General features: G+C 37.3%; 1 long non-coding RNA gene across 1 annotated transcript; it reads right to left on the bottom strand.

The window, feature by feature from the left end:
- Positions 1–55,795: 55,795 nt before the first annotated feature.
- LOC108351129 (uncharacterized) lies at positions 55,796–66,984 on the bottom strand. The gene is made up of 3 exons (XR_001838150.3): positions 66,802–66,984; positions 66,059–66,178; positions 55,796–56,238 (listed from the first exon to the last, which is right to left on the bottom strand). It is a non-coding gene; the product is annotated as an uncharacterized LOC108351129 (long non-coding RNA).
- Between the last annotated feature and the right edge of the window lie 5,105 nt (positions 66,985–72,089).

The following is a 72,089-nucleotide window of genomic DNA, read 5'->3' as shown; positions in this document are numbered from 1 at the left end:
TTCTAAAGATAAAACTGCCATTATTGCACCTCTGGGAATATCTTACAGGTCCCATTATTGTTGTAGTTCTCAGGCTTTATAGTTAGATAGGACCGTTGATAACAACCATAGCACCTACCAGCATTGTAAGAGGTAGCACTAGGGATCAGAGGAGGCTTCCTTAATAAGATTAACATGCTTTCTCCAAGACCTGTGACTAGATTAATGTAGTCTTTTCAGCAATTTCTATAATCTATTTTGTTTGGGTGACCTCTATAACCCCCAGAATAACAGCTAGAATCCAGTTATTACCACCAGGTACTGCGGTTTGTGAGATAGGCTGTCTTTCCTGGAGGTGCATTATTCCAATATATAGGGTAATTACAATATTCCTGCGTATTATCCTTCCTATTCTATTAAGTCTTCCCTTTTGCTTTTCATAGCACCCGTGTCCTGCTTTTCCTTACTCTAGTGCATTCTTTTCTGCATATACTCACAGCATCATTTTCTACATTAGTCAATCTTACAATGATGTTAAAAATGACATACAGCCTTGGTGAGATTTGTTTAAAGACTGGACCAGTGTATTACTCAAAAATTAAAAACTAATCAACAGTATTTTCTGGTAGGTAAAGAATAAGCACTAATTAAATATTTGTAGAAGGAAGACAGAGAAAGTGTCCACCAACAAAGGTTTTGGGGAAAGAACAAGAGGAGATGGTCCATGGTGTAAGTAAGGAGGGAGAAAGGAGTTGGAGAGCAGTAAAGGGGATGAGGAGAAAGCTGTATGGACTTTGAGTTGACAGAATTAATTAATACCAGGGAACTTTTTTTTACTCACTGTATTTCTAGCTCTTAAACATAATATTAAAATAACTGTCATCATTAAATGAAAAACCCATTTATCCTAGCAACTTCATTAATTGAGAAAACTCATCTTAAATCATATGAAGTACACAAGATGTGTAAAATTAAGTATATTTTTATTAATGAATAGAAAGATAAAGTTTCATGTCTATAGTTATTAAAGTTTCCAAAGCAGAAATTCTTGACTGTGTGTCCCCATAAATTTTGCAGGGATTAAAAGCCAGATGCTATTCTCTTAATGAGTAATTGGAGTCACAACTTTAATGACTGGAATGCAGAAGTTGCTCAACAAATACTATGACATAATCATTGATTTTACGCTCATCCCCCAGGGCTTTACAAAAGGTTTGCTGTTGAGGAAGGGTTCTTATATTTTAGCCCCGTGTCACTGAGGAAGTTGTTTATGTTCACATATTACTCGCATGTAGTTCTTGTATTTTAGGTTTGTCTTTGGGGTTCAATGGCAAGTATCTTTTTGCAGGTACAATGCCTCACAATGTTGTCACTCCTGCCGTGGCTTGAACTCTAGAATCAGTTAAACATTAGTTGTGGTAAAAAGGCCTCTGTCACTTTGCTGATGTTTAATCTAGAGGCATCTTTATGTCGAAGGAGCATTAGACTGACTGGTGACTGCAAGCACCAGTTCAATTACTGATAGTACAGAGAAAGGACACCGCAGGAAAGCCAATTAACCGCCACAGGTTTTCACTTTCAAACTATAAAATTGCTGTGATTGTCTCTATCCCCATAATGCTCAGGTATATGGTGAGATTCAAACAGGCTAATGCAAGACATAAATTTCAGTAGAGACACAAGGTTTTATTACACCAGTTACACTGTATCCCTCTGTCTCCCTGCCATATTTTATTACCTTCTAGTTTAGGGGAACATTCAATATTCACTGAATGATTTTTCCTAAATCAATAATATAAACAAAGAAAACAAGACGATCTAGTAAAAGAGGCTCAGGAAATTAACTCTCAGGGTGTGTACATACTGTCTTGGAGCAGTAGGCTGATATAATATGACACTAACTCTCCAAGTCAGGGAAGAATTTACCAGAAATCTTGCAAGTAAATGCATTTTCTACAATTCACTGTAGTGCAGCAATTCCCAGGAGATAACACCATTAATACTCTGCTTCAAATTAAAAAACATGCTCTTTTCCTCCCTTAAAAACAGAAGCAAGGAAACGTGTCCCATTTTCTTTTCCTTTATGAAAACAAAAGCTTTTAAAATGATAAAAATTACCTCTGCATGATCAAAAAGCCATCTGTATCAGATTTAGTTAAGTGTTTCTCTTGTAGCTTTTTATATTATTTTTATTGTTGGTTGAGGAAATGCATAAATACTAAGACAGGGCTTTGGAAGGGTCACATGATTTCTACTTCCACTATCCTGAAACTTAATCTCACCTGTAAGGTGATCCTGGAATGGTGTCTTCACCTTTAATAGAATTTGAATGAAGCCTGATAAACTATTTCTAATTTATGTTTCAGGCCTTGCCTTTTCCTCCTCATTTCCATTATGCTGGTAAAGAAGTAACACTATTGTATTTGGCGTTTATATGACCCTCTATTATTGTAACCATTTTTATTAGTTATATCTCATTGTAGCTCTGGGAAAGACATTGGATCAGCTTAGTATTCAGAGTGGGTAAGTTCTCCATATGGTGTTAACTCTAGTTTGATGGTTACAAACACCAAATGGCTTGCCATATGAAACAAGTACAGGATGGGCTTTCCAAAGACACAGTTAACATAAGGGGGTATGACATCTACAAAAATGATACAGCAGCTTCCAACTTAATCTCATAGAGATAGTTTCTTTGTATTTATGAGAGGGAACAAAGGAGTAGTTTGTTGAAAATGTTCTTAAAGGTACTATACTGATACTGTTTGAAGTTGCAGACAAAGCAGCCGTGAGAAAACAGGCCAGATGGAGCTTGAAGTACATATTTGTGTTTGGATGGTGAGGTCCATACAGTTGTGTCCCATTATTCATGCAGGATACATTCTGAGGATCAGTATGGATTCTGTATAGATACTCTGAGTCACAGTACACAGGTATGCTTCTCTATCTGTCTCTCTCTGTCTCTCTGTCTCTCTCTGTACATGTCTGTGGGGGTATGATAAATGTGATGGTAGAGAGATGCACTTCAGAGTGCTATTTTTAGAGAAGATTGGGCATGGGTCATTAAATAACAGAAGAATGACCAACTGAGAGTGTGAACATCACCATTCTGTAGTTTCCAGTATCTAGATAGAGGGACATTTAGACAAGAAGCCAGTGCAGGTATATCCACTCTGTTCTTCACGAGTGTATTTATCAGTTTTACTATTAGCCACATGCTGCAGTTTCTTTGGTGTTTACTCAATAATAGACATTCAAGATGACTTTCAAGTCTTCAGAAGGAACTGGGACACTTACGATTTTAGACTAAGGAGCTACTAGACTCTCTGCCTCCCCCAAATGTACATTTTACCTATCTATCCTACTATAATGCAACCCAACCCAGTTAATTCCATATACATATGCATATATATTTTTCAATATATACAATGCAATATGTTCTATTGTTTTAGTGCTTTGGAAAACTTTACCTAATATATATTTTATATGCACTTATGATAAAATTTAAAGATTTAAATAGACATGGTAAGAATTTAGCAGCAAAACTAAAATTATAATATTAGTAAAATATAGCAAAAGCTATATTTTCTCCAATTATCTTTTTTAAAATTGAAAATAGATTATTAAGTTTATCTTATTTTATGTTGAGGTCTTGAGGGTGGCACATGGCTCTCCCTGGGAAGGGGAAATAGACTAGATATAATGAGTGAACTGTGGACTGAAGAGGATAGGAAGAAGAAGAATCAAGTAGTGGACATAGGGTGAATGAGATAGTACTGAGGGATATCGAATTTCTGAGAAGCATCTAAAGAAATTTTCAACATCCTTAGTCATCAGAGAAATGCAAATCAAAACAACTCTGAGATTCTATTTCATACAAGTCAGAATGGCCAAAATCAAAAACTCGGGTGACAGCAGATAGTGATGAGGATGTGGAGAAAGAGGAACACTCCTCCATTGTTGGTGGAATTGCAAATTTGTACAACCACTCTGGAAATCAGTCTGGAGGTTCCTCAGAAAATTGGACATAGTAGAACCTGAAGATCCATCTATACCACTCCTAAGCATATACCCAAAAGATGCTCCAACATGCAACAAAGACACCTGCTCCACTATGTTCATAGCAGCTTTATTTATAATAGCCAGAAGCGGGAAAGAACCCAGATGTCCCTCAACAGAGGAATTGATACAGACAATGTGGTACATTTACGCAGTGGCGTACTACTCAGCTATTAAAAACAATGACAATTTCATATAGGAATATAATGCACTATAATTCCTTTCACTTTTTAAATTCCCTCCTATAGCTGCCAGTCTCCTTCTCCCCTCTGCCCAATCCCTTTTTTATGTCCATTTCTTTCTGTTTTGTGAGTTTAATCAGTACTGTCTGTGTAGCCATGGATTTTGAGTTACCCATTAGAACTTGATAAGTTCATTAGTGAGTATATAGCTGAGGGCAATAATTCACTCTGTTAGAAATGAATTGTCAAAATGCAAATTTAAGAAAGTTATGTAGCTTTAGCATGTAAAGAAACACTGAGATCTCATGTCAGTGCTCACTGTTGGGGGTAGGTGGATATAAAAGTTAGAGCTATTTTTCTTTAGTAGCCTACAGTGTTTTGTAGGGGGCAGAAAAATGAGAAATCCGCTATAGTGTAGCAAGATGTGAGCCACATAGCATGTTTGCACAGGAGCAGGCATATCTCAGAAAAAGAGAATTAACTGGTCCCTTTTCCTAGTTTTTCTTTCTGAGTCTTCTGATCTGTTTATAAATTGACAGTTTCACTTTGCAATTCACTGCATAGAATTATCTCCCAGAGAACTTGATCCCATTTCAATCAATAGTGCAAAACATAAACAAAATAAAGTCTCTATCTGTATCCAATATGAAGGATATGATATACGACACCCTTCTGAAGAAGTAGATATTGGAAGAAAGAACGACAATGTAAAATCCTCAGTCAATGAGAGATAATCTGTGTAGTTTGACATTACATTCACTAAAACACTGCAAAACTACAACTATGCAATGTAAAGAAAGAAAGGTGGTTGCAATAATAAAAATTACACAAGCCCTGATGTAATCGTCATCCTTCATAAACCCTTTCATGAGTCAAATAGAAGAAATGCAAAGTTATTTCTCAGAAAGAATCATCAGGATTTACTGACCTGAGGAATGGAAAATAGCAGCATAAATATGTCTAATATTTAAAAGCAGAATCATTTGGACAGTGATTGTATCACTAAGAGGCTGGACAGCAAGACTAGGGCCTGAGCCAAGTAAAGGGAGTAAAGATAAATTAGCTCTTATTCACAGCATCTTCAAGGAATGCTTTAAAAATGTAGCCTACTTTGGCAATTTTGTCACAATCCAGGACTTCCCAAAGATCATATGAGAATAGACAAAATGGAGGAGACAACACACAGAAAAGAAAGAAAACAATACTTTCCTGTTTCTTTCAAAGGTCAAAGGTACTTAGAATTGATCTGTCTCCCCATTCCTGTCCCCATGCCTCTATGAAGCACAGACCAATTTGTCACCATATCTGCATAATGTCAGCAAAATGTACATAGATCCCTTTCCTCAGCAGAGGTTGCTGAGAATAGCTCTCAGATTGTCTAAGTGAAAACAAGTAATCAAGGCCAAAAATTCTGGGCAAGGAGCTCCTGTGTGGTCAAGGACCTTGGAAATCGTGATGTTGAGAAAATGTACTGTGTTTATCTGACACAGGCTGTTTCAAACACTGTACCAATGCAAGTGGTTCCAAGACAGCTTAAAGATGCACCTTTCAGCACAGCCAATAAGAAAATCGTGCAGATCTTCCAATATTAAAGGAGACCATTCTGCAGTAGACCATTAAAGGAGAGGCATCTCTGTGCATCTGATTGGATGCATGTGGAGTAGAGGTTCAGTGAGGACTTCATGGTTTCCTGTGAAGTTTTGGGAGCAAATGCAAAGACAGAAGGATGCTAGGAGGATTCTGGGAATAAGCAAACAAACATGAATCTTTCTGAGTCCAATTGGAACTCAATTTGAAATGGGAAGATAAGGTTCACTACACATTAAACAAGTATTCCAACATCCACCTTCAGCTTGATTCAATCTCATCTCTATGATTCCCGAAATCTTCTTATTGAAGTGACTAAGAGGCGATGAAGAAATGTCTCAGTAGTGAATATTTGCTGTTCTTAGAGAAGACATGGTTTCAATTTCCAATATCTGCAAAGGGGTTAACAAATACGATTAACTCTATTTCTAAGTCTGAAACCCTCTTCTGTATTCTTCAGGCAAAAGCGTACATCAATAATCTTTCTGAGACAAAAATCTCACTATGTAAACTTCTCTGGCTTAGAATTTACTGTATAGACTGTACTGGTGTTGAACTAACATAGACAAGCCTTGCCCTGATTTTCTGAATGCTGATGCTAAAGGAGTGTGCCACCATACCTAGCCTGCAACTTCTCAATTCAGTTTTTCTATTATTTTCAGCATTGTTTACAATGCTTCTTTGGTGACACTGCTGCTTTCTTAAGATAATTCCATAATTCCACTCCTCTTGGTCTTTATTTTCTTAAATTCGAGGATCTTGATTGATTAAGGATATACTTGGAGATAATATATACAAAGTTCTCATATGCCCAAACTACTCTAAATGCATTTTATGAATTTAATTTGCAGTTAGATTGTATTAAATTCTAATCTCTCTACTCCTTGTCATATAACACAGAATCAGAATGGTCTTGGTCACAGAATCAGGTTAATTCCAGAGGTCTTTTATGGATTCTAAACAGAGCACTTCCCTTCAAAGAAAAAAGCCATATAATTAAGTTGAGAAGATAACTCTAAATGTACCAAAGACTGCTGTTGATGTTTACAGGCATAGAACTAGGAAACAAGGACAACAACAACAATAAAAATCTCAGTTCGGGTAACACATAAAGCCACACCAGTCAACCAACCAAATAATGAGTATCTTTTCAATTAATTTTGAGAAAGTGATTTGTAAACGTTTCGATTAAAGATAGAGGTGAACATATTTGGGTCATTTCTTCCAGTTTCTAGATGGAAAAGCAGAGATATAAGGAGAGGGTTGGAAACCAGCTATCGCCATCATAAAACCAAATAAACACTGGCCTCTGGCAGGAGACAAAGAAAAGTTTCTTTCAGCATTATGTTCTCAGTATAGGGCTCCGTCTCAGTGTAGCAGGAATTGCTTCATATGATCTTTATGTGTGTGGTATAAAAACATACTTATGAAAAGACTAATGTATGCTCAATTACAGACTGGAGAAATTGACCTTGAATAAAGTAAGGCATCTCTATTAAAGTAAACACTTGGTTAATTGCATAGTACAAGATTAGATACACAGCAGGTATTTAATCAATACTTCTTGAATTAAACTGAATGTTTTATATGGCATACATATGACTCTTCAATCCATCTTCTAATTGTTCTCTCAATCTTACATCTCTAGCTGAGTCTATGAATTCAGAATGGCAATTTATCTCTGCTGTTGGTGAATTAGCAGATATCATACCTTATATGATTAATAACTTAGATACAAAAAGACCACACCAAGGTTTGCTTCCCTGTCATTGATTTAATTTTGGAATTGCTGGGACTGGAACCCACTGCTTTACAAGTGCCAGGCAAATATTCTAAACTACCACTAAGCTTTATTGCTAATTTAAATTACTCTCCTGTGTATGACAAATTTTCAAGTTAGAGTTTATAGCAGGATATGTGGATTAGTGATAATTAATGTAGACATTTTTCATTTTCTCTGTGATCCCCCAATAATGGAAAATAATCACAATAGCTAATAATTGTAAGACACTACAATTTTTATTAGTAAAATGACAAAGACCTCCAAAAGACTTGTAGATGATAAAAAGGAACACTTAGTTAATTACTCAGTGTAGTTGAAGGGAAGATCAAAGTAAACCCCCTAGAAATGTTTATTGGGGTCTTGCTAGGTAAACGAAAGTAAGAAAAAGCAATCTAGTAAAAGCTTGCCAGAAAGAGAAACTATGGGTCTTTGATAATCAAAACCAACCCATTGAACTGCAAATGGTCCATCAGTCAAATCACAGAATTTGTGTGTCTACTAGGGCAACACTCAGAAGAGCTGAAGATGGGCACCAAAGGGAGGAGAAACCCTTGGTCCTGCCAAGCCTGGACGCTCCCCCTATACCCCATTGTAGGGGAATGTAGGAATGGGTGGGTTGTTGGATGGGGGAAAGGGGATAGAGTTTAAAATGTAAATAAAAATGTCCAATAAAAAATAAAATAAAAACATAAAGCAGGAGTAGGCTGTTTTCCATTATGTCAGATTGAGAAACTAGAATGAATGACTAACAGAATGCTTTTGTTCTGAATGGGAGTATAATACAACCAGACTTACATTTAGAAAGATGGATTTTAGCGACAGATAATAGAAAGCAAGAAATAGCATAGAGAAAGGGCTTGTTGAGGAAGCTTTTGAGTTAAAAGAACATTGTAGACCTGGCTACAATGGTGAGCATGAGAAGAGGCAGAAAGGATTAACCCACATTCTAGTGGAACTTGATGAGTGGCTGGATACAGAAACTAAGGAGTGTGAGTACATTAATGTACTGCAGCAGACTCCTCCCACCACTGGCATTCTCATACTCCCTGTAGATAGCTATCCCAGCACAATTTCTTTGAGTTGAAAGGAATCAAACTGTAAAATTATGCTATTTTCTGCAGAGCTGGCTATGGATGTGGCTCCAGGCTCATTGCTTCTTCTGGCATCTCTCAACTTTGTGTTTATTATTTCAATTATTTATTTTTACTGAGTAAACATGATCAAATGTTTCCACAACCTAACTATGAGAATGAGATGCTTTTCTTTTCCCAACAAATAACATTGAGCATGTAGAAGGAGAGGCTAAGCTTTCATTCCTCACACATTTTTACAGGTAACTATATAAAGGAACAAAAAAGGTGTTGGGTGTATCATTACCCTGCTGCCACTTACCAGCTATCTGTACACATTCAGTCCATGATAGAGTACCCCCTTTTTGTAACCACAGTAGAAAAAATATGTGTAAAACTATACTATAGACCAAGACCCTTTTAGAATCTTTTACTAACCTGTACTCATGTAGGAGCTGATCTTCTACTGTTGAACTTGTCAGGTAATCCTCTATAAATACAAAATAAACTTATTTTCCTTTCAATAGCTCATAATTCTCCATTATTCAAAACTTCAACTGAATGAAGGGATCTGTGTTCATAGAATTAAGTTACGTGTTTTTCCACATATATTTTGATTCATTCAGAATGATAATTCCTTATATTCTATTTCAGCCTCAGTTCTGGACTTGGGCTTTACTCCCCTGTTTCTATTCAACAAAACAACATATTCTATCTATCTGTCTGTCTGTCTGTCTGCTCTATCTATCTATCTACCTACCTACCTACCTATCTACGTGTCTATCTGTTTACCTGTCATCTGTTCATCTTTCATTGTTTGGGATCTGTTTACAAGACTGTTGCTCTTCAAACACCCTCCATCTCCTTTTAACTACTTATTAGAGCAACTGGTACAGTCCTTTCTTGAGTATGCTTCCATATAATTATTAGATCTACACAGATTTTGCTTACATATATTAGTCGCATTGTATCTGATGTTAAGTTCTGAGACCCAACATACCACTTTTGTTCCAAAGATTATGTAATAGCACAGCTTCTAGACTCTTCCTAGACTTGCCCAATGAAGAGAACTTCAAGTACTTACCATCAATAAGAGTAGACTCTCATTTCCACCTTAAAATTCTTAGTTAAGGATGAGTAATACATGTCCTTAGCCAGAAAATTAGATACTTACATATTAGTGAAATAATTTGGCCTATAATCCCAGCTTTTCTGAGTTCTAACTTAGTTCTTTCTTCAATAGCTTATTTTCGAGGGGATAAACAGTTTAAATAGATTGCAGCAGAGAGGAGCAAATGCCTACTTATTTATTTCTCGCAGTTGTGACAAATTCTTTTAATGGAATGTATACAGGCAATGTTTCTTGTCCATACTGGGTTTGACATTTAGTAATCCAAACCACATTAGACAATTGTAACAGAACAATTCCCAAAGAGATTCAAAGTTTATAAATTAGTCATATTCAACACACATTGACATGTTCCTGGGATGATGCATACCAAGAACAGGGTATCCTAAATTTAGATCTCCTTAATAATCACAATTGATGTTTACAAAGCAGATTATTCATTGAAAGATATTAATAGTTTTAATCTTATAATTGCTTTGGAATACATGTAGAATTCTCTTAAATTTCTATGTATGTGAAAAATGAGAGGCACAATTTGAATATAATTTACATTCAACCAGTTTTGGCCACATAGTATGGTTTGTGGGGAACAAGTCACTGTTCTACATCAAATTTGCCATGCAGCACTTACCAATTGTAAAATAAAAATAGATTCTCCTATCTACCAATAGTGTTCCATCATCAATCAATTTATACCAGATTCACTCAGCCTTAGCAGTTCAATTGAATACAGTTTGTTTATTAAACTCATAATGTATGGAAACCATAGTAGGTTGGGCTTCAGAGAAAAGCAAAACAAAGATCCTGCCTCTAGGGTATCCAAAAGTCTCAAAAGCAAGGATGCCAAATGAATAACCAAACTGAGGAAGAGTGAGAAGTGTAAGAGAAAACTCACAGTAGCCACAACCAGAAATAGAAAGATATTAAGGAACTGCAATAATTCAGCAGTATGTTGCGCTGTACTCTGCTGATAAACTTAAAGACGACTAAGGAAAATGTTTTAGAAATATGTGACTATTATCAAAATTGATACACTGAAACTCTGATATGCATACTGGTCATAGATGTGTTGCTAAACATTCTACAGAATACAGACACATAGAGCATCCAGAGTACATAGTGGAGAGGGCTTAAAGTTTTTAAGGAAAATAGATATTATGTATGTATATGTAGTTCGTAAGCATAGAAGGAAGAAAGGAAACTTTTAAATGTATTTTTACTAATTTAGAATAATCACTGAACTTATTTTAAACCTGTAAACATATAGTATATAGTTGGACACATAAATGGAAGATTACACAATGAAAAATGATATTCAACCAGGGCCTGGACTTCCAGTAATGACTTCTAGAAGTGATTCCTTTTTTAGAAAACAATGTAAAGAAGTATATCATGTTATTGAAAAGAAACAGCCATGTAAGGACACTACAAAATAAGAAGCAGCAGGTTGGGTGCAGAAAAAAATTTATGCTTCAAAGATTGCTACTATCCTAAAAAGAGCAGAGTATCCTTTTGTTCTTACCTAACTTCACGGGTTGGATTCTACAAAATTATAATTTTATTGGTTCTAGTTTCATTACAGCAAGATTTCAAGTAAAAAAAAAACACTGAAAAAATAACAGGAAAATTTTCAAAGTAAGAAATCCATTGATAAATTGATATGCCTAATTTCTGTAACAATAATACTCTCATTGTTGCCTGATTACTAAACTACAAAGAAGACTTCAGAAACTTGAAATGATTAAAACTAAATGATTAAAAACTAAGAACTAGAAATGTGTTTCTCTGCATAACGGAAATCTACAGAGTGAAATTTGTATAATTGATTCTTTTGGGGAGAAGTTAATTGTCAAGGACAAGAAGGTTCAGGATTAAACAGTGGAAGCTCTCCTGACTGAAGGCATTAGAGGAGAGCATGAGAGAAACTGATAAACTAAGAAATGTTGGGGCCCTGGAGATTACATGGTACAGAATTTTCAAATATCTCTATAGACTATGGACTATAGTGTTCTCTGTATTCAGCATACTCGAGAGGAGCAGAGCTGATAGAATCAATCTATCTACCCATCTATCTATCTATCTATCTATCTATCTATCTATCTATCTATCTATCTATCTATCTTTCTGTCTATCTAATTTATATTTCTAAGAAGGGGATATGTTAGAATGGTTTACAGGGTGTGTTCCAGCTAAAACAGCTGTCTACTAAGAGTAGTTCTAAGAATACAGTTCTTCAGACTGCAAGGCAGGTTTGTCTTATCTCAGCTGACTTTTAGTATATGCTGAAATCTAAATGAAGTAGGCTTTGATGCCAATGATGGAATAGATTTTCCATTGATAACAAAGGCAAACAGGCAAAAAAATGTTAGCTTTCTTTTCTATGTCCTTTCTGTAGGTTGCCAGCAAAAGGTGTGTCCCAGATTAAACTTAGATCAAAGTATTTAGATTGAAGGTTTATCTTGTTACGTCAAAAAATCTGGATCAAATTAGGTCTTCCCTTTTTGAGTAATTTAATTAAGAAAAAATCCCTCACAGTTGGAACCAGCTGCTTGGGTTTTAGTTAGTTCAAAGTCTTTTAAAATTAAAGAACACCTTATTTTGTAGCTGAGGTTAGGCTGACCATCACATTACAAATAATTGGGAGAGATATAGAGATCTCTCTGCATATACTACAGAACAACAAAACTTCCATGCTGAATACCCATGACAACATGATTTGACTGTACTTAGAAAGACGGGGGAGATTCTAGAATCAACAATAGGCCATAGTTTAATTTTTAAATAAAAAGTTTGAAATATGCAAAGCCTCTGAAAATATGACTTAAATGGGAAATAAAGGACAAAGAAGTCGTGATATTAAAAATTGACATGAAGTGTTTATGTGCTAAGTCTTATAGACCTAGACATTGAAGCAATTGTTTCAAAGATATAAAGAAAACTAGATTCAAAAAACTAAATATGGTTGGTGAATTAAATACTTATGTTGTGACAAAATAGCTGAGAAAAATCAACCTAAGGGAAGAATTTACCTTGGCTCTGGGATAGGAAGGTAACCAGCGATCTAGGTTGGGAAGGCATGAGAGAGTCTTTGGTTGCTGAAATATGCAACTGAATCTCCTCATAACTTGGGAGAAGAGGAAGCAGCATGCAAGGCACACTAATGCTGTGTTTCCTATTTTTACTCAGTCTCACAGATACTGGTCCTTGGTCAGCCCTTCCTGTTCATTTAAACCTATCAGGAAACAATATCGATAGCTATACCCAAAGGGTATATCACATATGTATTTCCAAATCTACTCAGGTTGATAATGAATACCAGTTTATACTGACAATAATATTAACTCATCCACACAGCATTTTAAACAAAATACCTAAAACTGTGGAAAATTCTAATCTGTGTATGTTTATGTATGTGTATGTATTTGTGTGTATTTGTGTCTGTGTCTATGTGCATGAACATCCATGATTTTGAGTGTGCAATGAAAAAATTGTAAAAATTACAATAAAAGAAATATATTGCATACAGGGACACAATGATGTAATTGATGCTTGAATTATTTAAAAAATTGTAAAAGGCTGAAGACAATGAATGGGATATACAAAATGCTAGAAAACAATGACATCAGCAATTTCTGAAAAAGAAAAACTGAATAAATTCATTGCTATCAAACAAAAATAAAATATAAGCTGCAGAAAATATTTTAGGAAGAAAAATTTTTGTCTGATAATGACTGTTGTGCTGTCATATACTTAGGAAAAGCATTGGAAATAGTTTGCATACAAATCACATCAAAAGAAAGCAGAAAAAAGTATTAAGTATTTTATCCTCTTTCATGTTACTTTCAGTAGTCTAAGTGGCCATGTTGGGTTTATGTTACAGAGATTTATGGAGGGGAGTATCTGTAAAGAATAAATGTGAAGAGAATGTGGAAAGGCAGGAAAACAGCAGATAACAACAAACAATAAACATTGAGAATGGAAACAATAAATATAAGAGTGGAAAATTTGCATATATTTGGCTTGTGTTATCATTTGAGTTGCTGACATGAATTTCATTACAGAAAATGTTAAATAAATTTTAACATGGGATTATGACACAATTTCCAATAATTCCTGCAATGTCTTTAAACAGTTTATACTGTGTATTTATGCAAAGTGGCATTTTCAGCATTAAATTCATACAATCAAAATATTGATCAACTTTGTAAAAACATTGAAAATGTTCCATATTCTACAATATCAAAAATTCAGTTCAGATTTAATTCCTTATATAACAACAAATAAGCACATGCCTGAAATTAATATGCAGATTTTGTTTGTCTTTAATAAATAGTAAAGTTGTATGTACCAATAAATTGTCCTGAAATGTGTTTATGACTTAAAGAGGAAATGGATTCAGTAGGAAATGCTGAGATTATAGTTCAAGAAGTTAGTGGGGTAATGGAGAAGCCAAAATGAAGGGCCCAGGGAAGTCTCAACCAATGTGAAGGGAATATGATGGAGTTACTTCAAAACCTGTGATCTTTCAATTCAAGTAAACATTTATTATATATGTAAGTGAATAATATCTTATATATGAGTTATTACAGCATTATGATATGAAAAACTGGAGAATAATAATGAGAATTAAAGTCTAGTGAGAAATAGGATGGCATAAAGAGAAGATAAAGGGTAAGCACAACTAAGAGTATATGATGAATCTTTATACCACATTTATAATCCAAACTTTCGAAAGTGGTGTCTGGATAGAGGTAACACGTATTAGTTAACAATGCTGATTCCAGAAAACATATGTTATTAAAGGTCAGTCTCATTATTGGTTACACAATACTTCCCTATGAATTGCTGTTCAAGGAGCCCCCAGTAACCCGAATTTATAGAAGCTTTTGACATTGTTCTTGGTTGCTCATCATAACATAATTATTCTTAAGCATAGAGGGATGCTAGAGGGGTGAGCCAAAAGTGGATGGGTAGGTGAATGGCCTCCTAGAAACAAAGTGGGGGAATGGGATGAGGAGTTTGTGGAAGAGAGACCGGGAAGGGGGACACCATTTGAAATGAAAGTAAATAAAGTAACCAATTAATTTTAAAAAAGAGGAAAGAATAAAAAGGAAACACACACACACACACACACACACACACACACACACACACGTTTAATATTTTTCCAAAAGAAAAGACATAGAAGACAAACTTGCTTTTGCAATTTCTTGCTAAACTATGATTAAAAAAAAAAACAATAAAATAGAGTTGGGGATGTAGCTCAATTGTAGGCGATTCTGCTTGCACAGTGCAAAGCTCTAGTTTCAATCTCTAAAGCTCCAAAAAGTTATTTACCCTCTATTCATTCACAAGAAGCAGCTTACTACCTTCAAGATGATTTAAAGAGAGGTTAATATGTATGATAAAGGAAAATATGCATGTTTCATCAAAAAAGATTAAATTGCTGAAAGATTTTGATTGCGTGTCATAAAAAAGAATCTGTATGTTACCAGAAACTATCTTCCTTCCATCTATTTATCATGGCTCTACAACAGACTGTGTAGGTTGCTGAGATTCCAAAGATATCAGTAACTTACTCAGTATGGGACTTTGCAATGCTGAATGTCAGGAAAATGGTACTCATTGATGCCGTAGTGGTAAAGTTATTTCTGGAACAACCAACTTCTCTTTTTACTAGAGAAACTCATGCATGGTACAGAAAATGTTATCAAACCCATTGAAGGAATCAGAGAAAGGACTGTAAGAGCTTGAAAGTGCTGTAGACCCCATATGTACAACAATGCCAACCAACCAGAGCTTCCAGGGACTAAGCCACTACCTAAAGACTATACATGGACTGACCCTGGACTCTGACCCCATAGGTAGCAATGAATAACCTAGTAAGAGCACCAGTGGAAGGGGAAACCCTGGGTCCTGCCAATACTGAACACCTGGTGAACATGATTGTTAGGGGGAGGGTGGTAATGGGGGGAGGTTGGGGAGGGGAAGCCTATACAGAAGGGGAGGGGTAGGGGTTAGGGGGATGTTGGCCCGGAAACTGGGAAGGGGAATAACAATCGAAATGTAAATAAGAAATACTCAATTTAATAAAGATTAAAAAAAAAAGAAAAAGAGAAGAAAACTCCCAAGGGAAGAACCTTTGATGTTGTTTATACCATAAATTTGTGCAGTGATCAACTTCAATCAGAGAAGCTTTTTATTATAGTAGGAAATAGCTAATTCAACATGTTCACTGTTCTAAGTAATGAGAATAACTGATTGCTCAGCTTAAAGTAGGACATCTATGTCTCTAGAGCTCCAAAGCTTAAGGAATACCAGAGCTGAGTCAATTGAAAGAATATGAGAGCTAGTCTATAGAAAGAACTGTAATTGCCATTCTCTTGGTATGACATGGCTGTTTCTTTCATGGATATATAGTATAAAATCTACTCAAGTTCAAGCTAGTAAAAATCCATCATGATAATGTTTAGCTTCTACAAGAGAAAATAGCTTGAACATTTATAAATTCCCCATATTTTAATTGATGACCCCACAACAATTGGGAAGCCCTAATTAGACATATGAATTAAAAATAAATAATGGGACTACACTTGAAACTGACCCTGTGCCATAGCTCTCAATACCCAGATCCCTTGGGGAGAGAGATGGATTCTCAGAAGTGCAGACAATCCTGGAAACACAGGTGAGACCAACACTTCTGCACACATGTCTGGTCTAAGAGGAACCCACATGGAGCCCGATGGACATAGGGACCAAGTGACAGGATCCTTCTGGTTTCCTGCACCCATAGGTTACCCTGTGCCACAGCTCCCTGTATCAAGATCCCAGTTGGAGAAAGACATTCTCTAGGAGTGCTGACACACAGATTTGCAGGAAGGTCAAGCCACTGTTAGAGAGAGCAAGACCACCTAACATCAGACAAACAGATGGCTAAAGGTAAGGGCAAAAACTTAAGTAGCAAAACCAAGGTCAATTGGAATCATAAGAACTCAGTTCACCAACACAGCAAGCCCTGGATACCCCCAAACATTGGAAAAACAAGATTTTGATTTAAAGTCACAACACATGATGGTGTTAGAGGATTTTACAAAGGACATAAAATAACTTCTTTAAAGAAATACAGGACAACACAGGTAAACAGGTAAAAGCCATTAAAGAGGAAACACAGAAATCCCTTAAAGAATTACAGGAAAACACAACCAAACAAGTGAAGGAATTGAACAAAACCATCCAGAATCTAAAGATGGAAATAGAAACAGTAAAGAAATCAGAAAGGGAGATAATCCTGGAGATAGAAAACCTAGGAAAGAGATCATGAGTCATAGACACAAGCATAACCAATAGAAAAGACAGAGTAAAGAGAATCTCAGGGTCAGAAGATATCATAAAATCTTTGACACAACTATCAAAGAAAATGTAAACCACAAAAAACTCATAAAACAAAACATCCAGGAAATACAGGACATAATGAGAAGATCAAACTTAAGGATAATAGGTATAGAAGAGAGTGAAGATTCTCAAATTAATGGGCCAGTAAATATCTTCAACAAAATTATAGAAGAAAACTTTCCTAACCTAAAGAAAGAGATGCCCATAAATATAAAGAAGCCTACAGAATTCCAAATAGACTGGACCAGAAAAGAAATTCATCCTTTCGCATAATAGCCCAAACACGAAATGGACAAAACAAACAAAGAATATTAAAAGCAGTAAAGGAAAAAATTTAAGTTACATAGAAAGGCAGACCTATCAGAATTAGACCAGACTTCTCCAGTCTGAAAGCCAGAAGGTCCTGAGCAGTTGTCATATAGACCCTAAGAGAACACAAATGCCAGCCCAGGTTACTGTATCCAGCAAAACTCTCAATTAACATAAATGGAGAAACCAAAATATTTCATGACAAAACCAAATTTACACAATATCTTTCTACAAATCCAGCCCTTCAAATGACAATAAATGGTAAAGCCCAACATAAGCAGGCAAGCTACACCCTAGAAAAAGCAAGAAACTAATCATCTTGTAACAGACCCAAAAGAAGTGAGACACACAAACATAATTCCACTTCTAGCAACAAAAATAATAGGAAAAAACAATCACTATTCCTAAATATCTTGTAACATTAATGAACAAAATTCTACAATAAAAAAGACATGGTCTAACAGATTAGATACACAAAGAGGACCCAGCATTTTGCTTCATATAGAAACACACTTCAGTGAGAAAGATAGATATTACCTTAAAGTAAAAGGCTGGAAAACAATTTCCCTAGCAACTGGTCCAAAGAAACAAGCTGTAATAGCTATTCTAACATTGTATAAAATCGACTTTCAACCAAAAGTCATCAAAAAAGATAAGGAAGGGCACTTCATATTCATCAAAGAAAAAAATCCACCAAGATGCACTCACTCTCAATCTTGAGTATCTATGCTCCAAATGCCAGGGCACTTACATTCATAAAAGAAACCTGACTACAGCTCAAAGAACACATTGCTCCTCCCACAATGATAATGTGAGACTTTGTCCTCCCACTTTCATCAATGGGCATAGAGACATACAAAGACATAGAGAAACTAACAAAACTTATGAACCAAATGGTCATAACAGATATTTATAGAACATTTCCTCCTAAAACAAAAGGATATACCTTCTTCTCTGCACCTCACAATATCTTCTCCAAACCTGACCATATAATCGTTCACAAAACAGGCCTCAACAGGTATAAGATGATTGAAATAATCCTATGCATCCTATCAGATCACCATGGACTAAGACTTGTCTTCAATAACAACAACAAAAAAAATGACAGAAACTCACACACACATGGAATTTGAGAAAGCTCTAGTCAATCATAACTTCGAAAAGGAAGAAATAAAGAAAGAAATTAAAGACTTTTTAGAAGTTATTGAAAATGATGACACAACATACGCAAAATTTTGGGACACAATGTAAGCAGTGCATAGAGGAAAACTCATAACTCTGAGTGCTTGGCGGGGAGGGGGAGGGAAAGTGCAAAAACTAACAGCTTGACAGCATACCTAAAAGCTCTAGAACAAAAAGAAGCAAATACACTCAACAGGAGTACATGGCAGGAAAAAACAATCTCAGGACAGAAATCAACCAAGTAGAAACAAAAAGAACTGTACAAAGATTCAACTAGGGAAGAGCTGATTCTTTGAGTTAGTCTACATGATAGATAAACTCTTAGCCAGACCAACCAGCAGGTAAAGAGAGAGTATACAAATAAGCAAAATCAGAAAGGAAAAGGTAGACATACCAACCGAAACTGAGGAAATTAAAAACTCATCAGATCCTACTACAAAAGCCTATACTCATCAAAACTGGAAAATCTGGATGAAATGGACAATTTTCTAGACAGATATCAGGTACCAAAGTTAAATCAGAATCACATAAACATCTAAGTAGTCACATAAATCTTAAAGAAATAGAAGCACTTATTAAAAGACTCCCAACCAAGAAAAGCGTATGACCAGACAGGTTTAGGGATTCTATCAGAGCTGCGTAAAAGATCTAATAACAATTCCATAAAATAGACACAGAGGGAGCACTTCCCAATTCCTTGTATGAAGTCACTATTACCCTTATACCGAAACCACACAAAGACCTAAAAAGAACACTTAAGACGAATTTCCCTTATGAGTATGGATGTAAAAATACTCAATAAAATTCTCATAAACTGAATCCAAGAACACATCAAAATGATCTTCCATCATGATCAAGTAGGATTCATTACACTGATGTAGCAATGTTTCAGTATATGGAAGTTGATCAAGGCAATCCATGATATAAACAAACTGAAAGAAAAAAACTACATGATCATCTCATTAGATGCTAAGAAAGCATTTGACAAAATTCAACACCCCTTCATGTTAAAAATCTTGGAAAGTTCAGAAATTCAGGCGCATCCCTAAACATAGTAAAAGAAATGTACAGCAAAACAGTAGCCAACATCAAATTAAATGGAGAGAAACTTGAAGCGATTCCACTAAAATCAGGCATTAGACAAGTCTGTCCACTCTCTCCCTACCTATTCAATATTGTTCTCATTGTCCTAGGCAGAGCAATCAGAAAACAGAAGGAGGCCAAAGAATACAAACTGGAGTGGAAGAAGTCAAAATATCACTATTTGCAGATGATATGATAGCATACTTAAGTTCCCCAAAAGTTACACCAGAGAACTTTTACAGCTGATAAACAACTACAGCAAAATGGCTGGATTTAAAGTTACCTCAAACAAATAAATAGCTATAAACAATTCCAATGATAAACAGGCTGAGAAAGAAATTAGGAAAATGACACCCTTCATAATAGCCATGAATATTATAAAATTCTTTGGTGGGATTCTCATCAAGCAACTGAAATATCTTTATGACAAGAACTTCAGGTCTCCAAGAAAGAAATTGACGATTTCAAAAGATAGAAAGATCTCCTATGCTCATGGATTGATAGGATTGACATATTAAAAATAGCCTTCTTGACAAAAGCAATCTACAGGTTCAATGCAATCCCCATCAAAATTCCAACTCAATTCTTCATAGAGCTAGAAAGAGCAATTTGCAAATTCATTTGGAATAACAAAAATCCCCGGATAGCCAAAACTACCCTCTACAATAAAAGAACCTCTGGGAGAATCACCATTCCTGTCCTCAAACTGTATTACAGAGCAATAGTGATAAAAACTGTAATGTGTTGGTACAGAGACAGGCAGGTAGATTGATGGAGTAGAATTGAAGACTCAGAAATGAGCCCACATGTCCATGGTTACTTGATCTTTGACAGAGGAACTAAAACCATCCAGTGATAAACTAGATAGCATTTTCAACAAATAGTGCTGGTTCAACTGACAGTCAGCATGAAGATGCAAATAGATTCATTCTTATTGTCTTGAACAGAGCTCACATCCAAGTGCATCAATGACCTTCACATAAAAACCAATACAATCAAACTAATAGAGAAAAGTTGGGAAGAGCCTCAAACACATGGGCACTGGGTAAAATTTCCTGAACAGAACACCAATGACTTATTCTTTAACTTCAAGAATTGACAAATGGGACTTCATAAAATTGCAAAGTTTCTGCAAGGCAAAGGACATTTTCATTAGGACAAAACATCAACAGTTTGGGAAAAGATGCTGACCAATCCTACATCTGATAGAGGGTTAATATACAATACAGACAAAGAACTCAAGAAGGTAGACTCCAGAGAATCAAATAACCCTATTAAAATGGGGCACAGAGCAAAACAACAAAGAATTCTCAGTTGAGAAATATCATATGGCTGAGAAGCACCTAAAGAAATGTTCAACATCCATAGTCATCAGGAAAAGCAAATGAAAACAAATCTGAGTTTCTACCTTACACCAGCCAGAATTGCTAAAATCAAAAACTCAAGTGACAACAGTTGCTGGTGAGGATGTGAAAAAAGAGGAACACTCCTCCATTGTTGGTAGTATTTCGAGCAAGTACAACTGCTCTGGAAATTAGTCTGGAGGTTCTTCAGAAAATTGGACATAGTACAATCTGAGGACCCAGCTATCCTTCTCCTGGGAATATACTCAAACATGCTCTAACATATAGCAAGGACACATGCTCCTCTATGCTCATAGCAGCCTTATTTATAATAGCCAGAACCTATAAAGAACCTAGATGTCTCTCAACAGAAGAAAGAATACAGAAAATGCGGTACATTTATACAATGGAGTACTAGTCAACTATTAAAAACAATGGCTTTATGAAATTCATAGGCAAATGGGTGGAAGTAGAAGATATCTTGAGTGAGGTGAGGTAACATAATCACAGAAAAACACACATGATATGTATTCACTGATAAATGGATATTAGGCCAAAAGCTCTAATTACCCAAGATATAATCCACAGACCACATGAAGCTCCAAAAGGACAACCAAAGTATGAATTCTTCAGTCCTTCAGGTAAAACAAAAACATTCATAGGAGAAAATATGGAGACAAAGTTTGGAGCAGAGACTAAAGCAAAGGCCATCCAGAGACTACCCCACCTACAGATCCAGCACATATACATACAGTAACCAACCCCAGACTTTATTTCTGATGCTAAGAACTGCATGCTGACAGGTGCCTGATATAGCTGTGTCCTGAGAGGCTCTGCCAGAGCATGCGAAATACAGAGGTGGACACTTATAACCAACCATTGAACTGAGGACAGAGTACCTGTTGCAGGAGTTAGAGAAAAGTTTGAAGGAGCTGAAGGGGTTTGCAACCACATAAGAACAACAATACCAACCAAACAGAGCCAGCAACTAATCCACCAATCAAGGAGTACACAAGGACAGACCCATGGCTTTAGCTGCATATGTAGCAGAGCCTTGTTGTGCACCAATGGGAGGAGAAGCCCTAGGTCTTGCCAAGGCTTAATGCCCCAGTGTAGGAGAATGTCAGGGAGGGGAGGCAAGAAGGGGTGAATGGATGGGTTCGGAATATCTTCATAGAAACAGGAAAAGGGGGGGTGAGATGGGGGGACAGAAAACAGGGAAAGGGGATAACATTTGAAATGTAATTTAAAATCCAATAAAAATAAATAATTTAATAAGAAGATATAAATTTGAGAGAAAAATGTGATCGGCAGTATTGGGTAAGGTTGATGAGAATGATTGATAAAATTATCTTCAGCATATATTACTTAAGAAATCTTTAAAGAATGGCGACATTAAAGTATTGCTTATTTTCACTAGAATGATTATATATTCCTTAAGGTACATCATGATATTTGAAATATACACATTAACATTTTAATTAAAATGCAAAAACAATGTAGTCAAAATCCATCTGTAAAATTCAAAAGCTAAGCAAAGAAAGATGAGAGTGAAGTATTTAGCTAAAAACTGGATGTAGGCTTCACAAGTTAAAAGCCCTGTTTCTGTCTCTACTTATTTCCATTACAAAATAAAATAAGGGCTGGAGAGATGGCTCAGAGGTTAAGAGCACCCGACTGCTCTTCCAGAGGTCATGAGTTCAATTCCCAGCAACCACATGGTGGCTCACAACCATCTGTAAAGAGATCCGATGCCCTCTTCTAGTGTATCTGAAGACAGCTACAGTGTACTTATATATAATAAATAAATAAATCTTAAAAAAAAACAAAATAAAATAAAAGAAGTTGAAAAGAAAATTGATATTTTGATAAACAATAATGTTGGTAGCCTGAAAAATATCATAATTCTAAATTTGTATGCACATATGCACATAATAACACTTTTATAGGTTGATAAAATAGTAGAGCTGAATGGCCAAGGAATCAAATCTGTCATTGTGAGAGGAACTTTTCAGATGACTCTTTCCATAATGACTATGCAAAGTACACAAATTATCACCACTATTCAGAATATCTGAATATCATGATAACTTTGGACTAATTTTCACTTGTTCACATCTCATTCTATACACAGACACCTGATACTTCACTCACCATTCTTACTAAGACATACCAAAGTTACCTAGACACAGCCTAGCTGCATGAAGCAACCCTTAACAAATCATGAAGGTGTAAGACTAACACAATGCAGTTACAGTTCAGAATTAATATCTAGATGCAATTAGAAAAATGTGTGTTTCTAAAACTTAAATAATTCTTGCTCAGGGCAGGAATTATGATAGTAACTGTAAAATATTTGCATTGATTAGTACTGACAAAATGTGACCAAAGAAATCGCAGTGTGTTTCCAAAAATGGTCTCACATTGGAGTCTCTATTTGTCATAGGTAAATTGTTAGTATTCAGTCTAAGCTTCACCCCCACAGTTACCCGGCAACAGCCAAGTATGCTTGACATTATAAAACGGGCTGCTTGCCCCCTCCTCATTCACTTGACCTCTTGCTCTCTTGCTCTTACTTACCCTCTTCCCCCTTTGCCCCTTCTCTCTGCATTCCCTTCACCACTTCTCTCCATATGCTGATGGCTGGTCTCTACTCTTCTATTTCTCTACTTCTTTTCTCTGATCTCTCTCACTCTCTTTCTCTCCCTACTATCCTCTTAACTCCCCTCCCCATGTCCTGAATAAACTATATTCTATACTATACCATCCTGTGTTGGTCCCTCAGAGGGAAAGGGATGCCTCAACATGGGTGCACAGAGGCCTGCCTTTCACCACACCTTCCTGGGACATAACCCAATCTTTTTGTCTTCGTTCTTCTTTTCTTTTTAAAGTTTCTTTTTCTTGGATATTTTATGTATTTAGATTCCATGTTATCCCCTTTCCTCCCTCTCCCATACCTCCTTCCCATCCCCTTGCATCTAGGAGGATGCTCCCACTTCCTCCTCAATGCTCTGGCCTTCCCCTACATTGGGGAAAAGAGCCTTCACAGGACCAAGGGAGGTTCCTTCTATTGATTCTAGACAATACCATCCTCCCCTACATATATAGCTGGAGCCATAGGTCCCTCAATGTATACTCATTCTTTGGCGGTTTAGTTCCTGGGAGTTCTGGTGGGGTCTGGTTGGTTGATATTGTTGTTCTTCCGATGGGGTTGTAAACCCCTTCAGCTCCTTCAGTCTTTTCTCTAACTCCTCCATTGGGGTCCCCTTGTTCAGTACAATGATTAGTTGCAAGCATCTTCATTTGTAGGTCTCTGGCAGAACCTCTCAGGAGTCATCCATATCTGGCTCTTGTCAGCAAGCACTATTTGGTAGGAGCAATGGTGACTCAGTTTGGTGTGTGCATATGGGATGGATCCCCATGTGACACTGTCTGTGGATGACCTTTTCTTCAGTCTTTGTCTCTGTTTTTCCTTCCAAGAGTATTTTTGTTATCCATTCTAAGAAGGAATGAAGCATCTATATTTTGGTCTTCCTTTTTCTTAAGCTTCATAACTGCGATTTTTTCTTAGGTATTTCCACCTTTTGGGCCAATATCCACTTATCAGTGAGTCCACACCATTTGTGCTCTTTTGTGACTGGGTAACCTCTCAGCATGATATTTTATAGTTTCATACATTTGCCCAATAATTTCACGTAGTCATTCTTTTTAAAAACTGAGTAGTACTCCACTATGTAAATGTCTTTTTATAAACATATCATGTGCACCAATTTTGTGACAGCTCATTTCTGGACAGACCTCACCAGGCCAATATTATTCCATGTTGAAGAGATTTATTGAAGATGATGGAGACAGGGGGTGGGGGAGAAAAAAGGAAGCAGGGAGAAAGTTTCTGCTTTTCTTTTAAAGTATGAATGAACTGCTCCCAGTTGAAGGTGTGAGCTGAACCAAATGTATTATGAGAATGTATGGCCATTGCCATGGCAACAGATTCACAGGTACCGGTTGCCTGTAGGTGACACCACTGCCAGAGATGAAAGCAGTTCCTGATACCAACATACCTTCCTTTTTCTTATCATCAAGATAGAAAAGATACTCTCCTTTCACCATAGGCTTCCCCCTCCCATTTTTTTCTTGAGGGGTGCCATGTCTCTTAGGCTACTTCCTGCTGCCTTGTGGCAGCATTAATTTCAAGGTATAGCTGATTTTCCCCATTGTGTTCCACTTGGTAATCGTTCACATCAGACTCATTTGTGGATGGTGGCTGGTAATCCTGTAACAGGAACTGATTGATAGTTTGGTTAGAAAGTTTTTGTATCTGTCATTGAAGAAATGTAGAAGAAACAAGATTAATGAGGCAGGGAGTGAATAGTAATGCCAGAAAGATGACTTGGAAAGGTGTTATAAAAGGGCGTATTTACTTCCATAAAGGATTTTTGAAAATCCAGGAATTGGAGACCTTATGCGCCTTGTAATTCTGTGTGTCTTATTGTAGCTCTTGGATTTAATTTCTCACTATCCCGAATTGGTTGATGCAGAAACAGCATTCTTCTTGGAGGATCAGGCAAAGACCACCTTCTTTAGCTGTCAGGACATCCAGCTCCTGTCGGTGCTGAAGCACCACAACTGCAAAAGAATAGATCTGTTTCTGGATAGTAAGCATGGTTTCAGACATTTTTTGAAACATGTTGTTAAGTGAACTCATTGTATTGGGTCTTGGAAGTAGTTATCCCTGCAATTCCAGTAGCAGTACCTCTAGCTATTCCTGCAGCGACCAAGCGTGGAACAAGCTAAACTGCCCTCTTATGTTGGGCAGCTATCATGTCTACAACTGGGATTGGCAGGGGCTCGTTTCCCTGGGTTACTCCTAGCTCAGGGAAAAGGAATACCAACGTACAAACTCCTGGACAGCTAGCAGGTAGGTAATGATATTCCTGAGTGCCACAAAGAGTTGATGTGTTTTGGACTGCAAGGCATTGTGGCAGAGATAAGGTATAAAGGGTTGTGGATTTATTGCATTCTACAGAGCCTAGCATTCCTGCAAAATGTCTCCCAGATGTCTTAAAACAGTTTGCCATGCCAAAAAGGATAAAGAAAAGGGACTGAGTCATGGTGACATCAGAGTCAGGGCAGCTGACAAAAAGTAAGGTAAGGTTACATGGCAGTATCATGAAATAGGCTGTAAGTGACAGTAGTGAGCTTGTTCCAGGGAGTACACATAACCAGTAATCTTTAAAGCAACCAAGTTGGGTGACATTAAGGACTTGGTATGTCAAGGTCAGGGTCTGGAGCAAAAGGCAAAATAACAAGTTCATGCCATTTATGAGGGAGGATGTCAAAGAGGTAAGCAACTCAGAGGAGTGTTTGATTACTTCTCATACTTTTCTGATATCTAGAGATTGGGCAATTGAGACATACTTTCTCTCGATGAGGATAGTACATACTGGGTCAATGCTTGGTTTTTATTGTAGAGCTTACGAACAACCCCTGTCTCCCACCTGGGATTCCATGGTTCATATATGTAAAAAGGGAGTGTCTTGCATTGTTGATAGAAGAAGTGATTGGTCTGTGATCCTAGCACATGTATCTGACAAGATCAATATGCGTAGCCCCCATATTCTTCTGGCCATTTGTTTTCAATCATCTTTTGTCTGGTCAAAGAGAAACCAAATGAAGAGATCATAATATTTAGATGGGATATCCAATACAGAGATACAAGCAATTTGGATCAGTTCCTGGCATCTGGCTGTGGAGCAGTACCCTGACCTTAGTTGGAAAGACTGCTAACTGTGGGCATTTCTTGAACCTTGAATCTCAAGATGTAAGCTACCCTGGATGGAAACAAATAGCAGGGGGAGGATGAGAAGCCTATGTCTAATGTAGAAATGTAGAGCACAGCTGACTGAGTGAAAGGAAGGAGTTGGAGCAAAGATAGGTAAATGCTTGGATATAGAGGACCTCTTTCCATTTACCAGATCTCTGGGTGTGTATATGAAGATCCTGTAAGATAATTGTATCTAGTGTGCCATTAAGTGGCCATTTGGAGTCATTGTCCAATAGGTACTAAATCCAGACCTTATTGCAGAGGTGTATTAGTTTTGAGGCCCTCAAGTCAGTTGTTAACTTGAGAAATTTGAAATTTTCCAGGAGACATCTCAGTGGGGAGCATGGAGGTATGTATGTTGAAAGACCAGGAGTTACTGATTGGGTGTGTGCATGTTAATGAATTATTTGTACTGGTGTCCCAAGAGTAATTCAGTAACAAAATTACTGCCAGGCTAGACGCCTAAGTTGTCACCTAGACCCTCTAGAGGTTATGTATGGTGAGTCCTGGATACACCAGAAAGTAAGTCAAAGTTTTATCTTGTATGTCAGCTAGGAGGCTGATCATGAGGACCATGCCTGTGAAGCGTCAATTCCTTACTCCATAAAGGCTGGCCAGGCCCTACTTGGGAAATCAGGGGTTCTCCTTGCGAAGTGGAGGAAAAAACCTTACCAATCTGCTAGTGTTTATGTGAGGATTTTAGCGTCTGATAGAAGAAATGTGAAACTATATGGTTGGTTGGGCCTGTCTGACTAAGTAACCCACATGGCACGAGTTAGCACCACATGGTAGACCAGAGTGGGCAGCAGCTCACATAGTAGAAGTTTATATGTCTTGTGCAGCTGCAGCAGCAACTCACATGGTGAAAATCTTTGAGTCCCAAGCAGGTGGTTGTGTGGTTGAGAGACTGGAGATGGGCTGGACTGGTAAAGACATGTTTGCAGTAGAGTTGGCTGCAGTGGGGATCCAGCATACATACCTACAGCCACCAAACCCAGACAATATTGCTGATGCCAGTAAGTGCTTGCTGACAAGTTCCTGATATAGGTGTCTCCTGAGAGGCTCTCCCAGAGCATGATAAATACAGAGGCAGATGCTCACAGTCAACCATTGAACTGAAAAAAGGCTACCCATTAGAGGAGTTAGAGAAAGGACTGAAGGAGCTGAAGGGGTTTGCAACACCATAGGAACAACAATACCAACCAACCAGAGCTCCCAGGGACTAAATGACTATCTAAAGAGTACACATGGACAGACCCACAGTTCAAGCTGCATATGTAGCAGAGGATGGATTTGTTGGATACCAATAGGATGAGAAGCCCTTGGTCCTGCCAAGACTTGATGTCCCAGTGTAGAGGAATGTCAGGGTGGGGAGGTGGGAAGGGGTGGGTGGATGGGTGGGTAGGGGAGCACCCTCCTAGAAGCAGGGAAAAGGGAGATGGAATAGGGATTTAGGCATGGGAAACCAAACATTTGAAATGTATATAAGAATACTCAATAAAAAGAAAGAAGAAAGAAAGAGGAAAGAAATAAAGAAATAAAGAAAGAAAGAAAGAAAGAAAGAAAGAAAGAAAGAAAGAAGGAAGGAAAGAAAGAAAGAAAAAGGCGTTTTGAATCCGCAGTAGGCACCTAGCACCAGGCCAGGCTCTGGAAACCAGCTGAGCTTTGAGGAGATCCCAGGTTTCAGCATGAATGTTGAGATACAATCATAGCTTGAGTCAGGACCATACCAGGCCAATAATGGTCCCACGTGGAAGACGCTTATTGGGGATGACGAAGACAAGTGTGGAGAAGAGAGAGAGAAGAGAGAAAAAAAGAGTAAGAGGCAAAAGGATGTCTGCCTTTTAGTTAAACTGTGAAGTAACTGCTCCCAGGTGGAGATGTGACCTGGACCAAATGTATGCTGGGAATGTATGGCCATTGCCATGGCAACAGATGAGCAGGTAGGTCCCTGTTACCTATAGGTGACATCACTGCTGGAGGTGAAGACCGCTCCTGATACCAACATAAGTTCTATAACTGGAAATCAAATATCAAAAACTTACCATTTGATTTCAGAAAAAAGCAAATTTTGTGAATATAATGAGAAGAAAGTAGCAAGTGTGAAGGTTAATAAAAAACAATTCAAACAAAGAAAATCTAAAAATTTTATCTTAAAATATTAAGACAATTTATATTATCTCCATTTTTACTTAAGATGTTTATGCAGACCATTCTGTGTTCCCTAACACAAAAGGAAAAAAAATGATCTTCTCAGACCAACACAGGGTAAAGAAACTTGGATCTAGAAAATAAAATTGTTCCTAGAAAGGTATAAAAGTGCAGCTGTTACTCTCCTCCTCCTCCTCCTCCTCCTGTCCCTTCTGTTTCCCCCCTCATCATCATCACACAGAGGAATTCAGAGTAGTTTGCCACACATAATGTTAATATTAAAGTATCAAGACTTTTCTTCCCTAAGGCTGATCACATATTTCTTATCCTCCTGCCTTCACGTCTAGCTTGTGGGATTAAGGATGTCTTTCACCACAGTTGGTTAATGTGGCACTCATTAAAAACAAACAAACAAACAAACAAACAACAAACAAACAAACAAACCCAGCGCTATGTTATGGACAGTGCTTTAACAGTTGAGTGAGCTTCAAGCCCAGCCCAATATACACATTGTATACAAAATTTTAATACTTTTACATACATTAATTTGATAAAGTTTCAAGAACTCTACTTCCTGTGCATCCCTGAGTCAGTTCCCCAGTTCTTTCCAATGTTCATGACGAAGCAATTTCAGCACAGTGTGGAAAGTGACTCATCTTTTGTTCTTACATGGGTTCCTTTTCAATTGTCTGAGGTATGCTTGCTGGATGTTAGGTAAGTGAAAAGAAGCCTCTCTATATTACGTTATTGGAGGTCCTAGATTATAAAGCAAACTGAATGAAATGTATGAAAAACATCCTCATTAAATGAGAAGCAACACATAGACTTTATTTTTGTAGATAATAAATAGGATTTGATTTATATAAACATTTTAATATGTAGTTCTAATGTATTTACTAGAACTTTAGAATTTGGATAGTTTCATTACATTGTGAAAAATTACACTATATATATATATATATATATATATATATATATATATATATATATATATGTGTGTGTGTGTGTGTGTGTGTGTGTGTGTGTGTGTGTGTGTGTGTGTATATGTATGTATTTATGGCTCAGAATTTAGAGCATTTGCTTTTGCAGAGAACCTAGGTTCAATTTCCAGGACTCACAATGGAAGTGTCATTACTACATATTACTCTAGTTTCAGGGAAAATGATATGTTTCTGGCCTCTGCAGGTAACTTCACACATGTGGTACACATACAAACAAACAGACACACACACACACATATCTCATGTACATATATATGCATATACATATATATACATATACATATTTTCACTTAGAATGTAAAAGAAAATAAAGATTTATATTTTCATGAATTAAATATCATTCTTATATTGTTCTTTAGGTTTATGGCAATTTCAATGTATGCTTTTAGCAATCATTTTGTATTGAATTTGTTAGTGTGTGTGTGTGTGTGTGTGTGTGTGTGTGTAATTAGGAAGCACACCGAGCACATGGTGTATAATAAAAAAGCACTCTTATACTGTGCTGTATTCCTTTCCTATAGTCCTTTTAAAATCAAAATGGATAACAAGATTTTTAATTTTATGTGGAAATGAAAAGAACCTAAAATAGTATAATTATTAAAGAGAAGGACAAAGTTGTCAATTACTGTGCTTAACTTCCAGGCTTAACTACATGGACATAAGCAATCAAAAGTGAGTCATTGACATAAAACTCAACTATAATCCAATGAAAGAAAAGTACGTTAAGAATAGCCCGAAATCTATTTTGATGACACATGTCTTTAATTCCAGGACTTCAAGAACAGAGACGAGTCAAACTCTGTGAGTTCAAGGCTAGACTGGTCTACACAGGGAGATACTCTCTGGAAAATAATTAGTTTTACATGCTTATGCTTAATTTGTCTTACAGAATATATGAAACATAATTAAATGGAGAAATTATGTTCAAAAAATAATGCTCAAACAGCTGTCCACCTCTGTGGAAAAATAATTCCAGGACCCATAATTCCACACAGTCATCATAAGGTTCAAAGACCCAAAATGAATCATTATACAGTATGTATAAACTTAATCAAATGGTACAAAATGTTAAGTCAAAGATATACATACACATATAAGCAATCTTTTTATGTGGGATAATGGGCATTCAAATACACACACACACATAAAACATACACACACACACAAACATACACACACATTTATCTTTTATAAGCTATTTATTTATCTTTTATAACGTTTTGCTAAACGTTGAACTGGGGCTGTGGCACAGTCCTGCAACCCTGACTACTTGGGATGCTTCAGAAGGAGTGCAAGTTTCAGTTGGCCTGGGCTGCATCTAATATTTCAGGCTAGCCTTGCTAGAATATTCAGACTCTGGAAAATGAAACTAACAGAAAACTTTTTGAATATGGCACAGTGACATCTAAGACCTTGTATGCTAATTTAAAACCTAATTAATCAAACTATAAAAGGCTGAAAATAAAAGCAAGGGTTTTCATTTCAGTGGTATAGCACGTGCCTCACAAATTCAAATCCTTGACTTTCATGTTCACTAACTGGTACTATACAACCCACCAACCATATGCAGCTTAAGAAGGAAAACCAAAGTGTAGATGCCTAAATACTACATACAATGGGGAACAAAATAATGACAGAAGGTGGAGGGAGGGAGGGACTTGGGAGAGAGAGAGGAGGGGAAGAACAAAGGGTGGAGGAACGAATATGTATTACAAGGGATAGGAGAGAAGTACAGAGGATCAAGAAATTAAATAGAAACATGTATCAGAGGGGAATGGAGAACTGGGGCAGTCACTAGAAAGTCCCAGATTCCAATGGTGATGACTTTAGCTGAAATAGCTAACTAACAGGGGAGACACAACCTCTACAGACAACCTCCACACACAGAGCAATGGGAGGGGATGTACAAGAGTAGAGGGATGCTAAAGGGGTGAGGCTGGAGTGAGTAAATGAGTAGAGGAGCACCCCCATAGTGGCAAAGGGGAAGGGGTGAGGGGGAATGGGAAGGGGGGTTGATGGAGGGGGTAATCGGGAAGGGAGAATATCATTTGAAATGTAAACATATAAAATGATTTTACAAAAAGAGGAGATACAGAGTAATAGACAGCATGCATACTTGTTATTGGACTTGGAAAGAACTATTAAACCTCTGTAAAGAATTCTTAGCATTATCTCTCGAATTTAAAATCGTCAATGATTTGGTAACTCAGTGATACAACACTTGCTTAGATTGCATGTGAGCCTAAGTTATCCCCATACTACAAGAAATATAAAACTGATAAAAACATGGTAAAAGGTTTGAATAGATCTTTTAAATTTAAAAATGCTACAAACATCAAAAAGATACATGGAAAAAGCATTCAAAAACATAATTGTACACACACACACATACACACACACACACATATATATATACATATATATATATATATATATATATATATATATATATATATATATAGTGCTTTTCAGAGATGATCTCTGGGAACATTGAAATTTCAAGGCTTAGTGACATTCCCAGCACATTGGAATATGTCTTGTTCTGAGTGTAAGCTACATGGGGGTTTAAGTAACATACTGTCTATATGTAGTGTACTAGACCTAAATAAAAGGTTAATCAAAAGATGCTTTTGGGTATATGACCAGCAGTGGTATAGCTGGGCCCCAGGTAGCACTATGTCCAACTTTCTGAGGAACTGCCAGACTGATTTCTAGAGTGGTTGTACAAGCTTGCTATCCCATCAACAATGGAACAGTGTTTTTCTTTCTCCACATCCTTGCCAGCAGCAGTTGTCACCCGAGTTTTTGATCTTGGACATTCTGACTGGTGTGACGTGGAATCTCAGGGTTGTTTTGATTTGCATTTCCTTGATAACTAAGGATGTTGAACATTTCTTTAGGTGTTTCTCAGCCATTCGATATTACTTAGTTGAGAATTATTTGTTTAGCGCTGCAGTCCATTTTTAAATAGGATTATTTGATTCCCTGGAGTCTAACTTCTTGAGTACTTTGTAGATATTGGATATTAGCCCTCTATCAGATGTAGCATTGGTAAAGATATTCTCCCAATGTGTTGGTTGATATTTTGTTTTATTGACATTGTCCTTTGCTTTACAGAAGTTTTGTCATTTGTCGATTGTTGATCTTAGAGCATAAGCCAGTGATATTCTGTTTAGGAAATTTTCCCCCGTGCCTATATGTTCAAGGCTCTTCCCCTCTTTCTCTTCTATTGGTTTCAGTGTATCTGAACCAATTTATATGGAGGACTTTGATCCACTTGCACTTGAATTTTGTACAAGGAGATGAGAATGGGTAAAGTTGCATTCTTCTACATGCTGACCTCCAGTTGAACCAACACCATTTGTTGAAAAGCTGTCTCTTTTTCCACTGCATGGTTTTGTCAAAGATCAGCTGACCACAGGTGTGTGGGTTCATTTCTGGGACTTCAATTCTATTCCATTGATATACCTGCCTGTCTCTGTATCCGTACCATTCAGTTTTTATCAGTATTGGTCTGTAATACAGCTTGAGGTCATATATGGCATTACCCCCAGAAGTTTTTGAATTGTTGAGAAAATTTTTCACTATCCTAATTTTTTGTTTTTCCAAATGAATTTGAAATTGCACTTTCTATCTCTATGAAGAACTGATTTGGAATTTTGATGGGGATTGTATTGAATCTATAGATTGCTTTTGTCAAGATGGCCAATTTTACTATATTAATCCTGCTAATCAATGAGCAAGGGAGCTCTTTCCATCTTTTGAGGTCTGAGATCTTCTTAGATTTCCTTCTTCAGAGATTTGAAGTTCTAGTCATACAGATCTTTCACTTGCTTAAAGTCACACCAAGGTATTTTATATTATTTGTGACTATTTTGAAGGGTGTCATTTTCCTAATTTCTTTTTCAGCCTGTTTATTTATGCTTAGTAGAAGAAGGCTACTGATGTGTTTGAGTTAATTTCATATCCATACAATTTGGTTAAGTTGTTTATCAGGTTTAGGGGTTCTCTGGTGTAATTTTGGGGTCACTTACGTATACTTTCATACCATTTGCAAATAGTGATATTTTGACTTTTACTTTACAATTTGTATCCCTTTGACCAGTTTTTGTTGTCTAATTGCTCTGGCTTCCACTTCAAATACCATATTGAATAAGTAGGGAGAGAGTGGGTAGTCTTATCTAGTGCCTGATTTTAGTGGGATTGCTTCAAGTTTCTTTCCGTTTACTTTGATGTTTGTAATAGTTTGCTACACATTGCTTTTCCTATGTTTAGGTATGGGTCTTAAATTCCAGACAAGGACAGATGCTCCACTAGGTTCATAGCAGCCTTATTAATAATAGTCAGAGGTTGGAAAGAGACCAGATGTCTTTCAACAGAAGAATGGATACAGAAAATGAGGTACATTTACACAATGGAGTACTCCTCAGCTTTTCAAAACAATGACTTCATGAAATTGATAGGTAAATGGATGGAACTAGAAAATATTATCCTTAATGAGGTAACCCAATTACAAAAAACAAAACAAAACAAAAAAAACCCACATACACAGTATGCACTCACTGATAAGTGGACATTAGCCTAAAAGCTTTGATTACTCAAGATACAATCCAAATACCGCATGAAGCTCAAGAATAAGGAAGACTGAAGTGCAGATGCTTCAGTCCTTCTTAGAAGGGAGACCAAAAATATTTATAGGAGGAAATACAGAGACAAAGTTTAGAGCAGAGAATGAAGAAAAGGCCATCAAGAGACTGCCCCACCTGGGGATCCATCCTATGTGCAGCCACCAAACCCAGTCACTGTTGCTGATGCCAAGAAGTGCTTGCTGACAGGAGCCTGATATGGATGTCTTCTGAGAGGCTTTACCTTACAGATACAAATGAGGATGCTGCAGGTAACTCTTAGACTGAGCATGCAGACCCCTGTGATGGTGTTAGAGAAAGGACTGAAGGAGCTGAAGGGGTTTGCAAACCCATAGGAAGAACAGCGATATCAACCAAGCAGACCACCCCACCCCTCAGATATATCAGGAAACAAATTACCAACTACAGAGTAAACATGGAGGGACCTATAGCTCCAGCCACATATGTAGCAGAGGATGGTATTTTTTGGCATCCAATAGGAGAAGAAGCCCTTGGTCCTCTGAAGCCTCATTTCCCCATTGAAGGGGAATTATGGGGTGTCAAGGTGGGAGTGGGTGGGTGAGAGGGGGAGCATCCTCATTAAAGTAGGGCAAGGGTGGATGGGAGAGATGGAAACCAGGAAATGGGATAACATTTGTAATACAAATATATAAAATATCTAATAGAAATGCATAAGAAAAAGCTGTTTTTATTTATCAAATAAGAAATATTATATATTCAGATCTATGAGTAAAACAATCTTCATGTATATACAAACCTGTTTGATAGTGAATACAGAGAAATTATTTACATGAACTTGGGGTGTCAATTTTGGTTTCAGGCTGACTTGAGTTTTAATCACAGTTCTAGATTAGCACTTCTCAACCTGAATGTAGTGACCCTTTGAAGATTGATTAACCGTCTATTTCACAAGAGTCACATAATAGAAATCATACATATCAGTTATTTACATTATGATTCTAAACAGTAATTAAGTTTTAGTAATGAAGTTGCAACAAAAATAATTTTATGGTTGGGTGCCACCAAAACATGAGGGAGACTCTATTACAGGGTTATGAATTATGAAATTTGAGAATCACTTCTCTATATAATAGAAAATGTCTCCCTCAGTTATTTTGCTAAATGAAAACAATTTTGTAAAATTGTGTCTTTTTATACATACCTTTGGAAGAACAAAAATACATTTTTACAAGAATATTAAACAATCTATATTGAAACGTGTAAATTGGCTATAAGGAATAAATGGAACTATTAAAGTTTTAATAGGATAAATAAGAAAAATATTTATATGGACTCACTTTTCTAATAGTGATCAAAGAAAAGTCTGATTTGCTACTTTAAATTTTAATAAACTGTTCTTAGGAGATTACCAATCAATAACATCACTAGTAGCTTTTCAAATAAAGGGAGTTTAGATATAGTGTTCTCATAAATCATTTTTTAGATTCAAGGGCAAATGTGCAAGAGGGGATAAAATTTTGGTGTGGTATATTCTAAAAATTATTATAATCAGTAAACTGCATCATAAATAATCCAAATCAAAGGACGCACTGATAGAAATCACAGAAGAAATATGTATGTGTATTCACATTTCTGTATACAGCAAAACCTATAGGTTGACTATTCAAGTAGAAGTATTTTATATTATTTTATAAGATTGGCTTCTTAAATTACATAACAAATATCATCTATTTATACTAACATTTTCAGAAATTAAAAGCCTTGTCAGACACCTTCTGTTGTAAGTATGCAAACAGTAGGATTTTTCTAGAAAAAAAATGGCAATATGCATTGGAAGTTATAACTGGAAAATCCTCATTGATCCAGAAATTACTTCTGTCAAGATTTATCCGGGAGAAGTAACCATGATCACACCTGAGGGTTTGGCTATAAAGAGAATAATTGCCTACCCATTTGTAATGTGAAATTTGGATATGACTCTACTTTAAGTAATAGGAAATGCTTTTCAACATTGACAATAATATTAAGAAATAATTTGAAAGCCAGAAGATAATTTTTACAATGTGCCCTTCTATTTCAAAATTCCCATTACAAAACAATACTAATAGTATTATTATACTTTTTCAAAAATAAACAGATATATTCAGAGAAAAGTCTAACAGTAGAGTCTGCCAAATGTTAACAATAGTTGCAACTGAGTGACAAAATTATGGATGATTTAATTTTCTTCATTCTGCTTATCTGTATTTGCTGAAGGTTTTACAAGGTGAAGACATTACTTTACAATGAACAGAAAGTTATAATATGTCTATGCAATCTATGTAATGGTAGCTATATCCATTTAGATCATGAATAGTAAAAGCGGAGTAATGAATGTTTTTTGCAAAAGGTAAAGATTATCTTTCCAAATAAACCAGTTTGGTAGTTAAAAAAGAATGACTATTGTTGAAACCTTTTCAGCATGAATGGGAAACAGTATATAACAAGGGCAAGGGTGCATATACCATTTTCCAAATAATAGACAGTAATTAAATATCTAGAATTGCTACATAACTATCATTTAATAGTTATTGAGTTACATGTGAAGTGATTCAGATGACACTAGGTCATCCTACGGCATCATTAAGGAGCTCAGTTTTAAGTCTTCAAAATGTGGAATTTGTAGGAAGACTGATCATCTCTTCATTGTAAAGAGGTTTCTTTTATAGCATATTTGGGGAAAAAGTTATTGGTATAATGCGAAAAGAATCAGATATCCAAAGCCATTTTACTTTGTGCATACCTAAGCAATGACTTTCAGTAAGAGGGTCAAAGATCAATAAGACCAGAGCTCGAAACAAATCTAAGGAATAAGTTTAAAGTGGGCTAACAATTACTGTGACACAGAGTAAGATAAACATCAAGGAATGCCCACAATAGTTCAAATGACGGTGTATAAAATATATAAGAAGAAAAACATATTTTGGCCCAGTGATCGTATATACATCATAATACATACATGTGTATACACAAAACCACATTCAAACACTTAAAGATATTACAGCAGATTTTTTTAATTTAAGCCAACCAAACCACAAAAATCAATTTAAAAAAAAAGAGGTAAAGAATGTCAGTGAGAAATGGTTTGGACTCAGGAACCCCAAAGCCATGTTCTCAGCAAAAGAGAGATTTACTTGCATCAGAACGACAATGGTCAGGGAATAAGAAATAAAACCAGGATATGAAGATTGAGGAATAAGGGAAGGAAATAAGGTAGAGATGGGCAGGATATTTGTTCTGGAGGAAGACAAAGGAGCTATCTCTTTATCTATCTGTCTGTCTATCTATCTATCTATCTATCTATCTATCTATCTATCTATCTATCTATCTATCTATCTATAGTATTTAACAATAGTAGTTTAAAATGATGTCATCTAATAAAATAAAAAATAAGTAGGCATAAGATATGTAATGTAGAATTCTCAAGGAACTAATAAAAATGAGAAAAAAATCCAGTCAATAGATATAACAGCTAAGAAAGGATAATACACACAATAAAGAAAATAGAAAATGGAAAATTGGTCAGTCTTATTTTGCTACCAGATAAAGCTTTTGATTTTTTTTCCATCAGAACAATATAGAAAAATCTATGATTAGGATTATTGTTAAAGGGCAAGCAGTCTTCTTCAATAGCATTCTATAGATTTTACCTTCCATGTAAAAACGTTGAATGGATTTTTTTGCCTGAAAAATATATATCAGAGAATTCAAGTTTGTTTTCTGCTTTCTTTGCTCTATTTGTAGTTAAAATTCTTTTCATGACTTGCTGTTTGCGAAGAGCACAGCTAGAGCATTATATAAATGCTCACTGTAATCGTGACATTTTGTGTTTGTCTAGAAGAAATAGGTGTGGGCAGGAAGGCACCTTGGTAGAGCAGAATGTACAATTCTCCTAGTCATGAGAGCTTTTCTTGGTGCCTACAGCACCCACTCATCACGGTTCTTACGCAGTTCACAGTAAATAGGCACTTGCCTTACTTTGTCCTCTATTTATGCATGCGTTGTGTTAGGGTTTTGCTAAAAAGGCAGATGGATAAATTATGATAGTTGCTAGCATTTGTTACAAGATATATGTTAAATAGAAATGATACAATATAGATAGATGTATTAGAAAGAGTCTAAAATAGTTAGTAGAAAATGAGATGGTAGATAATATAGATAGTATCTTTATTTTATGTCCTGTTAATGTGATAAAATATCCTAACAGAAGCAACTTAAAGGGTAAATGGTTTATTTGTCTCTCAATTCCAAGTTACAGACCATCATTTCAGGGAAGTCAAGGGAGCAGGAATCTGTTGCCCTTTGTTATATTATATCTACAGTCATAAACAGAGAACAATTAGTTAAAATATGCATGTTAGTGTTCACCTTGTTGTCTCTACTCTTATACAAGCCAGAATACTTTGCCTGGAGAATTGTGCCACCCACAATGGGTAGGTGTTCCCATGTCAATCCATCTATTTGAGATAAGCTCTATAAATATTCCCACAGGTCAATTTTCTAGAAGATTCCTCAATAAGAGTCCCTTTGCCCATTGATTATAGACTATGTCAAGTTGATATTTGAAACTAACCATCAAATATATATATATATATGATTTTTATGTAGATAGTAGATTGATAATAAATATATGAATAGCACAGATAAAAAGACATATAGATGATAATATATTAGATATTTATTTTGTTGTTGTAACAAATTCCTGACAAGAAGAAACCCTATACCTAACTTGGCTCCTGACAGGGAAGAATGGAGGCAGAGGCACAGCGTAGCCCCTGGAAATTGCTCTGCTGTACACTCTCGGGAGGCACAGATAAGTAAGGAGATTGAAGTATAGGAGGAAGAACCATAAATCTCAAGGACTGATTCCTAGTCCCTCACTACTCAAAATCCTCCACAATATCTACCAAGTTTTTGAGCCCATGAACATGTGGGAAACATTTTATTTCCAAATTATAACACTGGTTTACTAGAGATATGAAGAGATGACCCAGAGAACTCATTCATTCAACAAATGTCCTATGATTTCCCTTCAGATGAGAATGATCACAATTCTTAACAAAAGAGAGTGTGTGCATTTCTCTGTGTTCCACAACAATGACCTACACTGGTCATGGTCAGTAGCAGAGGAAATGTATTTGGCTGCCATTTACATGTGGCGCAGATTTTGGCTTTATACCTATACCTCCTAAATTTGTGACTATGCATAAAATGTATTATCAGTGGAGTGTTTTTGTTCGTTGGTTTGGTTAGTTGGTTTGTTTTGGTTTGGATGCCAATATTTCATGTGTTGAGAGGAGATGGGGGAAGAAGAAGGAGGAGGAGGAGGAGGAGGAGGAGGAGGAGGAGGAGGAGGAGGAGGAGGAGGAGGAGGAGGAGAAGGAGAAGAAGAAGAAGGAGAAGGAGAAGAGGAAGGAGAAGAAGAAGGAGAAGAAGAAGGAGAAGAAGAAGGAGAAGAAGAAGGAGGAGAAGAAGAAGAAGAAGAAGAAGAAGAAGAAGAAGAAGAAGAAGAAGAAGAAGAAGAAGAAGAAGAAGAAGAAGAAGAAGAAGAAGAAGAAGAAGAGGAGGAGGAGAATATGGCCCTTTATAGAGTGAATACAAGTGAATGGGAGGGTGTCCTGTATAATCCTGATAGTTGTCTGGTCTACAAAAATGTTAACTGAGTGAATTTGTTTGATAATATCTGTGAAAAAGGATAGAGAATGGAAATATTTTTCAGGTGTTTAGTGAAATACTTGGTGATTAAGATAGGCTAGTGAATCATCTAATTCAAAAGCCCTTTATTTTACCAGGTTTATCAAGACATCATTAATATATTTATATAGAACCGTTTTAAGTTATACACAAAATATGCAATCAAAAAAATATAAGTGGTATTATATTAAATTGAAATTTTTCTGTAGGGCCAAGAGAATATTTAGTGAACTTAAAGTGATAATTTATAAAAATAGGAGAAATATTTTCTAAACTATATATTTTGTAAATGACTACAGCCAAAGTAGCCAGGTAAATTATACAAAATAAATTTCTGATGCTATGTATTCTTGGCCCAATAACCACTTCAATTTAGTTATTAGAATTTTAATATTTTTACTTTTAGTAAAGACAAAATGTCATTTCTCATATATGTACTCTCTTCTGGATATTATCATGTAAGGTTAAGTTTAAATTGTCTATATAAGAGAGCCAACAGTGCTGTTCAACTTTCCTAACACCATGACCCTTTAATACACCCATGTTGTGGTAACCTTCTTCAACCATAAAATTATTTTATTCACTACTTTGTAACAGTAATTTCGGTAGTGTTATGAATCATAATGTAAATATCTATATTTTCTTATGGTTTTAGTCAACCTCTGTGAAAAAGTCTTTGATTGACAAAGATATCATGAACTACAGGTTGCAAACTGTCCAGCACCTAATCTTATTTTATCCAAAACATATTGAGACCCAGAGAGGTCCAGTTAACTGTGTGTAAATTGACTATGGCACAATATGGGAAATGGTACTCAATAAAAGATGAGGCAAGCTGACACCACATAACCCATATGGGTAGACCATACATGATCATAAATGGTAAGCTGGCTGCTTATAGGACTGAGCTCCTAACCACCATGTTATCTTGCTTCTATATATGATTTATATCCCGCAAGTATATATAATACTATGATACAAATATGAAACAAGGAGTGATGGGCTAAGAAGCAGTAGAAAGAAATGGCTGGCGTGAAGAAAGCATCATTATTATAATGATAACAACCATTTCCTCAGTCTATATAATAAGCAATAATTTAGGCTTTATATACTTCATTCTATTAAGTCTTTTTTCTTCCCTTGCCAAGTGGTTGTTACTACTCTAATTTTATGGGTAAAGAAACTGAAAGGTTAATAATGTGTCAAATGTCTGGCTAGTTAATAAGTAGAAGAGGCAGACTTCAGAACTGGCTGACTCTGAGGCTTGAGCTTTTTCCTATGCGTCACTGTTCCTGTGTATAGGTGAATGGCCAGAATGTAAATTGACTGTGACACAATAGGCGAAATGGTACGCAATAAAACAGGAGGCAAGCTGACAGAACATATCCCACACGGATAGAGCATACCTGATTGGGCACCTTGAAGAGCATCACACAGTCCAGGCAGGCAGAGCACTCCTGAGATCACTCCTGCCCAGTACCCAAGAAGTACAGTAGAGCAGTCAGCCCTGGTTTGGAGATTTGCAAGTGACCTGGCCTCCAGTCATGAGAGCAGGGGGGAGCTAACTGCTTCTTGCCAGCTGTGGCATTGGGTGAACTAGCCAAGTCAGGGATGGAGAGCTCCCCCTGGTGGTGTGGGTGAAGGAGAGATGGAATGTAGAAAAAATATCTCCTGTATTGTATGGATGTATTATCAGCTAATTAAAGTCCAATGGCCAATGGTTTAGGTATTAAGAGAGGTAAGACATCCAGGAGGAGAAAGATTTCTGGGAGAGAGTAGGCAGGAGGGTACTCAAAAAGGTGATGAGATGGACATGTGGTACCTGAGTACATGTGGCAGAATGTAGGTTAAAATAATTGGGTTATTTTAGTTGTAGTCTATTCAGAATAGAGCCTAACAATATGGCCAAGGTGTTTGTAAATATACTTTGAGTTTGAGTATTATTTTTGGGAGAAAGGGGCTGGGAGAAAACCAGGTTTAACAACAACAAAATGCTACCTCACATTGGGCACCACCTATAGGCTTATATTTTTCAAAACCTATCTAATAAGAGTACTTAAATGCTTTGACCTCCCTTCTAGCCCACCACCCATAAAAGGTAGTGGAAAGAAAAGAATAACAGTGCAAAGGAGGATGTGGACCCATTTAGAAATAGTTCTTTGGGGTGAATCAAATCTATATTGTCAGGATATCCATAGTTCTGTTCACAAGAATTAACAGTAGTAGCTTGATTCACTTGCAAACACCATTCAACAATCAGCAATAACAGTACATTCCAGAAGAAATTGTGAGGCTCTGCCATTTGACCCGAGTCTGTGGAAGGGACAAGAAGCCACTGAAATACCACAAGTAGTTCTTTGGTGTGTTTTCCTCTACAGAGCCAGGACAAATGGTGATCAGCAAAGACGGCAAGACAAACCAATGCCATTGCATTGTCAGTGAAGACTAGCATCAGTAAAGCCCAACAAAGCTTAGCAAACAATAGCAAGGTGTACCCATACCTTGTGGACTCTCCCACTATCTGTTGGCTTATATTTATACCTTTCTAAACATCACATGTTCTCTCCAGTGTCCGCTCTAGCTAAACATCACATGTCCTTTTTGCAGGCAATTTAGATGAAAACACCACATGTATGTTCTCAGCAAAACACCCTCCCATGTGTTTGTTTCAGCAAAAACATACTCTAATAAGACAGATTCCAGAAAAATATTACAAGACTCAACTGAATCTCCAAAGAAACCAGAAATTTCCACTTAATAATGGACTGACCAATTCTGCTACCACCCAGACCCAGATCAAGGGCTTTGTGCTGGCCCATTCCAATGTCTATTAACTGCTCTAGAAAATGAAGGGGCTGGTCATACATATCCAAAGATACACAATCTTTATAAACAGGGCAAGAACAGGATATCCAAGAAGAGTTCAGCTGAAGATCCTATATTGATAGTGTAGCTGAAACCAGAGGCCTCCAACTGGACAACTGACTCATTGCGGTGAACATCTGCAAGTAAGGAAGTCTAAACAAAAGGGTATAGGACGGTAACACTATGACACATTATAGCTTCTACAAGATATATTTTTCTCTTGGGAAGAAGTTGGCCAGTGTGGCAGGTCAGTATGGACAGATAGGAGATGAATGGATTGGGGTACTTGATGAAAAATTCCCAAAGAATCAATAAAATATAAGTAAGTAAGTAAGTAAGTAAATAAATAAATAAATAAATAATGAGGTCTAAGATGAAGTTAGTTCAATTATAACATGCAAACTAAGAACCTTAGACTCAGACTTGAGAAAGGGTAAGCCGTTTGTAACAATGTGAACAGAAATGTTTTCCTAACTGAGCTTTAAGAACTGCTGCTTCTCACCTTTCTGGTATTCTAAGACATGAATGCTCTCAATCTCTGGCTAGACATTTCTGAACAAACAGCCTATAGTGGTCATTTTTCCTCTCTTATCTTTACAGTGATAGATAACATTCTCTGTTAGCCATCAAGTTCTCAACTGATGTGTACTGCATATCTTTGAGTTTAATTCATATTACATTGCCCTGAAATCTAGCATTTTATCTTAGTTCATATTTATATGTAGTTGACACTTAAAATGTAATTACTGACAATGTACAACTTATCACATCCATATTAAAAGAGTATAATAACTTTAAATGTGCAAGATATGAGGTAAAATCCTCCTTATATAGAGGTGGAAGGTACGAGTTCTTTCATGGAGACCAAGAATAGGATCTTTATTTTCTTAGCTATCCACAGGTCAACATTTCTGCTGAAAACTAGGCATTGGTATGGGGTGCCAGAAAAGTCTCTTTAGTACACAACCATGTTTTGCTAATGATTCCTGGGTAGAAAAATAACATGGATTCATAATGAAAAACATCTTATATTTCAATTATGTCTTTATCAATTATGTTCTTACTTCAGCCACCAGCTATGGACTGATTTGTGTGTCTTCTCACATCTCATATTCATTGTTCTTTCAGAATGTGATATGATTTGAATGTATTATATTCAAACAGCTATTTATGTTAAAAGAAGGGCCTATGCATGGGCTTCCACACAAGAAGTATTAGGATAAACAAGGCTGGGAGATATCATATAATTATTACAAGAAAATAAGAAATGGAGACTTTAATCAATGACTTACAACCAAATGTTACTGTCTAAAATCATCAAAAACTAAATTTCTGATGACTAAGTCATATGCCTGTGCTGATAATTTACCACAACTTAAGTAAATGAATCTGGTACTTGACTTAAGTTTGTTGTGAGATAGACATGTGATTGTCAGTTTTAGTTATCAACAAAACACAACCTATAATTATAGGAGAAGGAAGTGTAGGGGAGCTGCTGCTGAGAGGAACTGTTTACCTCATGTTTGCCTGGAGCATGTCTGTAGGGAATTGTTCAGATTGCACTATTAATTGCACCAGCATAAATGTGCAAAAATCTCTTCTAGTAGTAACATGGAAAGAAAGGGGAAGAAGAAAAGCTTTGTGCTTGATGAGACTTCATTCTTTCTGTTGAGTTCATAGCTGCTGCTGCTGCTGGTGGTGGTTGTGCTGGTGCTGGTGGTGGTGGTCGTGTTGTTGTTCTTGTCGTTGTTGGTGGTGGTGGTGCTGCTGCTGCTGCTGCTGCTGCTGCTGCTGCTGCTGCTGCGGTTGCGGCTGCTGCTGCTTCCAGGGTTACTGCTGATTTCACTAGTATTAGAACTAGTCTTTTAAGGCATCCAATGTATAATCAGGTGGCTCAACAGGAATCTACCAAGTCTCCAATGCAATATTGAGACTGCCAAGGCAACCAACCTCATTAACTGATCAACTGACAGGTTCTCTGCCTTTCCCATGTGTGACAACAATAGTTGAACTATTCTGATCATATCATAAAACCTGGAATAATAAATCTTGTTCCTCTCAAAAGCTCTAATATACCATGAAATACAGGTACTGTCTTAGTCACATCTGCAGGTTGAAGTGATGGTCACAGAAGGGTGGGACTGAAGAAAATATTACTGATCTTTGACCACACATTTCAGAGAATGTCAAGTTAGATGACAGATTTTTATATGAAATATAAATCTCAACTTTGTGAATCAAAATACCTGGCAGTTAATTCTGACTCTACCATTTTTCCATTGTGACTGTCCTCAGCATCTCAAGGTACCATTTGTACATCATTAAAACCAATTATAGAATTAATCTGAGTTGACAGGAAGAGTAGCTATCCCAGCATACTTGTTAATAGACATAGGTATGTCTTGCTAAGCTTCATCAGCAGTACTATTTCACTAAATATGTGCAATACAACTTGTTGGTTGTAAATTTTGTTATTTTCATTTTCATAAAGCATGGAGACAAGAAAAAATTGGAATGTTCAAGTTATAGGGTTAGTAAAAATATGGAACCAGTGTTCCAAATTATCGAGAAAAGGAGACATGAAGAAGAATATAGCTCTTGCTCTTGCTTGTCCCTTCTTGCTCCTGCTTTCTCCCCATTCCCTTCTTCTCCTCTTTCTCCACGTGTTCATGGCCTTTACTTCTCTACTTTTCTACTCTCTCCCTCTCTGCCTTTTCCTGCCTTTATTATGCTCTTAACTACCCTCTCACCATCATTCTTTTAAAAAAGAAAAGTATAAGATATAATATTGATTTATGGAACATTTTATTATAGGATTCTGCTATGCCTTTCTCTTTAACTCATTTATATCTCTTTCAACTTTAAGTTCTATCTTTTTGACTCATTTAAGTCCTTTCAGCAGTCCTGTTCAGCTGTTGGTTTCTGTCAGGGGTACTTAGATATAAATATATTAGGGACAGAGTCGCTCTATCTCATACACACAAACCAGAATATGGAACCAATCCTAGGTCCTTCTTATCAAATTCAGTCATAAAGCCTTGCTTCTGAAGTCTTAGGTACAATACAGGTCAGTGTAGCTAAGCAATGCAGTTCAAACCCTTTTTTCCTGAGATAACTGTATGTGCATCCCAGACTGCATGAAGAATATCCACCAAGGAAAAGAAAAGCCAGTGTGTCCCTGAAGGGCTTTGAAAATTCACTTTTGTAGTGTGAAACGGATTGATAAAGAGAAGAAATGTAATTGAGGGTAGAGATTTTTCTGGAAGATATAGTAAATTGCAGTCAAGACATCCTCCATCCTCCTATCCCTAAAGTGTTACTGTCCAGTCACCAGTAAGGGTGTTGATAAGATTCATAATAAGTGGAGTTACTTCTGGAGCTGTCCCCCAAACTATATTTCCCCTTTCCAGATGGAAACAGGAAGATATGCTGTATTCTTGGTTGCAGTCTAAATGGAGAAAATACTTCGTATCAATTTCTAGATTTTGTACCCCAGTGTTGTATTCTCCAATAATAGCTTGGTATTTGCCAAATATTATTATATTGTGCATTCATAAAAGGCAAAAATATTGTTTAAAATGAAATCTTAACAGTTGATATAATTGAGGGTACATTGTACATACATTTTTTGCTGAATGACTGGATAGATGTTAAGCAAATACTATACATATTGCTTTATTCTTTCTCTTACATGCAAGCGTGCACACACGCACACACACTTAAACAAACCTTGTCTGTTTCTCTGACTCTGTCTCATACACATTCTGTGTGTGTGTGTGTGTGTGTTTGTCTGCCTGTCTGTCTTTCCCTCTGTCTCTCTGTCTCTGTCTCTGTCTGCCTGTCTTTTGTCTGTCTGTCTCTCCCTCTGTCTCTCTTTTCTTCTCTCTCTCTCTCTCTCTCTCTCTCTCTCTCTCTCTCTCTCCTCTCATTGCCTTCTTTCTTTCCAGCTGTGCCACATGTTTCTACCATAGTGTCCTTCTCAGAGTACAGCAATAAGGATTTATGGAATTAGTGATATAACTAGCTTGTGTTTAAGGAGAAGAGGATGTAAGGCATCCAGAAAAGGTCACTCACATAATTAATTAAACAAGTGTTGACAATGTGGGTGCTCTGCACTAATTAACATTCAGAGAATTTGAATAAAGCAAGGTTCTGCTCTCCTTATTTTGGAAAAGAATGCAGGTCTTCTCATAAAGGACTTCAGATAGAGTTTAAATGCAGAAATATGAGAAAGGACACTTTCTCAGAAGAGAGAGGTACCACGAAGAGATAACCTCTTAGATTGCTCAGTCTGCACCTAACCTCAGAAGAATGAGCCAGAATTTACCATGTGTGTTCATTAGGGGGAAAATATCTGAAATTAAGAAGTAGAATTGGGACAGTATGCTATAGGTTATCTTTTAGTATTATACTTTCTAACGTTCGACCTTTCTGATAACGTTGAGAATATACCTAAGGTTAAAAAAATGTATTACACCTTCAGAAAAACTGTAACAACCTCAACTTCCTGCATCTTAACAAGAAGTACTCTTCAGTGAGGTTTCCTCTATCCTTCCAAGCTTAGCCTGAGCTAAGAAACCTTTATCTTTTTCATTTGCCAAATTAGTGTTTTAAGAGAAGCTTTCCCTTGCTTCTCTAGTCTAATTAATGAGAGAGTATAGCACAAGGTTTGGCATAGTGGCTCCATAAATGTTTATTAAATCTAAACCTTAGTTTCTTTGGCATCTGTATAGGAATTACAAATTCTTCCTCTTCTCTTCGGGGATGTGGGAAGGCTCATGTGATATCTGTATGTAGAAGGCATTCCTTGGAAAGCGAAGACTGCACAGTGATGAAGTCTGCAGGCAAGGAGCCAGAAGGTGTAAATTTGGATGGATTCCACCACTTGCTCACTGGGAAGACTTCAACAAGTTCATTAACTTCCCAGAACCTTGTTTCCTTTTATTGTTCAGAGAGAGAGTCAACAAAAGTAAAACACGCAAAATGAATGGCATCCAGTAAATACAGAAACATGTTAACCATGCTAATTCCTGGCACACAGTGCATCCGCTCCTTCAGACACAGACATTGGATTATTAATAATATTGCAATAATGCATAGGAGCATGTTTTACTGCTTTGAACTGCATTCCCATGCCCATCTCAGTTATGAAAGGACACAGTGGCCTGAGATCAAGGATACTGTCAGAAAATTCTAACTCTTGACAGGTGCTCCCTTGGTCTGGGTCATGGGCTTATACTCCTTGTTTACAAATCAGGGCTGTGAATCATCCAGGCCAGAGGCACTCTTTCCTCTAAACCTCTGCCCTCCTCCTTGTCTATGGGGTTATCTGCTTTTGCTCAATAATGCTAGTAAGACAGGATTTTCTGCTGCTAAAAATGTGTAGGTTTGAGATTCAAGGTGAGCCACAGGCATTGCTTTTCAACTTGAAGAAAGATAAAAAGGAAGACAAATGCTATTCAAGGACCTCTTCACTTAGGCTCTGAGGGAGTAAGAGAATGAAAGTTTTATTTAAAATAACATAAAAGGCATTTCTAACTACTTGCTTGACTGGTGTTAATACTTGTGTTTTGAGAAGCAAACTAGGGGATTTTTCTGCTTGTAAGAGTATCTCTGTGACGCCATCAAGGCTTAACCCATCTGTTTCTGGATGTCTTTCCCAATGGATTCTTGTTCTTGGTGGTTACAGAACATGAAGTCCCAAATCATTCAAAACCACCTCTGTAAGATGATTTGGTGAGTTTTTACATGTGAGCTAAGAGTGTATAGGAAGTATTTTTCCAGACAAGTACTGCATGTATAATGCAGACAGAATATATTACTCAGAATTGTGTGTTGCACAGCATATTTTTCTTAAAATAATAAGGACTGTTGTGACATAAGAAATGACAATAATGCCAAAAAGGGTCACAGTGTTTGACATATTTATTGGATAAAAATGGACATGAGGGGAGGTATGGATGTTCTTTATGGAAATAATGTTAACAATTTGCCAATGTTGAGAATCAACACTGATTGATTATTTTTGCCCAGGCAATAGGCCAGATGTTTTTCATAACTCATTTCATATAATCCCTGCAACTCATTTCATATAATCCCTACATGGAGAAGGGGAGAAATAGCTTCATTTTATTCATGAGGATATTGAGGATCAAAAGGATTAGATAGCTTCCCTAAGATCATTCAGAGAGGAAATGTAGAAGGAGAGATCGGAACAACTCACCTAAGCTAATGCTCTGTGTATTACACTACATGTCCCTCTTCCTCAGGAAATATCAGAATTTCAGTTTAAAGCTCAGCATAGTGAAATTTGTCCAGATGGGATCTGGAATCTCCATCTTCAGAATCACTGACCCAGCATCTTGGGATACAGTTTCATTGGCATGCTGGCTATGTAAGAACAAAGATATGAGTTCAATTCTCAGCAATCTGTCCAAGATTGTATACCATGCTTTTAATTTCAGAAAAAGGAAGTGTCCCTTGGGGATTGCTGGCCAGACAGCCTTGTTAAATCAGCAAGTCCCAGGTTCAGCAGGAAACATCAAATATAAGGCAAAAACTAACGGAGGAAGATGTCTGACAATGACCTCCAGTCTCCATGCACACGCACACACATTTACAGAGACAGGTGCGGCAGGAGTGGAGGGTGACAAAGGGGGAAGAGCAAAGAGGAAAGCAGAGGAGAAGAATGAAAAATGCTCTACCCCCAAGACCCTGAAATCAGAAATTCTGCAGGCATGTCCTTGAACTTTATATGAAAGTGTCCCCTGTGTGATTTCGATTCACTTTGGTTTCTGTGATCAGTGGAGAAATTGAGCCACACAGAGGCAAATTAAATTGCCCATATTTCTAGACCAGAAGCAGGGGTTGAAATGAGGTTTGTTGTTCTCTAAACACTTGATATTGCATGAGGTTGTTTCCCAAATAGAATAAATTCCTTAGAGTCTGAGCTGGTGTTATCTCAGCTGTCAGTGAAAACACTTAACTTGTAGTCAGAGGTAGTCCTAAAACTTAACACCATCCTTCATTGGCTCTAGCTTTGTGTCTTAAGCACTTTATTAATCTTTGTGCTTACAGTTTCTTATCTTCTAAATGGCAATTCAGGCTGGTGTAGCAATTGCAAAGAAACTACAGCCACTGTGTCTTTTCATAGTGTCCAGCAGAAAATCGACCCTTAACAAATGGAAAGTTTATCATTGGTAGTAATAACTCCTTTCTCCCATTTCTCTCTGTCTCTGTCTCTGTCTCTGTCTCTGTCTCTGTCTCTGTCTCTGTTTCTCTCTCTCTCTCTCTCTCTCTCTCTCTCTCTCTCTCTCTCTCTCTCTCTCTCTCTCTTTCTCTGAGTAAAGCAGTGCATCTCTAATTGAGTGCCTGGAGCACGATAGGTATGCAATAAATGCTCTTTTCTTTCAGGTCTTCCAAAACTGGTCTTGCACTGACTAGATTTTCCTCCCTGCAGCCAACTCCCTTAATGTCAAATGATGAATATGAATCTTGAGGAAATAAATTCCAAAGCTATTGTAATGGGAAGAGTTAGCTTCCATCAACTTTAGCATTTATACTCTTAATAAGAATCCGTCCCATAACGGAGTCACCTCACAGCCCTTTCTTCTAAGAACTTAAGTTATTAACAGTTCTCCCTGAAGATCCTGTCTCTCCCCAGTTTCCCCTTCAAAGCCCATTTTTGAGCAACCACTGATATTATTTCCACAGGATCTGAATATTCACTGCTTCTTACTTGGGAAAATAGAGATTTAATATGATGCTTAATTATTTTTTTAGTCCACAACAATATTTTGCTGACTTCTTTAATTGCCTTTTCCATTTTGCGAGAAAATTGAATGCTGAGAAGCCCATGAACTTGTCATATCAGAACACTGCCTGAAAAATCAACAGACTCAACACTAAAGGCCATGGATCCTTTTGCAATTATTCCTTATACCCTAAATCTGAGCAGCAGCTTTTGAAAGCTCTGTAAACTCAGCTGGTGGAAATAATTCTATGTATTCTTCATTTGATTGGTATGTGGGAAGAAATGGGTGCACATCATGCTATATAGTCTGAGTTCTACAGAAGGATCAAAAAACTACTAATACGTGACCTGGTTAAATAAATTACAGAACCACTATTAAATCCTCATGTATCTCTGGTTGAATTGAGAATTATACTATATACAGTGCTATTGAATAGTATAGGACAGTAAAAGGCGGCACCCAATAGATTTTTGATGAAGAAGAGGTTTCTCTTTGCCTAAACAAATAAACTTTGGTTTCAGCATATAAGAACCAAACCCAAACAAAGGAAAAGGAAATGAAAGATTAATGTCCTCAGATTTGCTAAGAGGACGTTAAGATCAAAATAACTGAAGTGAAGGTGCCCTGGGCCTACATCCATGCTTATCATCTGCTCACTGTCACAGCTTTCCTGCAGCCGTTCTTTACTCCATTTGTCCCCTACCAGAGGTAGACAGCATCACTGACAAACTCCTGTTTCCGTGAATCACAGAACTGCTAATCCCTGCCTTGTCTTCTTAAAACACTTTCTTGCATTTCACGTGAAGTTGCATTTTCTTTACAAATCTTTTAGTTGCCTAGCTACTAGCCTAATATTGGTAATACATTTGAAATGTGTGTTTACTCAGCTCTTCTTTGCACACTGAAAAGTCCAGAAAGCAATCCTTGGGCCTGTGTCTCTGACACCCCTGTTCCTCTCTGCTTTGTTTTCCTTTAGTTGACTAGGGCTGGGTTTTTATTCCTCCATATTTCTAATAACTTAGAGCCTGTATATATGTATAGATATATTATTTTTCAATAAAATGCATATTCATTTCAAAGTGATAGGCTCAAGGTTTTTTTGGTTTGGTTTGTTTGTTTGTTTGTTTGTTTTTGAGCTCTTGGTGTTCAACACACTGCCTTATAGACCTAGAGGCATGTAAACTTCATGAAAGTGTTTATAATTAGAAATTTGGAAGCTTATAATCTTAGTAGCCTCACAGAAATATGCTTTTTGTTATTTATAAATTAAACCAATCATTATTTGCAAATAGAACCTTGGTCACCAGATACTAGAGAAAGAGGAGAAGATGGAGATATGATGGCAGAGGTGCTGATGTGCAATTCTGTGGGGTTAGGAAGTTTTGGTATGTTGTTGACACATATTAGGTGAGCAGATATATTAGTCCAGTACAAAATGTTCCAAAGCTAGAAGAAAAGACTTTCACCATAAATAAATGCTAAAACATAAGTGATGGAGGAGGTAAATATGACTAGCTTGACTTTAAACATTACCTAATATATATATATATATATATATATGTATGTAAATATCAAAATCCCCCCTAAATGTGCAAAACTCATAATGATATTATGTATCAATTAGAAGACATAAAGTAAAATAACAAAATAAACTGTAATATAAGCTAGAAATAAAGAAAATTGAAAAATTCTAAAATATATACATAATAAAGGAACACCTAAGGTAAGTGAGCACCAGAGATTGCTTGTTTTTAATACTGTATGCAGAATTAATTTTAGTCTAATTTTCTAGAATGTGCTAATATTTACTTTTAATTCCATGTTCTGAAACTTTGAGTATGTATGGACCATGTAGGTTTTCCTGTTTGTTTCTTCTGTATGAACATAATCTCAATGACTTTTTTCTATTCCCAGGCAGAGGGATCAGCTGTTCTTGCTTTTCTTTCATGTGGTTCTTTCAGGTTTTGATTTTCATTCTGATATTCAGTTTCACCACAGCATTTGTGATTTTTCTGGTACCCTATTTTCCCAAGGCTGCTTCTTTAGGTCAGGAGAAAATAGAGCATTGAGAAGATTCAACATAATTAACATATAGTCTCAGGGAAAAAATGGAATGCAGCTTTAAAGCCATCTACGGAGTGGACATCTTCTATTGGCTTAACCTCAGTGGCATATCCACCATTTAGAGCCCTCATCAAATGCAGCTTTCCCAGGGCCCAGGTTTTACCCCTATCTCTTACCCTCAATATTGTTTTAGCTTTTGAATTTCTACTTTCTTGGTTTTTGTTTTTAACTTTCTTTTTCTCCTAATACACACCAGGACCTGGGGTTACAAATTTCTTTCATTACTGTCTAAAGCAGCCTCATATACTGAAATATATAAGTGCTATTTAGTTGATCACCATATTTCTGTAGCCTGACAAGGATCCTGCTGTGAAGTAAACATTCAATAAATATTGAAAACAATGAGACAATAAATAAAAAAATTCTAAGAAATCTAGTTACAAAAACAACAGAAAATTCACTTAACCTTCTAATTAGGGAGTTGCCTAGTCTTTTCCCACTCAATGCCTGCATATATGCTTTTAAAATTGCTGGTTGTGTAGGTGAAAGGTCACTTCTAAAATCTGTGGTTCTGTGTCCTGTATTAACCTAAATCCACTTGAATCAAGGAATTATTTGTAGCTATTTTGTGCAAAAGGCATGATCTAAATGATGTGTCTTAGGTATGATTTTATTGTCATGGAGAGGCACAACCACAGTGACTCTTATAAGGAAAAGCCTTTAATTTGGGCTGGCTTACAGATTCAGAAGTTTGGTGAATTATCATCATGACATGAAGCATGGTAGCACACAGGCAGACATGGTGCTAGAGAACAAGCTGAGAGTTCTACATTTTGCTCTGAAGGCAGCAGAAGTGAATGCCCTATTAGGCCTGGCTTGAGCCTATATAAGAACTCAAAGCCTGCCCCCACAGTGATACACTTTCCTCAACAGGGCCACACTTATTCCTACAAGGCCACACCTCCTATTAGTGCTACTCTCTATGGACCAAGTGCTCAAACACATGATTCTATGAGGCCATTCCTAGTCAAACTAAAACACATGGTACCACATCAGCATGAGGCTCCAGGTGTTATGGCAAATACAAAACCTACTTTTTCTCCCTGAGCACCCTGAGGTGCTATAAAGAACTGAAAGCCCTGAAAATGGCATGATGTATGTACTACACACACGTCTTCTATTATGTACTTTTTGGCCTGCTGCCCATGCTCCTAAAACACTGGGAATTGAGTAAAAGTATCTTACACTTTCTATATCAGCCAAGCAACCATGTTTATACTCTTGAGTGACTTTTGTCCACACAGCAGAGAACAGTAGAATCTGCCATGGAACCCTGCCCTGGTTCCTGTCAAGCCCTGCTCCAATGGAAACCATATAATGTAATGTGATGATTGCACTGTTTCCCTTATTTTTATTAGTTATTTGAGAATTTCACACAATACATTTTGATCAGATTCCATAATTACCCAAGTTCTCCCAGATCTGCCAATTACTATCTGCCCCCTGCCCCGCTACTTTATGTTCTTTTTAAAAATTATTACTTTTATTTTTTTACAGTCCAGTTGTTAGCCCTTTCCAGGTCTGTCCTCCAATAGTTCCACATCCCATTCCTCCTATCCCATTTCCAAGAGGATGAAGCCACCCCATACCCCATACCCCCAACAGCCTCCCCATTCCTTGGAGCTTCAAGTCTCTCCAGGGTTAGGGTTAGGTGCATCTTCTCTCACTAAGGACAGAACTCCAACCTCTGCTGTATATGGGGCCTCATATCAGTTAGTGTAGCTGCCTAGTTGGTGGCTACTGTCAGAGAGATCTCAGGGGTCCTAGTTAGTTGAGATTGCTGGTCTTCTTACAGGGCACCCACCTCCTCTGCTTCTTCCCTAATTCAACCTTAAGAGTCTCAGTCTTCAGTTCATTGATTAGGTATAAATATCTGCATTTGTCTCATTCAGCTGCTTCTTGGGCCCCTCAGAGGACAACCATGATAGGCTCTTATCTGTAAGCACACCTCTACATGGATTCCAAGTTGGGGCAGTCACTGGACCTCCTTTTCCTCAGTCTCTGTTCTGTTTTTGTTTCCCAGTTCCTTTAGACAGGAAAAATACTGGGTCAATGTTTTTGATTATGGGATGGCTACTCCTTACTTCCACTTGATGCCATCTTTCTACTGGAGGTAGACTGTACAAGTTCCCTCTCCCCACTGTTGGGCATTTAATCTAAGCACTCCCTTTGAGTGTTGAGAGACTTTCACACTCCCAGGTCTCTGGTATCACATCCCACCCCTCACACACCCACCTCCCAGAGATTGCATATTTCTACTCTTTCGGCTGCTGGATCTCAGGACTTCTCTCCTGTCCCCCCATTACCTGAATATGTTCCCCTTTTCCCCTCCCCTACCCTCTCCCACACGGTTCTCTCCCTCCCTTTGCCCCAGTGATTGCTTTCTTCTCCCACACAAGTGGGATTGAACCATCCTTACTTGGGCCCTTCGGCTTAGTAACCTACTTGAGTTTTATGGATTGTATCCTGGGTATTCTGTACCTTTTTGGCTAATATCCACTTAATAGAGAGTACATACCATGCATGTCCGTTTGGGTCTGAGTTACCTCACTTAGGATGTTATTTTTTAGTTCCATCCATTTGCCTGTAAAACTTATGATGTCCTCATTCTTAATAACTGAATAGTATTCATGTGTAAATGAACCAAATTTTCTGTATCCATTCTTTCATTGTGGAAAATCTGGATTGTTTCCAGCTTCTGGCTATCACAGATAAGGCCATTATGAACAGAGTGGAGCACATGCCCCTGTCGTATATTGGGGCATCTTTTGGGAATAGGCCCAAGAGTAGTAAAGCTGGGTCTTCACGTAGATTTATTTCCAATTTTCTGATGAACTTCTAGATTAATTTCCAAAGTGATTGTACCAGTTTTCAATTCCACATGTCCTTTTTTCTTTTTAAAGCTTCAATGCTGTTGATGCTGCTCACATATGGTTGGATGTATGGCCTTCCTCTGGAGTATGTCCAATTTATGAAGGGCTTTCCCTTCAAGGAAAATTTACTCTTCTCTCCAAGCATCTGTCAACTGCCAAGAGCAGAATGACTGCAACGATTGAGTGATTTTCATGACCATGCAAATTTCTAAAGAGGGAGACAACCAACAGTCTTAAACAATTGTGATGAACCACATGAGTCACCAGCATGACCCAATAAATCTAAGGGTGTAGTCATGGCATGAATGATACCCTAACAGTAATCAAGAGCTTTTCAGGTTAAATTGAGACATGTTCAATAAGGAAGAGAACATTCCTGGCACTGGAAACATAGATAACTACTCATTGTTAGTGAAATCATAGTTATTGGAGAAGAATCTATAAACTCTAACTTACTAAACCAGCATAATTTTGAACAACAATCTATACACATTTGTTCTCATATCCAGAGATAAGTATAGTTTTCATCCCTCATAAGGAAAACTTTTCTTTGCTACTGATAGGAGCTGCTACAGACAACTACTACCAATAAAAATGCAGAGATGTTCTTCCCCAGGAAAGGGCGAATCAGTTTGTTTCGAATCATCTTTGAAAGCACACATACAAGTAACAATATGTGGACTGAAGAACTTATATTTAAAAATATATGCTTAATATACAGTTATGCAAAATTATGTTTAATATGTGCATACAGTAACAGTAGTTACAAAAGGAAATGTATCAGAGTGTTTGGAAGGAGAAAAAAAGAGGAGGGAAATGTCAATGTATTATGATCTGTCTTAGTCAGGGTTTCTATTCCTGCAAAAACTACATGACAAAGAAGCAAGTCAGGGTTTATTCAGCTTACAGTTTCATATTGCTGTTTATCACCAAAGGAAGTCAGGACTAGAACTTAAGCAGGTCAGGAAGCAGGAGTTGATGCAGAGGTCATGGAAGGATGTTATTGGCTTGTTTCACCTAGCTTGCTCAACTTGCTCTCTTATAGAAGCCAAGACTACCAGTCCAGGGAAGGCACCACCTACAATGGGCTAGGTCTTCTCCCCTAGTTGGAAAATACCTTACAGCTGGGTCAGCATTTCCTCATCTTAGGCTCCTTTCACTTTGATAACTCCAGTTTGTGTCAAGTTAACACACAAAACTAGCCAGTACACGATCTCTCTCTCTCTCTCTCTGACTTTCCTTCCTTGCTTCTATCAACTATTAATTGCTACTGACCCAGCGATGAGACTTCATGCCCACGACCATTTTCCCTGTTAAACTTTTTGTCCTGAGTCTGATAAAGTCTTGTGAATGTTGTCTCAATGACTATAAATTCTTTAGTAAAACTCTCCTGCTATATCCAAAAAACAATGTTATCCTCTAGTGAGCCTATGACTCAGAATTTTTCCATCCATAGTTCTATAATGACCTCTGAGCCTTGGGAAGTGGGTGTATGGTATCTTCATCACATTGTTGAACATTATACATCCATAGTGTCTTATTCTCTGAACCTTGACCAGTTGTGGATCTTTGTGTTAATTGTCATCTATTGCAAATAAAGGTTCTCAGAAAAGGGTTGGGCAACTTATAAATCTTCATATAATGGTAAATTATTAGGATTTGGTTTCATACGATGCCCATTTAGCAAAGTAATATTAGTAGAATCTACCACAGGGTCTATATTCTATTTACCCACGGGATCTCCATCTTTATAACTTTGCCTGATATAGTTTGATTAAATCTTTAAAACAACTTAAACCAATCTGCATTTGTGGCATTTTTAAAGAGCAATATGTAACTGAACACAGTAGAGATGCACAGCTTTTTTTTCCCCTTTAGAAGAAGCAGCACCTACATTGGATGCTCCAAGGGCACTTGCTTACACACAGACTAGAATTAGAAATGACATTTTTTTCACTCTAATCTGTAGTGCTTTGAACATGCATTGAGTCTTCTGTGTCGCTCTGAATCTCTGTACTTCTTTCTTCCACATGGGCTGTCCCTTTTAGATTAAACTGACATTTATTGAAGGCATTCTGGGTGTCAAGCCACAGGACCAGGGATGTTTACATACTCATTTCATTCAGTCTCTCCAGGCAGAGGAGTTCTCCAGTATCCCAGACTGTCGACAAGCAAAAAGGGATGTCATCGAGGCTATAAAATGAAAGGCAAGTCCAGCCAGACTGTAAATTGACCAGAATATATTTCATTCTCCTGGCTGTGAGGCCTCAAGCTTTTGAATGAATATGTGCTTAACTATTTATAATTGACCTTTGCACAAAGGAACATGAAATTTTTATAGCCCAAAGCTTCATTTATTAACTTTACTGGAGTGTAAAATATTGCTGTTTGCCATAAATTTACAGCAGGACAAACAATATATATGCTAATTAGAGTCGTGCCGTTGTCTGTGCACTGTTGTGTTGGCTGGTCATTTCCAACAGGCAAAATAACAGAATGCAATTGACAAATGACAATTGAATCTCTTGAAACTTGCTGTTCAAATGGCGGAGTCTGGAGTAGTGAATTAATGGTGTTCATTATAAGGAGTCGTTTTGCTTTTCATTTCCTTTATAAATAAGGCCAGGTAACATGCTGGGTCTCTCTGAGAATGGCTCAGGGGAACCTGCTGAGATCACCTGCAAAACCATAACTCAGCAGAATCCCTCCAGCTCTCACCCTGTGGTTCTTCTGTTTCTCCTGACTTTCAAAATCTCACTGATGCCTGCGGCAGGGAACTGGTCCTGCAGATCATCTGTATGTGTTGTACAGAGTGGATTGAGGCTGGTGAATGCTAAGCAAGATATGTAAGTCCACACAGAAAAGACAGAGGTCCAGGTAGGAATTGTTTCATTGACAGAGTCTCAGTGAAAACTATAGCTGGGAAAACTCTTATTGTTTATTTTATGCAAGCATACAATATGAAAATTGGATTTTAGAGACATCACATTCAGTGTCTTACATGAAGCCCAGGTACACTAAGAAAGTCTGCAACATTACTTTTTCTATTCAGGTGATTATTATAATAAGTATTTGCTTAATTCCTACCACTCATTTATGGGGTGAACATAAAAATTGTGCAGAAACACCTAGCTCTTTCCTTTATGGACACAAGTATAAAATCATAAAATTACATACCAGTAAGATATAGTAGGTGTTGTGCATGTTGTGAGGTGACAACTGATGGGAGCCCATTAATTGGATTAAGTGTCATATGAGAATTGACGTAGAAATAATAAAGAACTTATGTAAGTGCTAAGAAGGGAATGGCAAGTGCAAAGGGCCTGTGAATAGAAATAGTTGGATCCAGTATAACTGAAGGAAGGTTGCTATAGAAACATTCAGGGCAAGAGACTCTGGTTTAGAAAGGGTTGGCTGAGGTGGCTTTGGTTTTGATCTTTCTAAAACATGTGAGTTTTAGTATTTTTCCTAAGATGTTCAGAGTTCATCAAATTCAGAGTTCACCATTCAAAGAATGTGACAATGGCATGCATCAAGTAGAACATACTGTCTCCATCGCAGTCTATTGATCTGAAGTGTTGTTCTCAAGTAGCCTTAACTGATAAAAATAAAAAGTGCAACCATTTGTATTTCTACTTCTTGCTTTAAAAACTCTGCTTCAGTTCTTGGCATATAAAGGAGTCTTGAATAGAACCAACTTTAAAGAAAGCTATCTGTCTACTATCACTAAGAGTCAAGAGAGAAAACTCTGCTCTTACAATTTTATATTATATTCTTTCTTTCCTTATTTTGATTAGATGTCAACAAAATATTCCAAAGCCAGTTCTCTCTATATTTGTGTCTATTCATTAATTTCAGAAAGAAAGTTTCCAGATTCATATTCCCCACCAATATATGAATAGCTTCCTAGAATTTCCTAAATTTCTTTTTATTTCTGAAAAAAGAAAAATTAAAGCTAGCTTATCTTCATAACTAATTTTTTCTCTTGCTTTTAGTTCAATGACCAAAGATGTAGCAGCCATTGTATGATGCTGAGTTAACAAACATTACTAAAAATAAAAAAAAACTATTCATAAGTAGGCATTAATCTTGACATTATGTGGTTAAAATTTGTCCTAACAATTTAACTTTATTTGACAAAAATGAATTAGCTAATAGTTTTAGTCACTAGAATCAGGCTTCTTCTTTATAATTATTTTGCCCTAAATCATCCACTCCCTTTTAAGCAGAAACATGCTTTTTGTGTGCTATTTATTGTCTAATGTTTCCTTACTTTTAATTAATGAAATAATTTGTGTATGAATGTGTGTATTGGGGGAATTATGCACATACATGCAATGCAGTGCACATGTTCAAATGTCCCACATACAGAGGCCAGAGCAGGAGATTGGCTCATTTCTTCTGGACCTTGGAAATCTCTCAGACACTGGACCACCAATCAGGCAGTATATACCAGCTGATATGAGGCTACCAAAACATATACATCAGAAGACCTCCATGTCTGAGTTCAGTCAGAGAAGATGAAACTAACTCTCAAGAGACTGATTATGTAGTAAAAATGGGCATTTTGCCAAAAGCAATCTACAGATTCAATGAAATTCCCATCAAAATTTCAACTCAATTCTTCATAGAGTTAGATAGAATAATTTGCCAATTCATTTGGAATAACAAAAAACCCAGAATAGCAAAAATTATCCTCAACAATAAAAGAACTTCTGAGGGAATCACCATACCTGACCTCCAGCACGATTACAGGGCAATAGTGATAAAAACTGTATAGTATTGGTACAGAGACAGGCATGTAGATCAGTGGACTAGAATTGAAGACCCAGAAATGAACCCACACACCTATGGTCACTTGATCTTTGACAAAGGAACTAAAACCATCCAATGGAAAAACAATAGCATTTTCAACATATGGTGCTGGTCCAACTGGAGGTCAGCATATAGAAGAATGCAAATTGAACCAATTTATTGCCCTGTGCAAAGCTTAAGTCCGAGTGGATCAAGGACTTCCACATCAAATCCGATACACCCAAACTAACAGAAGAAAAAGTGGGGAAGACTCTCAATCCTGTGGACACTGGGGAAAATTTCATGAAAAAACACCAGTGGCTTATGCTTTAAGATCAAGAATAGACAAATGGGACCTCATAAAACTACAAAGGACACTGTAAGGCGAAGGACACTATCATTAGGACAAAACATCAACCAACAGATTATGAAAAAAAGCTTTACCAATCTTAGATCTGATAGAAGGCTAATACCTAAAATATAGAAAGAACTCAAGAAGTTGGACTTCAGAAAGCCAAATAACCCCATTTAAAATAGGGTACACAGCTAAACAAAGAATTCTTGTCTGAGAAATATCGAATGGCTGAGAAGTACCTACAGAAATGTTCAACATCCTTAGTCATCAGAGAAATGCAAATTAAAACAACCTTGAGATTCTACCTCATACCAGTCAGAAGGGCTAAGATCAAAAACTCAGGTGACATCAGATGCTGGCAAGGATGTGGAGAAATAAGAACACTGCTCCATTGTTGATGGGATATCAAGCTGGTACAACCACTCTAGAAATCAGTCTGGAGGTGCCTTAGAAAATTGGACATTCCACTACCTGAGGACCCAGCTATACCTCTCTTGGGCATATACCGAAAAGGTTCTCCAACTTATAACAAAGACACATGCTCCACTATGTTCATAGCAGCCAGAAGCTGGAAATAACCCAGATACCCTTCAACAGAGGAATGGACACAGAAAATGTGATACATTTACACAACAGAGTACTACACAGCTATCAAAAACAATGACTTCATGAAATTCATAGGCAAATGGATTGAACTAGAAAATTTCATCCTGAGGTAACCCAATTACAAAAAGGCATATGTGGTATGTACTCACTGCTAAGTGTATATTAGCCCAAAAACTCGAATTACCCAAGATACAATCCATAGACCACATGAAGTTCAAGAAGAAGGAGGACCAAAGTGCAGATGCTTCTGTCCTTCTTAAAAGGTAGAATAGAAGTATTCATAGGAGACAAAGTTTGGAGCAGACACCGAAGGAATGGCCATTCAGAGCCTGCTCCACCTGTGTATACAGCCCATTTATATACAACTATCAAAATTGGATAATATTGATAAAGCTAGGAAGTGCAGGCTGATAGGAGCCTGATATAGCTGTCTGCTGAAAGGCTCAATCAGAACATGTCAAATACAGAGGGGAGTGCTAGCAGCAAACCATTGAACTGAGAACGGGGGCTCCCATTGGAGGAATTAGAAAAAGATTTGAAGGAGCTGAAGCGACTTGCCACTCCATAAAAAAATAATACCAACCAGAGCTCCAAGGGATTAAACCACTACCCAAAGACTACACATGGACAAACCCATGGCTCCATCTGCATATGTAGCAGAGGGTGACCTTGCTGGGCACCAATGGGAGGAGACGACCTTGTTCCTGCCAAGGCTGGAACCCCCAGTGTTGGGGAATGTCAAGGTGGGGGGCAGGGGGTAGGGGAGGTGTTTGGGGAGGAGGAATACCCTTATAGAACAAGGGGAGGGGATGGGATAGGCGGCTTATGGCTAGGAAACAGGGAATGGGAATAACATTTGAAATGTAAATAAAAAAATAGCCAATAAAAAAGTATATAACAAGAGAGAGAGAGAGAGAGAGAGAGAGAGAGAGAGAGAGCGCCCCAGGGAGTTTAGAGGTCTGGTGTGTTGGTGGAGTGGGTACATCATTGTGGAGACAGGGGTACTGGGAAGGAGGTATGGGATGTGGAACAGTGGGAGGGTGGACCATCGGGAGAGGAATAAAATTGGGATTGTAAAAACAAACAAACAAACAAAAAGATATTTAAATGTAGCTTTGTATTCTCCATATTGCATTCTCTGAATCAATAGAGACTGAATTTCAGTCATAGTATGTTGAGTCTTCAGAGAATAAAGCAAGTATGTTTTAAAACACTATTTTATTTGACTTTGGAAGATTAAGAGTTAAACCACTAGTGTAGTTAAAATCCCAGAAGCTCTTGAAGCAGAGCTGAAGTTTAGTGACAATTGTTGGACTGCATTACAGAAACCTCCACCCTCTTCTGCTGGAGCTGTTCACAGTGTTGTCAAAATACCCTCTGTGCATATGTGTCAGTGCGGATGTGTTTGGACACACTTGTGCCTGAGTATAAATATATGCATGGCCACATATGGATGTGCACGTGGCATGTGTATGCTCATGTGCTTAGCATATAATATACTCCTCGATAGTAAATGGGTAGTTTATACACTTACATATTTTATCAATGTATGCTTTTTGAACATCTGTGCTTGCACACATGTTATCACACAATAAATATACATGCCACCCTCCTCTAGGGTATTCAAGGTTTAGCTGTGAAAAGGAAACAGCAGTTGTCTTCATTACAGGTTCCTGGTGTGTGAGCGGATCAAATAAATTTGATTCTATATAGATGTTAGATATATGTAGAGAATTTCATGTCATTCCTTGAAATATCTTACATTTTAAAAAAAATTTTATGGCACACAGAACATTAGCTGCAGTAATGATGTGAGCATTACAGATACAGATAATATTCATATATACTTACCAATATGATATCACATCCAAAGGCTTGAGTTTCTGATTTTTCTACTCCCGTTTCATCTAGGTGAAAATGCTTACAAGTTATCACCCCTCTTATTTTTAGAGTTTTTATTTTCTTTTACATTAGGTGCCATATTCGTAAAGACTAAGACATCATCTAATATATTATGGGAGCGGTAATGATATTCATGGTGGTAGTGATGGTGAGAAAGGTGACAATGAGGACAATGAATATTATCATAGTGTTGGAGATGATGATGGATGTGAGGACACACTAGCATTTATTGTACCGTCATTTTGTAACATACTTTAAGTTTGCATGGATAATTTTACTTAGATTTCATAAGTCTTGGTATATAATACTATTTGTTCCGTTGTAAGATGACTTGACTTACAGAAAAAGAATTTTAATCCAGGTCTATCAGTCTTTGAGGCACTTTAAGGAACTCTAGTAACCTATTGCTCAATAATGAGCTATTGAAGGATACCTGAGAAGATAGCTACTTTGTAACTGTTTTTGGAAACTCTTTCCAGAGAGACTTATTATATAGAACAGCTTAATAGATAGGAGAATTTGGTTTAGGATTAAAATCATAACAACAAATTTTAAAACTGGAATAAATCATAAAAGTCACCAGTTCTGAAGGGTAGTATTAGATACTTAAGATGTAAGAAAATAAAGTGACTTGTCTGCAGTTTTGCATTATTTACATCATAACAAGGAAGCTAGAACCCCGGGTCCCTTGTTCAGGTCCAAATCTCTTTTCTATTCTTTTATCTTCCTCTGACACTGAAAGAAAAAGATGAGTTTAAGGTTTTCTTTTGGCGTTTGTAACAATGGCAAAAATCAATGGAAATATCCTCCACACAAATACAAGTTTATGGTTGTCACTGTGATTGCAGAAGTGACACAGTTGGCACCTCTAATTCCTATCAGTTTGCAACACTAACAGACGACAATGGGACATCACTATCCTACAACACCCCAGAGTGCTTTCCACTAGGAAGTCACATATGAAAGTCTCCTGGGCCAATCGCCTTGTTCTCCCAAAGTGCCCCTTCTTACAATTAAAAATTAAACCGTTTTCCAATGAAATAATTTCACTCATTCTTCTTACTCCTGCTCCACTGCCTGTGGCACCAGCTAAATTTCGAATTAAATAATTCAACGGCAATACATTTAAAATAGATCTCATTTACTGCCGTGCTTCCAATTGGCTGCAAAACCAGGCCAATTGAACATGATCCCTCTGGTTGTCACCCACCAAGGGAGTGAAAGGTGTGTGATTCCTTTAATGAAGGCTGGCTATATCTTGCTTTACTTTTGTCTCTTTCTCAGCCCAAGGAACAAAGACCTTTCTTTAAAAAATCCATTTTGTCTCTCCTGTAACCCTTTGTTCTCCCCCACCTTTCTCTTTGATCATAAGCTTCCTTTAAAAAAAAAGTTTTCTCTGTTTCTGTGCTCTGCTTGCTTTCAACACCTGCTTACTTGCTAAGGCAAAGGTACACATTATAACTCTCCCCATGTCTTGCATATGGGGAGAAAGCAGGCAGTATGGATTAAGGGACTCTGCTGAGTCAAATGCTGTCTCTCCCAGGGGCTGCTTGCTTTCATCTGGTTTTGGTTCCCAGGATCTCAGAATCATTATTTCACTTAACAAATGATATTGTTATAGCAGCTAACCATCCTAATGGTCTTGCCTGGGGAGTCAGCATGGCGCCAGTAGAGCAGAGGAAAAGAGACTCTGTGGGGTAGAGAACATGGATGTGGCCATTAATGGAGTGATGCTGATGTCATTTCATCCGCACTGGAGCTCCGTTTCCTCAATTGAACACTTCTCTGACTACAAATCACTATATTTGTATCATTTCTTGGATTCCTAAGCAAAAAGCATTGGTGCTCTAGACGAATTCCAGGGACACCATGCCAGGGATACTACTTAATAAAGACAAGTGGAAAGGGCTTCAGTGATTAGGCAGAGAATTGAGTATTTTCCCCACATAATCATTTCATTCCCAAAGGGGCAAATTCTATTTAGTGTGCATTTAGTCCCCCTCATTTTTACAGAATGGCTAATTCTTTGGTTTGTATACCTAGCCTTTTGTTTAATAACTTACTTTTCCTCTTGATTCTAATCTCATTGTATTGTTGGAGATAAAACTCAAGGCCTTGCACTTTCCAGGGGAGGGCTCTACCTTTCAACCACATCCTCAACGTCTACTTTTTGCTTTTGTAGGGTCTTTAGCAAATTTGTCTCAGCTCCTGTTTATTTCAGCAATAGTCCATGTACAACATTTGGGCTCCACACTCTTCTTTACAAGTGTCCATCTGGCAGTGAGATTAGGTAATGTGTGAAATGGCCCAATGTTGTCAGTAATGACTGAATTTCAAAATCCAGGCAAGGAAATAATGAATGAAATCTTACCTGAGCTTATCTCTAAATAAGCTTTTGTTTATAGCAAATCTGTAATATTTGATTTTCATTGATGTGTTTGTTTGTTTCCTCCTCCTCTTCCTCCTCTTCTTCCTCTTCCTCTTCCTCCTCCTTTTCCAGAGAGAGGTATAACCCTGGTTATTCTTGAACTCACATTCCAGTTCTATAGATGAGAAATGATGGCCTGATACTCAAAAATATCCACCTGCCTCTACCTCCATGCACTGTGATTAAAGCCTGTGTTCCCACTGCCCTGCAAATGATGTATTTCTTGAATCTTACTTCTAAATACAAATTGAATGTTATAAAGGAAAAGGTAGAATAACTTCTTGATCCTATTGTACTCCCCATACACAGAAGGACCTGAGAACACATATTGTCTTAATGTTGTTTTGTATTGCTAATTTTATTTCTACCATAACCAAGAAAAATAGAAGGTTTATGTCATCTAACAACAATCAGCCACACCCCTCCCCTAAGAAAAGTCCAATGATGAACTCAGGGCAGAAACTGGGATGTAAGACTTGAAGTAGAGGCCTTTAAGGAATGTTGTGTATTAGCTTGTTAACCAAAGCATGCTACCTTGCTTTCTTATAGAACACAGGAAGAATTGCCAAAGGAAGGGTGTGGCTCTTACTAGGTTAGGCTCCCACTGTCAATCAGTAATCAACATAATGAACCACATATTTGCTTACAAGCTAATTTACTTAAGGGCTGTCCTCAGTTGAGGTTACCTCTTCCCAGGTAAGCCAAGCTGGTATCAAGTTGACAGGGAAATATTCAGCTCAGATACAACGAAGAGTTGAGTCAGTAATTTGAATCTGTAGAGAACAACTTAAACCAATGGAAGTAATTACAGGAAATCGTCCCAATTATGAAATGGTAGAGCAGAACTCTTCTGAGATGGCACATTCTCCATTACATCACAGAGGATGTTCAGGTATGGTGCCACCACATTCTATTTGGGGGCACTTGTTGCTTTTTCATACATGTAGACATGGACTGTATAGCTTTTTGAATATGGTGGAAAGGTCTCTGGAATCAGCTCCATAGGTGCAAGCCTGATCTTTGGTTCAACAGGGGTCTCCCCAGAGATCAATGAAAGAATAGCCAGGTTCTTAATAATCATTGCATCTGCCATTTGAGGTCGCAGGTTAATATAGAATAAAAACAAGAATACGAAGATCATGGTAGAGGCCTTTACTACTATTGATTAATTTCACACTCACACACACACACACACACACACACACACACACACACAAACTACACATGCATTTGAACAAGTCCTCTACTAGGTCATTAACTTATTCTATTTAAGAAAATACTCGTGAGAGACAAGCTGGAAGGCTCAGTGATTAGAGCAGTGTTTATTGCTCAAGTCTGGCCACCTGGGTCTAATACCTGTAACCCATATAATTTTAGAAGGAGCTAAGTGACTTCACAAAACTAACACCTGGCCAACATTCATAAAGACACACACTATGTCTTGTGCCCTTCGCACAGTGATAATAAAATCTTCAAAGTCTCTGAAACACAATTTGTACTAAATTAAAAACAATATGAAAAGTAGTAGAAGGAAGAACATGTGTAGATTTGTAGAGATTGCCAGGTTAGTTCAATTAGGGCAGCTAAGGCCCCCCAGACAGGAGCATGCAGAATCAGTAGAGGATGATGCACCATGTTGATATGACATTCAGAAATGTTAAGAGGCATCTCTATTTAAGATGAGGTGACCGTGGGAGACAGTCTTTGATAATTTTATACAAATCACAAAATACAAAGGCTTATCAACCTACTTTTAATATTTCACCCCTGATTCTGCACAACTCTTTGATTAGTTCCTAGTAACTATCTTATTGGCCATTTATGAGCTCAGTAAGAAAAGGGTTTAGAAATGAGAGGGCCTGACAGATTCAAGACCATGAGATGGCTTGTGCTTATACTGGATGCTGAGAATGAAGATACCCTTAATCTTGATTTTGTTCTGTTCTTTGATGTCACAAAGGCCACATTTTGTGAGCATTAAAGTCACTCATAAAAAAAAAAATCACTCATGAATTTCCCAACTTTGTGCTTTTTAAGTTACGTATTAATCAGCAAAAGAGAACACAGAACCACAGATCTTGTGGTTAAAGGTTGGAAGCAGGCAGGTGGCAAGCCAATTTGCTCACCCTCACTGCTTCTGCATCTGAGGTGTTTGGGGGTGGGAGGGACTCAGTGAGGTGCTTAGTGAAGGCCATGCCTGGAGGGGGAGCAGCATTTGGGATGTAAACAAATAAATACAGAAGTAAATTAAAAAATAAAAGCAGAACACAAAATAAAACATTTGTAGTGCTTTTGTTTGCAGGCTATAAGTTAGATTAGGGATGCAAGGGAGGCAGGCAAGTGCAAAGTAGCTTGGAAAAATACACATAATAGAAAATATCTTACTTCTCCATAAGTTTCCTTAGTTAATTTCTGATTCACATAGCTTAGAAAATACCAAGATAGAGCCCAGATTACAAGGAGATTTGAACAGTGTCTCCTTTGTCTATGGTGAGGTCTAGCCAATTTTTAGTAAAGGCCACTAGACCCTACTTTTCTTTCCTTCTGAAGGGCACATTGCTTCATTTGCGTCAATGGGAAGAAAGCCTAGGATGGTAGAGTTGTTGGGCACAACAGTAAAAGGACTTTTTGCTTCTTCTATTCCTCTTGGCAACTCGCTGACTTCTTGCTCCTTAATTTTCATAGTAAATAAGTGGGAAGGGTCAAAATAATAGTGGTTCCTATCAGGTTTGCTTCCACATACTTGTGATTCCCGTACCAGAGGCTGAGATATTGTGAGTTCCAGACTAGCAAGTGTTGCATAGAGAAAGTGTCCGAGAGACAGAGAGACAGAGAGAGAGAGAGAGAGAGAGAGAGAGAGAGAGAGAGAGAGAGAGAAACTTGCTAGTGAGTTTGTAACTAAAGGTCTGGCAAGAGGTGTCAGTGGGTAAAACACTTGGAATCCAAGCCTGAGGACTTCAGTTTGGATCCCTAGAACCAACATGAAGACAGATATAGTAATGCTGGTCTTTAATTTCAATGGTCCTACCATGAGGTCATAAGGATATTCAGGAGAAACTTTAGATCATGGGCCTGTCAACATACTATATACAGGAGAGCAGCTCTAAATTGTTTCAAGCAAGGTAGAAGACCAAACAGTGAAGATTTTTCTCAGCCCAAGTTCATATGTGCGTGCATGTGCACACTCATGTATGTACACACACACACACACACACACACACACACACACAAAGATAAAAGCATACTGAAGCTCTACTATGTCTAGACTTTCTTAGAAGTGCAATGGTTGAATAAACTGCACGTCCTTTATATGGTAAATTGTCAGTGTGTTAAAAGTTCAATGAGTCCTCCTTGAGTGTCTTCTTGCAGAATTGTTTCCAGAAGAGGGTCATTTTCTTCAGTGGAGTAATATGAAGTTGCCCACCTGTCTATAAATAACCACTTATTTACTCTTTGATGTATAATCCTAATGAAACTCATTGTTCCAGTAAAGGAAAGGTAAGAGTGGAAGCAGGCTGTCTGGGAAGAAAAAAGGGATCAGCCAAGTAGCAGGAGGAATCAGTAAAACTTCATTAATGCATATACTAAACTATAGCAATGAAATGCATTATTATGTGTAAATTAATAATATGTGCTTATAAGCTTTAAGACTAGACGGTTTAAAACCTGGTTTGATCTTTGAACTGATTCTCCTGGAAATTTTATGTAATGGTTGGCTTTACATGCTTTGGGAGGCCAAGGTCATGTAAAGACCATTTTGACAAAAGAGTGGTGTGTATGGAGGAGCCAGACAGAATCTACAACTATTCAGGGTCCCGAAGTGAAACCCAAGTCCAAGAACCCAAGTAGTAAAACCTAAAATCTTGCCAAAGTCTACTTGTGCTTTGGCCCATTGAAATTTTGAAAAATGATGGTGATGATTCCAGGAACAGTGAAGGAAAAGGGCACACATTCTCTTATCTACCCTGTGAGAATAATACACATTTTCATTCAAAGTTGTTCAGTATTTTGGTATTGAAACATGATTTTATAGTCTACAAATGTGTTGGCTTGCATTATTAGCTTTACTGGAACACATGTAGCTCACCATCTTGGGCACATCTTTAGGTAAATCATCAGTATCAGAATCACCTAACAAAAAGCAAAAATTCCTTAGTCCCACTTAACCTAAAATGAGAGCAGGATATCCTCATTAATAGCAGTTAGCACTGTGTTGAATCTCATGCACGCTTTATCTTAAAAAGGCATAGGCCAAGAAAGAACTCAGAAGCATTTCAGCTTCATTATATGTAAAAAGACCTGAAGCCAAATGCCTAATATAAGGGAAGGAGTAGAGGCATGGAACCCTTTGCAAGATATAGCGTCTTGTTCTTAGGAGCTGAATAGTATTTCATTGTTTAAATGAACCACATTTTCTGTATCTAGTCTTCTGCTGTGGAGCATCTGGCTTGTTCCCAGCTTCTGGCTATCACAAATAAGGCCACTATGAGCATAGTGGAGCACATGCCTTTGTAGAACGGTGGAGCATATTTTGGATATATGACCAGGTGTGGTATTGCTGGGTTTTCAGGTAGATCTATTTCCAGTTTTCTGAGGAACTGCCAAATTGATTTCCAGAGTGGTTGTACCAGTTTGTAGGCTCAACAGCAATGGTGGCATATACCACTAACCAGGCAGCATACACTGCCTGGTCCAATGCCCTGGTCACATATACAGCAGAGAACAGCCTGGTCTGGCCTCAGTGAGATAAGACACATTTAACCCTTGAGAGGTTTGAAGTCCCAGGGAATGGGGAGGCCTGGCAGGGTATGGAGGTGTCTGGAGAGAGGGAACATCTCCTTGGAGATGGGAAAGGAGGAATGGGATGAGGAACTGTCAGAGGGTGAACTGGGAGGGGAAGTACAACTGGACTTTAAAAAAAGATTAAAGATAATAATAATAATTATTAACAAATATATATATTTATATTATTAACATATATATGTATATCTATATATATATTCTCACTGCAAATGTCATATATACAGCTTTCTCCATACAACTGAAGACCCACATGGAAAGCAAAGCTGAAGCCTCCTGGTGTCATACACTTTGTAATTCTCAGAACCTACATGCATGTATCCTTTGATACTTTTCCAAAATGGTCCATCTGAATTAAGCCAGGAGTGTTGGAGTGAACTATAAATTATCAAAGAGTTGATTTAGTGGCCTTTAAATGTCCCTCATGAACAGCCGGGGTACTCCTGCTCTGTACCACTAAGCACCTCTGTGCTCATAAAGCTGGCATTATTTATTGTTGCCCCCCTCTCCCCATTGTGCTAGTGTTTGAGTCACACATCAAGAGAACAGATGTGGTTTCTGAGGGTTCTGGAGTATGATTGTGGAAGCCTCAGCCCTCAGCAATTCTTGTCCTCTTTTATAACATGAGCAGCACCTGACTTCCTTAGAGTCTTCCCTGTCAATACTGGTTTCACCTCTTTTAGTGTGGAATGATTCCCCATCTGTATAGAGTCAGAATCTGTATTTATTTATATTTTCTTGCTTCTGCCTGATCTCAAAGATTAAACAGTCTCTTTCTCACACAACTCCCTCTCCCTTTATCTCCCTCCCTCCCTCTCTCTTCCTTCCTCTTACCCTCCTCTTCTTTCTCTATTTATTAGTATTGAAGGGGAAATGTAAGGTCTTGTATATTCTCTTTTGCCAAGCTTTATTGCCAACCTGTTTTCTATTTTAAATTTAGAGAGAGCATCTCACTTAGTTACCTAGTGTAGCCTTGAACTCACTTATATTGAGTATGATCATCCTGTCTCAACTTCCCAAGAATATTTGCCTGTGGTATTGCCTTGGTCACATCTGTATACTCTTTAGATTTTATTTTTTCAAGACTATTATTTTAGAGAAGTATAGTTTACAGAAGCACACTGTGAAGCAAAGAAGTGAGCTTCCATGAATTTTAAAGTTTGAAAACCTTTGA

The sequence above is a fragment of the Rattus norvegicus genome, chromosome 5 (genome assembly GCF_036323735.1).
Source record: "Rattus norvegicus strain BN/NHsdMcwi chromosome 5, GRCr8, whole genome shotgun sequence".
In the NCBI taxonomy this organism is placed as follows: Eukaryota; Metazoa; Chordata; class Mammalia; order Rodentia; family Muridae; genus Rattus; species Rattus norvegicus.
The sequence above is the reverse complement of the archived record's forward strand: the minus strand, read 5'-3'. Positions and strand labels throughout refer to the sequence as shown.